Source organism: Haliotis rubra, unplaced genomic scaffold, assembly GCF_003918875.1.
Source record: "Haliotis rubra isolate DU_JTF1 unplaced genomic scaffold, ASM391887v1 Scf1600, whole genome shotgun sequence".
In the NCBI taxonomy this organism is placed as follows: domain Eukaryota; kingdom Metazoa; phylum Mollusca; class Gastropoda; order Lepetellida; family Haliotidae; genus Haliotis; species Haliotis rubra.
Genome location: NW_025765560.1, coordinates 15,034 through 77,697, shown reverse-complemented (window position 1 = coordinate 77,697; position 62,664 = coordinate 15,034). Strand labels below are relative to the sequence as shown.

Below are 62,664 nucleotides of genomic sequence, written 5' to 3'. Positions count from 1 at the left end.
CTCAGTAAAGTTTTAAAGCTACGAAATTAATTCTGCATTATTACTATTCTTTAATGCAATCGCTAGTTTGCATGCATAAATCTGTACCCAAATTCCTGTGTATGTTGTATGGGCCAGGGGCCTTAAACATTAAAAAATACTGTCTCTCTGTTTGTCTGTGTGTCATGAATCACATATAATTACCAGCTGTAAATTGGTTGTCGGCCCAGCTTTGTGGAACAAATTACCCCTCTCTTCGATCAGTAGAGACATTCAGTACTTTCAAATCCAGATTAAAAACTCATTTGTTCAGCATTGCATACGGAGTTCAGCAGCGCTCCTGAGTAATGTAAATGTTAAGCTCAAATCATATCGATCATTCCGATTGCCAGTGGGGACTATTATACAGAACAGGTCCCCGGTTCCAGTGAGTGTTCCTGGGAACGGAACTAATAAAACCGATCACCTGGAAACATATGACTGTTTTTAGATTCAGTTGCATGTTAATTGCATGTCAGTGTACCCCGACGACACGAAACGATGGTCATTCCTTGTGCAGATAACTGGTTCTGGATTGTAGTATTATATCCTTTATGATTCAATGATATACAGACTGTGATATCGTTGATTGTGGCAGGTTCTGGAGTAAGTCAATATTCATTGACATGTTTCAATAAAAAGCATTTCATTGCATTGCATTGCATTGCATTGCATTGATATAAGACAGCGGCGAACATGGGAAATGCATTTGGTCCGACGTGCAAGCGCTTTAACTATAAGGCTAATTTCATGGCTAGACAGCCATCCCTTCTGTCACATAATAATTAGCACATCGTCCTTGGACGTAGCCCAATAACATGACTTATTCAGGCTATCGTCGAATGCCTGGTGCCTGAAGTCTTGTGAGGTAAGTTATTTACTTTATTTAGCGTTGCACGCACAGCTAAGGTAATTCGACGACGGAGTAGTACACTTATTAAGAAATGAGGGGGAACAAAAAATAGAAAATTTGAAAGAATGGTGTTACTACCCACACAAAAATAGAAACGGAGTATTAAGGAAATTTAAATTGTGAGGGGTATACAGTCAGGTAGGTAAAATGCCATTATCTATCCGTATCCTCTGTGATTAACCGACAGTTCATGAAGTTGATCTTCCACTCTCAAGCGATTTTGAATACGTTATCTAAGTTATAACTAAACACTGGTGGAATGAAAGCCGTGTCACAGCAATTTAAGAGGTTAATTACACACACGCTATGCCATTTCATATACTCTAAAAGGATTACCTATGTCACGGTATGCATAGACAAAGACAAGCACAAACATCCTAATTCTCCCGGGTGCTTTTCCTGTCTCACGAAACTCCTTATGTTTCGGTTTCTGTCCTTCGAAAGGGGTACGTGTTTTTGTAGTCACGTTTGGAGTAATGGTTGCATTAAATGATAAGTAACATATTTACATACTTCAAGCAAGACGCTAATATTTTAGTGAATCAAGCACGTCGACTGGCTTTCAAAATGTAAACATTCGAAATATCGCTGTAATCCCTTATCACGGTGTAGTGGAAGACATATCGATTATGTGTTATACCAAGCTTTCTAAGATTAACGGGCAGGGTGGCACCTTGCTTGGTGTTGCCTGATGTGTTTTTTGTACAACTGTTACATGCAGGTATATATCTGAGTGATAACAGCTGCGACTGACAACAGTTAGTTAGAGGAGTTTGTAAAATTATTGTTCTATTGATTTGATTTATGTGACCTACATAAAGTTCCCTGTGTAGTTGCTAAAGGTAGAAAAGGGGCGCCACGTTCTATTAAAGTTAGATAAGCTATCCCCGAATAGTGAAAATTCATGTCAGGTGTAAGATTTGTCTTTGAATATCATGACACTATGATGGCGGAAAGGCTTTTGTATAAATTATCAGGTAAAAATACAATGCTCGTCATAGCTGCTATTTCGGCAGGCACGCTCCTGCCTGGTCTTACGTGTATTGGAATGTACCTTAACCTAACAATTTAACTGGGTTTTTTATCATTACGATCCGATGGGTTTTGAATATTGAAATATTCAAGAAAGGGATCGGGAAATATAAATGTTAATACCAAGTATCAAAAGACGACAAATGTCGTATGCAAATAGACCTGACAAGACTCGTTCTATATCAAAGAGAAACATCTCAAAGAACAGTCGATTGCACGTTTTCGACTCTATCGTGAGCATGGCTACATAGGGATGTTGGTAATGATACTAAGTGTTCGCCAAAAAGTGAGTGTATCGTGCTCCAACGATCACACTCGTCATAAATACATGCAAAGGCTAGTCAAAGGTTCACCTGAATAAAATCGGGAACGTATCATTTGTATCAATCAAGCTGCAATATCGTCCACATATCTACCATTAAGGCTATACTCAAGCGTTGTAAACTTGATTGCACAACTTCTGGTTGGCGTTCTGGGTAAAAGGAGCATGCTGCCTCAGGAGTTGTGAAATGGAAACAGCAAAGACTGGACTGGAACGATGAAAAGGGAAAGAAGTCCAGAATTTCAAACATTGTTTCCTGAGTACGTTTTCTCAGAACACTGATTTTCTCTTTCAACATTTGAACGTTTGACTATATAGAGTACAATTATGATCAGATCATTTTGGAGACATGCACTTATATGCAATGTAAAGCTGTCGACATACAGTCTATATCCTTGCCATATTGTACATGTACATCTGGAGATAACAATATCGATTTAGACCATGAGGTCTCTTGTAGTTTTTTAGCGGTTATATAACGTGAAAAGAATAAGAATGCGATTATTGAATAAAATTATGTTTAATCAAACGCAACAACACAGAACATACGAATCAATTGACTACAAAAAGCAATGACTTTTCTGTACAGCAATATTGACTAATAATATGGTGTAATACTGTCTATATGTAATCTATACACACACTAAGGCATAGTATTCATTACGTGGTATTAGGGTTTCCTCCATTTTCAACGATTCATACATTGTGTTTTATGAAAGAATATATCACGTTGTATTGTCTCACAGGCTTCGCCAACATCAGCTCTGTTATGCGTTATCCCAGTATCGTTCTTCACCACGCATTATGGAATCGTTTAGTTTTGATTTCTGATTACATTGCTATATATCTACTGAAAAAATTAACTACGCCATGTAGAAAAATACACTCGAATAGTTTCAATCTACACTGGTCTGATATATCAAAATAAACTACAAAAAACACACTTGTTACAGGAAAACAAAGACCACGAGATATGCTTGGTTATTTCATTATGGTGATGCCAATATGTTTGCGACCGTTAGTTTCAGCTTCTAGTGAAAGAACCATAGTAAGTTTCATAAGTGCCAACAGGTGCTTGAGCTGTTATTGTCACATGAACCTCTGATGTGATGCCAGGGACGTTGACTGTGACGTCATTGTGACGTGTAGTATACATATGCATGTAGTCGCTGTAGCCCTTGTTGGAGCCGACGCTGATGGTGTAGGTCAGGTGGTCTCTTCTGGGATAAAACACATCGCCATAGAAAACCCTCACACTGTCAGACCTCCATTGAACTAACGCTTTTCTTCCTGCGTATGTAAACATAATATAGCATTAATCAGTAGGTAAATAGGCATCAACTCACTGATTATTTATCGTTACTTTAGATCCCAGAGTTAATGTTTGCTATCATATTCTACCAAGCTTATATACACCGGGAAAACATCATGTACAGAAAACGACGATCAGCACACGACATCTATCTATATTCGATCATGTCAGTAACGTTACTATGTGCCTAATCGACTCTCGGTTGAGTTTGTTAATGCTAGTTTTGGTCGATATCCCTAAGGTAAACAGATCATACAAATGATCCTACTACTCCTTCGGCAGATCATACAGTAAAAGAACTCAACGTCTTCACAAGATGGTTCTTAGGACAAGGACGGACTAAGGCAAACCACAATGTATATTGTGTACCATGGGAATTATATTCTGATTATCAATGTTGTATGGCATTTCTTCAGACAAGAGGGGATAACATTTTACATTGTATGTACAAGTAAATTCAATCATATGAATCTATCACATGACAAGAGTTGGCAACAGTCCCACTGTACCTGAAAGTGCTGGCGCTGTGCTGTCTACTGTGACAGATGCTGATACTGCTTCACTGACTTGCTGCCTCATGTTTACTGCACGAACCACGGCTGTGTAGCTTTCCCCGTCCTTCAGGCGCACACCTGACATTTCACAGTATCTCAGGGTAGTGTTCATCCATACTTCGATGTCTGTTACTCGACACTGGTAGTGACTGACAGTGTCCTGGTCTGGCCAGGTCCACTGAAATGCGAGAGACGACATGATAGACTGGGGGACGTGTTTCCAATGCTGGCTGTACCTGTTCTGCACCACCAAGTCTACCACACTACCAGCAGCGGATGGTGGCCTGAAGAGAATTTGTAGCTCGTTTGATGAGACGACAGTGTCCAGTTCCACGTTGTTAGTGCACTGTATAGTCATGTACAGCCTGACCCCATGGGATGGGTGTGGGACCGTTATCTGACATGATGTACCGCTCTCAGAGGTAACCCAGCTGTGGAGATCAGATGACAGCCGCATGTGACCTATAAACATAAATAAGATATTTTAACAATACGTTCCCGGGGTACATATAAGTAAGAGAAAACCAGAAACATCATGGATAATGATAACACAGTGTCATTTAGAAAGTGGTCAAATGTAACATAGGTTATATTTGGGATTACACTTTCTTAGTAAAGTACAGATTCTAGTACTTTTGTTGGGTTGGGTCCCATCCAGGATTCGAACCCACAGCCTCAGAGTCAAGCACCTAATGGCCAGCACACAAACAAACTCAGCCGCCTAACCCGCTAAGCCACCCCGACTTCCACAAAAATGGATGGGACTCAACCCAACAAAAGTACTAGAATCTGTACTTTATTAAGAAAGTGTAATCGCAAATATAACATATGTTACATCATGGATAATGGTAACATGGGTATGTAGATCGTCGGTATATATTACCATTACAACAAACACTTACCAAGAGCACACCAGCATGTAGATATTCCCGACTCATCGTCGTCAGCTGACCAGGATCCAGATGCGTGTACTATTGGAGAAGGTTTGCTACCAGAATAAACCAGGTAGGCTTTTACATCTGATATTGTGGGTGGAGTGTGGTCGAGTACAATCGGTTTAGAAAGATAATGCGTCCTCAGTCCAGCACCATTCTCAGCGATGACTGTTGTGTAAACTGGCGTCCCATGGGGGACAGTCACCTCCACCAACTGGTGGAAGCCAGCGTCTGCATGGCGAAGGGGCTGAAGCTGAAACCCTCCTGGTGTTGTACCAGCTCCAATCTGTATGTTCATTAAGCCACTTTCTGGGTCCATCATCCTGGTGCAGATACCTAGTAGTGAGGGCGTCAGTTGTCGTACTGTTATAGCATCTGGTCCATGTGTTCTCTGTCTGTCTGTGCATTCCTCTATTTCTATATCTGCATCCTGGAACGATCCTTTACTCTGAATTGTGACTTCTAAAAGAGCTGAGACTGACACAATTTCTGTATCAAGTGTAAACTGGTATTCCGCGCAGTGCAATGTATGGTTGTATATTAGGACAAATGGTATCTGGATGTGGATGCCACCCACTGCAAACTCAGCCTCTTCATGATCCAGATGATCCCGCTGAATGCAAACCTTCACACGATAATGTGACCCGGTTTCTCGAGGTAAATCAACCTTGAATACATTCAAGGAACCGGATCCATCATTAGTTTTCTCATATGTCATGTTGGTGATGGAGATATTTGTGAAGTTCTTACACACAAATCCATATGGAGGGGTTACATCAACTAACACGGGGAGGGATGTCACTTCATCACTGAGATGTCTTGCAAAGTCCTCTGCTACTACAGACACTGTGTAATATTGTCCATGTTCTAGGTTCAAGTCATCAAAGAGAACTGTGTTCCTGAGTGTCACCGTGGTGTTAGTAACAGTATGTGATGAGTTGTCTTCCCTCAGGTAAACACGATATTGCTTCACACTGGAGTGGTGATCCTGGAATCCATGCCATGAGACACCATAGGATGAGTTATCAGACTGTGTCAATCTACTTTGATGATGTTCAGTGTTGAACACATTTCCACCAACTGGAATGTCTGCATCTATCACAAAGCCATCTGAGATGACAGTAGCAGACATGTTCAAGGTGTTGATGGCACGAATGCCAACATAATACTTGGTACCATGAGTCATATTTACCACTGGTAGGGATATGTTTGTAGTCAGTCCTGCACTTTGATATGGCAAGAGGTCTGAACCTGGAAAACATATCATATTATTTTATCATGCTGTGACATGGACACGAATATGAGCATGTGAATTTACTCCCAATATTATATATCCAACACGAACATATCTATATCAATCAAATATGGATATAAATGTATGAATCATATGTAGAGATGATTCACTTACCATATTTTGTAACACCAGCCCAGACTATGTATTCCTCAATGCTTGTCTGTGTTTCCTGGAACAATCCTTGCCAGCAGGCAGTTATGACAGTCTCATTGCTGTCGAAGACGTCAAAGTCTCGACTGCATGTTGAATCTGAATCTTTCAGTGCTCTACCTCTTCTCACAGAAGGTGGTGTATGGTCGACTCTAATACTCGGGGATGTGAAGACTCTGTATTCAGAATCTGAGTACCAAGCTCTGACGTAGATGACATAGTCGTCTCCGTGTTCTAGGGCTCGGCCATATGGCAGACAGTGGACTATGTCAGTCCTCCTTCCTACATCATACCAGATACTTTCCTCATTAGTTTTAAATATTCCAGCCCCAAAAGGCTCGTTAAGCAGCCCCATGCTCCACTCATATCGCTGAATGCCGTATGCTGGATCCATCTCCCAATACCCGGCAATACAAGACAGAGAAGATGTAATGTACAGGCCAGATTGGTTACGGGCCCTTGGATGTATTTGGACATCCATAAGCCTGTGTGAGGTGACATTTGACATATCACGACATGTTACGGGCATGGAAGGTGGATTACACTTCCGCCCAACCACTGCACATGTGCAGTCATCAGTACAGTAGTGAGTGTCACAGGAGTGACGCTGTAGTTCCAGTGTTCCCTCACGCCTCCTCTTGTGATCTGTTGCTACAACTGAGACGGTAACTTTACCAACAGGACTCAGAAGATGTGCATCATTCGCAGCCCAAATAGATAAAATGATTTCCCCTCCACCAAGTAACTGTGTTAGCTGGATTGTGCTTGACTGATCCTTCACAGATGGGTCATGACTGACTATAATCGCACCATTTGTTAGTTCGCCGCCTTCATACGACGTTCCAACATTTAGATGATAGCAAGAAATGTTTGATTCTGCATCTGAAAACCCATACCAGGTAAGATTGAAAAGTGTTAGTTCAGATCCATTGACACTGCTAGTTTGCCACGTTAGTGGTGGCTTAAAGCCTCCCAATATCGGAGAAGTAGAATCAATCAGAATGTTGTTGCTGTGTGACGTTGTACACAAGCCTGCACGGTTGCAGGAAGTCACCGACTGTTGGTATTTGTCTCCATTCCTAAGTCGCTTTTCCTTCGGCAGAATCAGTAAGTACGAGTTCTGTGGTCCTAAGGTAATCTGTTCTACTGCTACGGCTGACTCGTGGTGAGTTTTAAAGCTAAGTATGTGCTCATGTATTGGACTCCCATTATCAACAAACTTCCACCGTGAATACAGGACACTGTTATCCCACTGTATGGTGATGTTTTCTGGACCATCTGGTGATGTTGATATGAACACTGGTCTATCGATGACTTCAGGTGCAGTGTCATCAACTTCAAAACTGGGGGAGACAGCTTCGACAAAGAGACCTACAGGGTTGTATGCTCGTACTGTCACAAACAGAGGAACAGAGAGTGGTAGGTGCAGCCCACTTGCCAAGTAAGAATCGGAGAGAGCAGTGTTGGTGAAATTCATTATGTCACAAGAACCCGATCTCTGTCCAATACAGCACTCAAAATGGTGGATTCCTGTCTCAGCATCCTCGAAACCAACCCATTTACTGTGGACATATGATCTGCAATGGACGAATGGCATTGAACGATAAATGTATATAAAGTTCATAAACATCGTAAGTAGTTGCATAGGCGATAGGTATGCCACTCATAATTGGCCCTGTGCATAAACTGCATATTAATGTTAACGTATATGGTAAAGCAATTAACTGTCATTCCATTATTTGCAAATGTAAATGAAAATGTGAAAGAAATAGAGGCTTGTACAATAACCTATGGAAAAATCCTAATGTGGATGTACAGCTGAGAAAAATATGCATTGCTTGATAGACTAAAAAAATGTTTCAGAAATCATTCACCTATGACCGTGATATTTGTTATGAGTGTCAGTGTGACCAACAGTAACAACACCAGCTGCAGGAGCGGATCCATCCATAACGACGCCATCAGAAGATGCAGTGACACAGAGCCCTGCATTATTACACGCCTCGACTGTACTGTAGTACTTCGCTCCAGGGATGAAGGCATGTGTCCAATTATGATCTGAAACGTATTCACACACATTAAACATATGATGTGTAGGGCAAGGTAGCCTAGTTATGAAAGAGTTCGATCGTCAAACGGTAGGCCTCGATTCCCCCAAACTGTACAATGTATGAAGCCAATTTTGGGTGCCCAATCATTTTGCTGTAATTCAGTGTATGGCATTAGTGGTTACATGCAACTTAACGTTATGTGAATGTCCTTAGTTATCACTTAAATTGCTCCATAGTTACTTTTCCGAAGTCCAACAGACAGGAGAGGCTTGACGTCCAAAACGCCTGGTGAAGTCCCAAGTCCTATTCTGTAGCCCCGTATTCCAGAGTGAGGGTCGGGAAACCCAGTCCAGTGGCAACCTAGCCCAGTTGTGCTGGTTTGATAGTCCACCTCATCCTTAGGTAAAAGACAAATGATCAGTTTGTTAGAATTATAGAGTTTGCATAAACCAATGTGGATTCAAAGACTTACCATCCAAGAAGAACCAGCAAGCACCTCACCCAAAGATATGAATACAAATGCAATAAAAAGCAAAATAAAATTATGTTGAACAACCACTTGGAGGTCATGATATATCTCTATCAATGAAGACAAAGTACCCAAGCAGCAAGTCGTGAAATTCGTGCCATAAGCACCTCGTCGATTGTCATTGAAGATGGGTTATATTTTAATTTAATGAAATTTTACAGACTAAAACTACCCTCACCTTACTTCCAACATACCCATCTCGAACAATACCAGCATGTGGTTGGGAGTTATCAATGATGAATGACTTGGATATGCACAGAGACCGAAGGTGGGCGTTGTTGGTGGCCTAGAATTCAAAGAATTATGAATTATACAGTAATTGTGTAACAACAATGTGTACGTTGAAGTTTCCACGCCAGTTATTGTTAAAATAAATCCTCCTACTGTTTACCTGAATTCTGATGTCATAGGCATGCCCTTCAATAAAAGTATTATCAATGTGAATAATTGTAGATTCCATTCCTGTTCCAAACTGTAGAGGTGGCGCTTCTGTGTTGACGGATGTGAAAATATTCAGATGGTAGGACTCGATGCCACTTTCGGGGTCGTGGATATCCTTCCACTGGATGCGAAGTGTCTTTGTCCTCAAAACCTTCTTATGCGGGTACAGTCCTTCAACCTGAATCTCACCACATACAGGTGGAGTAAGATCGCCTACTATTTCAGGAGAAATACTCTCTGTCGTATGACCAACATGATCTTCAGCTGAAAAATATCAAATGGACGAAAGGAAGTTTCTGTGTAAACAAGAAAAATAATGTTCTTTTGAAAAGTCCCTGAACAAAAAGTGTCATTTATCATGTAAATCTGATGTTTAATAATGTTTTGGACTGCTGGTTTGTTTTCACGAAGCTTTGGTATCATTACAATTTGATAGTAAGTCAATAACACATGTTTCATGACAGAGTGATTCATCTGAAAATGACAATGATTTTGCTGCGTTTGTTTCCTTCAGTTTCATCACCTTTGATTGTGACAAAGTACACTTCTCCAGTCTTGATGGGAAGCCCCTCAGCTTGAAACGATGTGCGTTCACCAATCTTTGTCCATGCCATAACATTTTGACCATGAGGATAGTTCCCTTCAAACATGAATTGTGATGTACAATAGAAACTATGTGTAAACAACAAGAGAACAGAACTTTGTTATATTATGTGCTATATTCTCTCTCAAATCAGATATGAAATTATGTATGTTTAAAATATTTTAACAGCTTCATACCGATAGCAATTGAGTATGATTTGATTGTATTGGCATATACAACTCCATGTGGCAGCTTGTCAGAGAACCCGGACCAAGTAATGACCATCCTTGAGGGATCGGTGATGTAGCCAGATACTGCGTTAGTTACACTGACGGAACCTCCAACGGGGGGAGTCTTGTCCACCACAAATCCATTTCCGCAAATGGTGAAGGACAATAGTTCCTTTTCTGTATTTTCACTGACATTGGCACATATGTAATAGGATTCGGAATCGTCAAAGTCAATCCAACCGAACCTGACAAATCCAGTTTGTGTAAATTTCCATGCCAAGCAAGATATATCAGAGTCACAGTCATACACTGGAACCTGTTGGATTCCCCTCATCACGAACCAAGTGACATTGCGGCCAGCTGTATTGGTGATGACAGCACTTACTCTACTGCTGCTTTTGATAAAGTCAACATCCAGCTCATGTAGCAGCTTTAGTCTTGTGCCAAGTCGTTCACTGTGGAGAATGTCTTCGATATTGGCCAGTCGCTTGTCATCTGCAGGCAGCTCAAAGAGTGCATGCTCACTATACGACGTAGCGTATGGGTTCAATGTCAGCTCAGCACATTTAGAACCAAACTGCCCAGATGGACAGAAGACTCGTACACATGTGAACAGTTTTTGATAGGAGTGGACTGGTAGCTTCAGGCATTTGGAGGTCTGAAATCAGAATGAGTATGCATTCAACCATCGATTCAACATTTTTTGCTTTCCTTAGGAAATATGACTTACGATAAGTTGAACCAACACAAAGACTATCAACTTGTGTCAGGTGCGTCATTGATATACATTGTGCACTGTTTTGTAAGTAGCTTACATCATTAGACTCATTATCAGCATATTTACCTTGACATTGCAAGAGCCAGGATCTTCTTGCATCCACGTTGTAACCGGGCTGATATCTGATTCGGACTTGACGATTGCCCATTGAATGATGCAACTCCCAGATGTCTTTAAGGACTCTCCACAGGCAATACTTTCTACTTCAACAGATATGTTTGTACAATCTCCAGTTTCATCTTGAATGGCAGAAACGATGTTCCCAATCTCTGGAATTTCAGATACCAACACACCATCAGACAACTGTTCTGTGATACAAATGTGTCCAAAGCAAGGCGATATAGAACCCAAATAACGGTGTCCAGTTTTCAGATTTAGATTTTTGAAACAATGTGTTGTGCCTCTTCCTGTTTTAACCTTTGTCTCGCTGATGATTTTGACACATGCTTCTGAAGATTCATTGTTACATGTGCTTTCCAGTAACTGGAGATGATAATAGGTTGCAAAATCCGTGTATTCACCATTGCCCTCCCAGTGTAGTGTGTAGGATGTCGTTGAAACCTGGTAGTCGGCATCTTGAACACATCTGTACACTTCAATGTTGAAACTACTTCCTTTTCCGAACCTCAATCGGAAATTTGGATTTGTTGTAAGAGGAAAAAACTCTACATGATAAGTTGAATTATCTACCATGTTGCTTCCAGTGATGAATACATCATCTGAGAGAAATGAGAAGCCTTCAAAGGTTGTGATGTTTCTGACTACAGCACTGTAGTGCTGCCCAAGATGCAGTGGATTGTCAAATGTAACGTTAACGCTCGTACTGTGGGAAAGGTTGTGTAAGTCAAGAAAGTTAACCAGCTTTTCATCATTCAGTTCACATGTTGGGCCATCATAGACAGAAAAGGAATGAGGAACATCTGCCACAATCATAAATCCATCTGACGACGAAACAGTTTCTCCACCCGAACACTTCGCCCGAATAGATGTAAAGTACTTGACAAACGTCGAGAGAGTGGGTGACTTGATACAAGCTGTTTGTATATCCGACCCAGTGACAACAGTAAACGTTGCTACGTCATCCATACCTGCTGTTGACCCGATGCCTATCTCAAAAGTGACGTTTCTGTGATGTTTGAATCCAGACCAGTGGGCACAAGCTGAATACTGACGGTGGAAGTCCACGTCTGTCAAGGAGTTTACATCTGAAGGATCTACATCCACGACCAGAGCTGGACCAGGAGGGAATAGTGACGGAAGACGGATTGACTCTGTTCTTACAGTGGTGAAGTGGCCTGCTGAATTGTAAACATACAACTCAAAGAGACATCGTTTTCCAAGTTCTGAGTCCTGACGCTGCAGAAGGACCATTGGATACTGGATGCAACCAGCATGTCCCTCAGCTTTACACACCTCACTTGCCCCAGAAGGAGTCTGCAGTATTGGTGTAACATAGTCCTCGTCCATTACTGTAAAACATCATACAACAACTTCACCAAGCAGCTACCAACTATACAACATAACATGGTTGCTTACAGGGGAAAATACGGCAGAAAGTAATGTTTCCAAAACTAACTGGCTGCTAAACCCCCCCCAAAAAAACTTTATACATGTAAAAGAGTTTTAACTTGGTACGTTTATTCGTGACACATTGTCAACAATGTTCAACATTTGAGTGCAAACTAAGATGCCAAAATGCCAAGAGCCCCCTAAATTGCACATTTCGACGGTTTCCTCGGCTGTTTCACAAGTCTGTTCATTGTTTTCAGAATTGAAACAAATGGGCACATATGAATCATATTGTGTTGTTGAAGGTCATACTTAAGTTTGAGATGCATGCCTCCGGAAGGTGTTAGATTACAAACAACGTTAATGGACAGATATCATATTGCTAACAAAAGTAATTTTATGTCAATGCATTTAGCAAAAATAAAATATTATGACGAAGGGAAAACTGACTATTTCAAACATTGCCATTAAAAAAATATGTGTTCATCTTGCAACTCATACTTACCCGCCCGGTATGTAACTGTGAACTGCTGATGTACTTCTTCAGGGTCTGAGAATGTGTGATTGGTCCAGGTGACTCTGATGTGATCCCCAACTATCTCTGGAACTAGTGTCCCGTGAACGTCTGGGGGAGTGTCATCTATCATCACAGGACCAAGGGTTGCCACTGACGAGACACCAGCCTTGTTTTCTGTCTTGATGAATATGTAAAACTCTGTCCTACTATCAAAACCAGTTTCATGACTGTGGAAACTCGTCTTCCTATGAGTAGGTCTATAACTGGCTAGATCTGGCTTGGTGTATGTTGACACATCATACCCAAACCCTACGAAGGAATCTCGAATTTGGCTTTCGTTTTCAATTAGGCTCCAGTTCAGAACAACTTTGTGAAACGGCACATAAATTACAGTCTCATTCAGATACGGTAGATCCCTACACAGACTGTGAGCTGTTTCGTTGTCTATGTAACGTCCATATACTATAGGAAAACGCAGATTGGTGTCTAGGTTGTTAAGACACCGATCGCGACACATGTACCATTGGAAGCCTAGCCATTGTCATATTAGAGTTGATTAGCCATGGTTGATCAAATATGCATTGGAGACTAGATACAGAAGATGCCTGGTGGAGGGTAATGTTTTCTATGATTGGTAGGGAGAGGTCAAATGTAATACCATCTGAGCAGATAACATCAGAAGGCTCTAGAGCATTGTTCACAGCAACAAGTGAAGTAAAGTACCTGCCTTCTTTAGGGAAAACTAGTGATACACTTTCTGTTGTTGCTTTTTGAATGATGATATCGCTTGAATTCGTTTGCTTCAGTTCACCAACACTAAGACACTTGTCTGCTAAGCCTACGATGTAATATCGGATACCACTCTCATGGTCAATAAAACCTCGCCAGCTGATCAGCACATGCCCGTCACTGGTGTAATCTATGTCTGGACCATCAATGCTCCCTTCTTGAACGATGCCAACTAAAGGAGGTGACTCATCAACCAGAACATCCAGGTGAGCAAAACTCTTTAGCATGGCCCCATTAGTAATGAAGAGGGTGAAGTAATACTCTCTGTTGTGTTGACCTGTGTTTGTATTATTGGCTTTAAGAGAAGTCTTGCCAAGGTCCAGTGTATAATTCTGGAATCCACAGGGCCCAACAGATGGACAGTAACAATCTGGCCCTCGTGGACACCTAACCTGAAAACAAACAAATAGTTGCTTAAACGTGAAACCTGTAGGGCATAAAAACTATGTCGGATATGATGGAGCTATCATGCATTGTGATGCCAGTGAATTTCGTTTTCTAACACCCTACACACAATTTCCATTGTAATTAGAATTATATTTAGAAATTGATTTATGTAAAAACACTTGCAATGTATTTGGCAGTAATGGGAATAGAGATATTCGAACATCGGATGGTAGTTGTATAATTCGTAAACAAATCAGTGTGCCCTGGACTAACTTTTCTCATGCTATTTTATATGCATTCAGAGTAATGTTCATAACTAGACAAAAATGTTTGCCCATTTTCATTAACACATCTGATCTTCTTAAGTAAGAACATGCATGAAATATCCAAATACGGCGGTGTTGTTTTCGTAATATAAATCAAACCCAAAATACGATTATCATAAATTCCAATATAAAATAAATATATTTTCCAGTACACTCCAAATCTTTCCGAATTCAACTGTGCATTACCAGAGCATCGAGTTTCCTGACAGGAAGTGCACCGTTTCCGAGATCTGAGCCCGCATCAGTTGTTCCAAGCGCCCACAGGACAGATGTGATCCCACTGTGGACATCCCACGCTCGAAACTGAAGAACCATCGTAGAGAGATCTGTGTTGTTGTGAACATATACCTGACTCGTTCCATCTCTAACAAGCCAGGTATCAGCGATGTCAGCCACACTCCTGTCTATGTGCACAACTACAGACTCCACAATGGTGTTCAGCATAATGTCCTGGGCTTCAATCCAGACTTCATATGATTCACCATCCGTTAGATTCAGACCGAGGCTCAGAGATTGGTTGGTAAAATCTGAAACTGATGCCCACGACGTTTTTGAACCATTGTTGAGACTCCATTGGTACTTGAAACTTGTGATGCCATTGATACTCACGGTACCGGTGACAGGTAGAATGCCCGTTACTTGATCATATACGCCTGATATACCAGTGTCTGTGTCTTCCTTTACATGGCAAAAATAGTTATTGTTTATGTAATGTTCATTATGATAGCGTTCGTTCCATTCTAATAGAATGTCCCCGTGGTGAATTTGCCAAGTATATCTCGTGTCCTTTGATGCAGATATTACCCTCAGTACTTTCGTTGTCCTAACCTCAAGTTCAGATGAATTATCGTACAACAAAAAACGCCGACTATACCCAACATTTCCAGCAACATCGTGGACTTCCACATATGTAACATACATGGCAGGCTCTGATGGGAGTGAGACTGTGATGTTCACACTGCTCCCCGTCAGGTTGGTTGAATGAAATATGTTGTTGTCATAGTCCACATCCAGTGTATTCAGATCTAAGTGTTTCACACCATACACATCGACCTGATAGTACTTCACCCCCGAGGCTTTTTCTGGGGACCCTCGCAGAGGGTACGGATCAATCCAGCCCGACACCTCTACAGTGATGTTGGGGAATTTGGTGGTTCTGGTGGATAAACGCATGGGGGTGGCAGAGGAACACGGGAATCTTGAATCTGTTGTACAGTGAACTGGGGCAGCATTGTCGTATCTAAAGCAGATGGTCTTGTTTTCGGCAAGGGCAGTAAATCTTTCGTTCCCAACGAGGTCTCCATGGAAGTTTTTGTAATCAAATGAACCCCCAGAAAAGACCTTAATTAGGCCACATAACCTGAAAGCAATAATTTCAAAGGTTTTTTTTACATAAATGACACATTTAGTGACGATTATTAATGTGTGATAGTAAATGGACAAATGACGACAAAATGAACTTTGAATCATCATTTTCCATTAATGAATAACAAGTTTAAATCCATGGAGATGAGTATACATATACTTGATTACAGTTACACAAGTTACCATTCTCCATTTTGCAGGGATGATGAACCATTCAGTACTCTGTCACATGACACAAGTGGCGCAGGTGTGGACGACGAGAGGGCCTTGCTGCAGTCGCCACCTCCCCTCAACGTGGTGGAGGACAGAATGTGTTCTGTACCTTTAACATGTCAAAACATTAATTGAAATATTTGACCTTCAGGAATCAAACAAAAAAATCCTTTTATCTATGTGTGACCTCCTAGTATTACCATATAATTGGAAGTGATTTATAAACACATGATGCTGATGTTGTCACATTACTGCAACTAACTCTCGATACACACATAAGTGCTGGGGTATTGTTTACATTTTATGTTATATAAACATCTTGTGTAATCACTGATTGCTGTCATCAGTGATCAATTCAGTAACGTGACAAAACATACGGTTCTGAATTTGCGGCAACATAAATGTTCCAAAAGAGGTACATAAACAATTCCTGAGTGAAAGAACATTAACGTGGCCTAATTGCATAAAATTGCATACATTGAGCATGTGAAACCATCTTTGATCTCGACACTGTGAATCATTGAAAATATTTTCTGTAGGTTAGTCGATCATCTGTCATGAAATAATTAACAATTACATTTTTTTCAACCACTGTTTCTGCCTTTAACGGCTGGTTTAACATGTTTAACAATACATATACAATCCAGATGTAGATTGACAATAGCCATTTAGAACACTTTTGTCCTACAGCTTGTTCAGCTTGACCTGATCAAGTGAATACTAATGCATTACGTGACCGTGTCACAACTGGTTGGGTCTATTATTGTGAAGGGGTGCATCTTTGTCAGTTAATTGTCAACATGTCCGAACAGCCGAGACAAAGTCGCCTTTTGACATCTCAGTGTCGAGAAATCGCCAGCAATGTCCTAACTTTGTTTAAGCTTAAAAAAGAAGCTACAGATGGTTTAATGTTTCCGATCCGGGCTTTTAGGTAGCGAGCAGCAACATTAACATTCTCTGCTCCCCTTTTTTATGAAGTTAACTCGACCTGCCGTTTGTGCCATTTGACCTCCCGGGTCATGCTTATGTAGAGTAGCTCAGGTCAAGCTGAACAAGCTGTGGGTATGATGTTATGTAGATAATGAACACTTTTTACCAGGTTATGTGATATGAACTACACCTTATATTGATAGAGAACGCAACGATAACAGACTGCATGAGGACAGTTGGGGTCGCATGTTTCTTCAGTGTACGGTGCACACCAGAAACACGCCAGAAAAAATTCGACTGATAATGTTTTTGGGGTTTGTAAGCACCAGTCCCGTTCTTAAATTCAATACCAGAATGACAAATGTCTCAGACCACTCGGTTATTCAATAATTCATTGAATGCTTATAGTCCATTCTACCTGAGAGGTCTTGTCTTGTAACTGTGAGGCTACTGTCCACGATGCCGATATAGGTTCTACTGATGAACACAGGCAGAGTTGATAATACTTTCTTGTGAAACTCAGTTGTTATTTTAAAGGACATTGACTCAGGTTGTATGTTGATATATACGTCTGTCTGTGAATAACAGTCTGTGGTGTTGCCAATGCTGGTACTGTTCCGGACATCACTTCTGTGGTCTTCTATTCCAACATTGCAAGTGAGCAAATCCGGCTTTGTGGTAACTAGAAAATAAGATATTTGAGTCTGTGCGTGTATACAGTCAAAACACATGCATAACGCAGTATAAGCGACTATTAATGAGATCACACATGGAGTGGTAAGGCAATGAATGAATGCAACACCCAAATTGCGAGCGAGAGGAATGCTTTTCAAACGCAGGATTTGCTTGGGGTCTGTTCAACTTTGAACACCACTATGACATATGACAAAATATGACAGAACAATATGTGATATGCTGGATTTTCTCATTGATAACTGTTTACGTACAATTCGGGGATAAGGCATTGGGGCAAGATGGAGGCATCCCGATGGGCATATCCCATTCGAAATATGATATTGAATAAACCTGTGAAATCACCCATCTCTGTTATGTTTAGATGTGTGCTTTTCTGTAATTGGATATAATGTGCATGCCTTCAAAGATATAAAGCAACTATCCACAAGAATGTATGACATGAGGGATGACGTTCCATTATGTAGATTAATATTCCAGCAGCTGTGTCTATATTGTGTACTTTTCAGGTACAGTGAAGCATGCCCTTCGTATTAAGATTATACAAAGCGTCAAATGACTCAACAGTTGACTGATCAGGGATACAATGTTTCCATGTCTAAGTAGTACTCTTAAAAGGCATCACAGTAAGCACGTCGAGGATATTTCAAAATCTGATGCATACAAATATACATCTGATATTGCCGTGTTATTTCAGGTGAACAGATGACCTCCCTTTGACAAGTCATATGGGCGGATACGCTCACTCTTTTCTCATCACTATTTCAAACTGATTCCTTCGGTCATAATTCTGGAACACTGTTCATGACTACGTGATTTGAGATGTCTTTAAGAAATATTTCTAGAAAGCTGGATGTACTTATCTCAGAGCGATAGCGATTGTACTAAGCCTTGTTTTGAGACTTTTGTTTTGTGACTTTAACTACTGCGCACTATTACAGTCAGCTGTGGTGACTTACCTTCGGTTGTTGGCAATTTATAGCCTGTTTTATATTGTCTTGTCATTCATAGTTTAAATGTTCTAGTGTTAATTACTTGTTTTCAATGTATATAGCTGTGATAAACTAGCTGTTTTACTGTCCTTCGTTGACAGCTATTTATGATTTAGCTTTAAGTAGTATGAATCTATAACTTGATATAGTCACGATATGGCTGAAATACTGCCGATGTGACTTAAACCTTTAACTCCTTCACTCACTGCATTCAACTGTGATGAGTTCTCAAATTGTGAAATACTCACTGTCACAGGTGGAGTTCCCTGACTTCCTGAAGCCACTTTCACACGAGCAGGATGTCATCAGACCATTAGAACAGCTGCCAGGCCAGCACCACCTGTTGTCCATGTATGAGCAGGTAACTGGAACATACATAGGGCGTTTGCTGCGTATTGGATAAACACAGCGAATTATGGTAAATATAGATCTTTACATAATGTGAGAATTCACATACAGTTCACATTCGTTATCACTTATGATGATTGATTTAAATGTAAAGATTTTAGCAGCAGCATTAAGGAGTATAATTGGATGGTCATTAAAGGCCGAAAACAAACCTTAAGCCTTCCCTCAGCTCTAGAATATTAAATACAAAGTTAAGAATATATATAAAATGATAATCGAATTATATTTGCAAACAGCATAATGACCGATGGAACGTCTGATTTAGAAACTGATGCATCTGTAAAGTTTGTGAAATTCAGTACAAAAAGCGTCATGTGAGTCAAGTCAATCCTTATGAAACAACTTACTTGTGATCGTAATTTGTAGGGTTAAAACTCTCAGGTAGCTCTAATAATTAAACTCACGATCACACCTCTGCTTGTCTCGACTGAGCCACTGCAGGGACATTTCAACTGTACTTCCCATACCCCGACAAGAAGCTGGAATGCGGAATGATTCTGTCAGATAATCACTTCATTTACAAAGATACATTAACAAATGTGTATAAAAACTGTACGTGAATGATGTGGTCTCATGTACCCTCCCCGGAGGACAATCATTATGCACTACTTGAACCCCTTCCGAGGAGCCAGTCACTAATAATGTCATTCAGTTATCAAAATGTATTCTCCCAAATGAAAGGAGAGTTAACTCTTGCTTCTTATCTCACACGAAGGTCAGCAATTGTGTAGAGATCATTCTTACCCTGGATACTCTGCACACGCACGCACACACCCATGCCCACACGCACGTATGTACATATTCGCCGACCAATTGCTTTCAAGGTCGTACCGGACTTATGCATACCAATAATGTACCACCTCTGGGCAACTGATAATCTTCGAAAACAGAAACATGATTGAACATTGCAATCCAGTTAGAGGTCAACATATTATTTAAGGGTGGTCAGCTTTTTCCAGGTGTATTATATATATGGTAATTCCATTTCTTTTGAGGCCTCTTAGGCTTATCAAGTGTACCAGGATGGACAAATTGCCATCCCGGAAATGCTCCATGTGGACCTTTCCTCAAACATGACTGTATAATAAAGTTACAAACAGCTTTTTGACAAACTAAAATTGTATCAATATGAAAATGTATCACCATGTGTTGGGTTCACTAAACGTCATCAAAGATAACCATTCTGATACTAGAAGCATGAACTAGCTGAGTGACTTTCTTCCAATAGTCTGAAAGGACTACACACAGGGTAAGAATTGATTAAAACGAAGATTAACTGTAACATTTAATTTCCCCAAGCTCAATGAGCAAATTAAAAAAAACGCTGAAAAGATCATCTATACAGTTTCTGAAGCCTTAAATTCTTTATATATTTATATATTTGAGTAAACATTTGACGAGTGTTTAACTCATTAAGCCCGAGAGCCACTTCACTACTCAACACCTGGAACCCCTCACTGATTGCCCGACTCACTGTACCGAGACTAATTACTGCTAATCATACCTTATTTCCCTGGCAGGTTTCGGGGATGACAGGAAACTGTCTAGTCGTACAAACAAGTCATGATTGTTTCATTGTGTCGTAAAGATATATGTTGAAAGAAAGCAGGTGTGAATACATATCATGCATTGCAACGTTTTATGTAATTTTATTGCAAGTTTCTCTTGTAGACCTTTGGCGGCTTTTTTATATTTATAGTTTATCAACATATGCATGTATTCTTTGTATGTAAGAGATGAGACATACATAAACAAATTCTCTCTCTCATATCATTGTGTGAGGTTTAACTTCACAAAACATCGTATGACAATGACATACTGTAAAGAAGAATTTACTTACATAATTTATGATCTTCTACGAAATTAGCGTTTTTGCCGATGCATAACTAGTGTATACCGATTATTTTACAGAAAGTACTATTACGCTCGTCTATGACTATAATGGAGCACATTCATAGCTTGGCACTTTGTTTTATCTAGATTTAATGCAGAAAACATACGTGACCATACAAACATACATATAAAAAATGTATACTACATATTCCTTGCATAGACATAAAACAAAGAGTCACGTGATAGGGCGTCATCAAATTTCCCGAATAGAACGTTCGGTATCTCAACTGTTCAATGTAGTGGCTGGTCATATGTTATCTGCGACCAATCGTATCATGAGATACCTGTCACAGAGGAAAGGACAGGTGATGGGGCGTGGGCGAACTTTCTGAAGAGCACGTTTGGTCACTCAACAGCTTGGATAGAGATTGATTATTGGCTATATCGATATGCTGGGTTTCGGTTTTATCAACTCAAACTATCATGTAATAGTTTGTGTATTGTAAACATACATACTGGGAACGATGTATGAAATATACACATAAGACAAATAGGAGTAGATAGACACTTCCGCGAGTTTATTTGTCCTCAGATATCGAAAACACATTTGAGTAAGTAAAGCAAAGCGATTGAAATCCAACCATTGAGTAGAGATAGTATTTATTTTCATATACATTCTACGCACACAACTAGTACATAAAACATAATGGTTTGCTGTACATGTAAATATAATCTTCACCTTGATACGAATGAATATCCAAACTAAAGTACACGTATTACAGCCTTCACGAAGTGACATTATACTGAATTATTATATTGTATAAACTTGCAGTTGAATCCCCCAAATATTTATGAAGATGGGCGTGCCTATATTTATACTGAATGCAAACGAGGTTCATAAGATTACAGATGTGCATGTATGCAGAAACATTACAGAGAGGGGCGTGACTCCATAAAGCAAGTTGTCCAATGATATAAGAGCGCACCTGTTTATTTTACACTTGTCACGGGACAAACCTTTCAACAAGGACGTAACTACACATGCATTATAGAACACGTTTTTATGGATAACAACATTCTACCATATGCATTCTACCGGAGGCTGTTATTTCAAGGTCGAAAGAGGTGTTCAATCATCTCAATACTGTAATCTGATTGAATGGTTATACGCATGTGAATCGATACCGTGAATCGAACTGATATACTTTCCAGCTTTTATTGACGATGGATCAATAGAGACTGATTTCATTGATACACGTGATAATTACACCGGATTTGATAATTACAGAGATCAAATACAAATGTTTTACACAATGCTCATATAAATTGCATAGAAAACTGACAATTCAAATCAACATGAAACTTTCAACAGCTTGAACAAAATGCTTGAAATACCTTTGTATGGTTTACATGTAATAACTTATGATATTACTTCTGTCTAAGACTTTTTATGAATTACCAACTTAATATCTTTTCTGACAAACGTAGTAAAAGAGTTCATTGTTGTTATAACACTGACCTGTATATATATATTCGATGCAACATTCGAGGCGCGACTTATCACTTAATATTCGATTAGGTAACATTATCAACTTTAGATTATGGAACATAGCTAGTTACAATTCAGTAAGCTTTAAATTAGTAAGTTAATTTATGTCTAATCTATTCGGGCTTGGATGTATAATTATTTGTGTTTATACATTATATTTCATTATATGAAACATGACAACGTAATAATACCTAAAACGTAAATTCAAACTATTCTATTGAGTTTGAATTCTTTGTATGTCCTTGAAATGTCATATATTGTTCCTATTTATTAGGAAGTTGAAGAAAATATAATCTTCAGTAACCTCTAAACCATTACATCTAATTCCGTCAATGAGCATAAGAAGTATTTTAGTATCCATTCCCAATGAAAAGTACCAGACACATACCTCTGTAAAAACATCATAATCCCCTTTCTCGCCGACATGTGTTCACTTGCCAAACGCTGTGATAATGATTATCCACTTTAAATAATTCTTCTGATTGACACTAAAGATAGCATTTCTCGTAAGAAAAGCTAATATTTGCTCAGTACTACTAAATTGGTTTAAATCATAGGTATATTGCGATTAAATAAAGTATTGACACACATATGCGTCACTCGCTGAATAAGAGGTGCTTTCTATTGACGAATATATGTGGCTCTCGGCCTTAATTAGCATATTTTTTCTGACGGTGTTTGTTCACTGTACGTTAATTTGATAATTATATGATGAATAAAGGATGTACCGAGAGAATGTTTCCTCTTGGGAATTGCGACAACTATGCGCGGTTATTTTGAAAACTGAACATTAAAGCCATGTACTTCATATGATGGAAATGTCATAGGTCACAATGTGACCCACAGGTGTCTTCCCATTCTGCCCACACGTTAAAACAACATGATACGGTCATTACGGAAGTAAGGTTAATGTGCTGACCAATTCTACCTTTACTAAAATGAACTTGACCCAAGTCAGTTGTAGCAATATGGGGAAAATGACAAAAAAATAGGGATTCTATGTATCAGGTATCTCTATTTTTTCTGAGTGCATTTCAATCATTGGAATTGACAAAATGTCATGGAATATAATTCTTCAACTTATGATGCCACCCCTCTAGATGGTTATTCGTCCTGGGCCCAATATTGCCGAACTTTGTCCAGACTCCTACAGGAAAGCGTGAAGTCATTGAAGTCATTCTAATGGGGTGTGGTTGTGTTGCATGGTAGAGTTAGTCTCCAGTTGTGGAACAGCGGCACATACATGCAGAATGCACAAAGTTCCAACACAGTGTGTTTATTTCCATTCTACCATAACCGCGTTATTAATTTATTTTAAATATACATACTGTGTTGGAAAATCAGAGGTATATAACGTAATTAGATATATTTGAATGACTTAAATTAACCAATCACAATCCAGTATTTACAGTAATGGTAGAATACTTGCTGTCCTCCTGCTTGCGAAGTGATGAATTCAACATGCTAAACATTTGCCATTGTGTGGGTGCTGTTGGTTCCCATTCTAAGTTATCAGGAGTTTAATTAACTGACTCATTTAATATGTCGTTATGTATCTTTATTGGATTATAAAGACGAACTACAACTTTGAAACTTTAACTTGCCATTCATTATCACCAATATCATGATGTTTAATTTAAGTGAAATTGCATTAATTACCCTTTATCCAAACCCAACAACATACCCTTCAGTGACTGGTAAATGGGTTGTTCCATTATTTTATAGGTAAAAAATCATTTCCCATTTTGTCTGCAGTAATTTTTGTAGGCAAACTGAGATGTAGGTAGTCTGGGACTGTAGGCAGAATAGGATGTAAACGACCCACACCACATTATCACACAATGCAAAAACAACACCCCTGTTGATGGTTACTGTGGAATCTGTACCACTTTTGAATTCTATCATGAAAAAAATAAAAATATTCTGAAGTGAGTGTTTTGATACCAGGATAACTTCACTCTATCTTGGACAGATTAATATTAGAGAAAGTGATTTAATCCTACTACAGTCGTCACAGGTGTTATAGTGATAGTAGCCTGGTAGTGATAGAACACGCCCAATAATTGATAAACTGGTGCTCTCTGACATTTGTTGTAAATATTCCAGGTAAATACTAGCTACATGGGTATGATACTTTCTATTGTCCTGCAGTTAAGTTATCCAACTATTTGTATGTGTGTACGTCAAACACTGAACAGTTTCTATAATGTTATACAATCAGATAGAGACAACATAATTGGTCTCTCTTTATTTAAAGACTTATTTAGAATTGACAAAAATGTGTATTTGTTATGTACCTATGTCCCTCCATCGGGGTCACCATACTATAAGCATGTAATCACCAAGTGTATTATTGTACAAGTAGAAGAATTCTTGTTAGATAATAATAAAATGTTTTCAAACTCATGTAATTTAATCTGTGGAGATATGGACGCGAGAACAGGTGAGAGAAATAACCCTGATATTAGCAATCACGACGACACCCTCAGGCATACTACCCCTTTCCCTGATGAGGAGGATGACCCTGTTGAAGATCGTACTTCACAGGATACAGTTGTAAATAGATTTGGCAAAATGTTGTTGGATTTGCTTTTTATCTTTACATCTTAAATGGACGAATCTATGGTGATAGTAATGTGTAAATTACTTATTGTAGCCAACATGACTCCAGTGCAAGCGGCTATATTCTAAGTTCACCTGATTTTTTCAGTTCATCAATATGTTCAGTATCGGTGATCGATCTGATTCTGATCACTTCCCACTAGAATTGATGTGCAGATTTCCAAATATAGGTAATAGGTGTAACAATGATTCATGCATGGGTCCAACAGCATCAGAGAAAATTGTATGGAATGATTTTTATTCTAATATGTTTTTTGATAACCTGAGGTATAAGATTGCTGAAAACAAAGAAATGCTTCTAAGAGAAATTGATAATGCTATTGAAAAGGCAATTAGTCACTTTGTCAACATTTTATCAAACTCTGCTAGCTGCCAGAAAAAGCCAGTCGGACATAGTTCACAAAAAGCTAATCAAACACCTTTAATCTAGAATGTAGACAAGCGAAAAGGGCAGTCAGGCGATTTAGAACACAAAGTAACAGAACAGAATAGCGTATTGTAGACAAAGAAATCATTATAAATTTTGTTGCAGAAAATTTTAATCTATTTCATGTAAGAAATCAGTAGAAAGATTGCATAGAAGCATAAATAGTCAATCTAGCTTTTGGAAACAGATAAGATCATTACAAAACAAACCCAAACAGAAGATTCTTATAACGAAAACAGAATGGCATCACCATTTTAATTTTTTTTGTGAAAATAACAAAGTTTTTTCTCGCCACTTGGATGATTAAAATAAAGTCTTTTCAGATCAGCTCACAGATATTGATGCGCTCATTCTAAATCTACTATAACTGAACATGAAATTACATCATTAATAAATAAGTTAAAATACGGGAAATCTGCCTGGCCGATCAAGTGCTGATAGATCAGAGATGCTTAACTGTTCCCAATTTGATATAATGCCATTTCTCCATAAATGTTCAACAAACTCTTTGACCATCAAATAGTTCCTAGCAGTTGGTCTTGTTCAGAAATAGTCCCTTTACATAAGAATGTATCCTGACATCCTAGAAATCCTTATGCTCCTTTCTGCCGATGATGTTATTTTAGTATCTGACACAGTTATTGTTCTACAGAATCAGTTGAATGTATTAGATAATTATACTAAGGAATGGAATTTATCTGTAAATTTAGATAAGACAGAAATTATAGGATTCAGAAAGGGGGGCCCTTTAATTTTTTAGGAAAGATGGTACTTAAATGGACAACGAATTAATGTAGTTAATGGTTATAAGTATCTTGGTATAATGTTTAATTCAACACTAAATTTGGACAAAAGTGTTTCTGATTTATCACTGCGAGGATAAACTTGGAGTTATTACACCTTATGTGTTTTCCAATTTTTGTTATACCCAAATACAGCCCATTCTATTGCATGGATCCGAAGTGTGGGGTTACCAAAGATTTGAATGTTTAGAAAGAATTCACCCACTGGCATGTAAAACGTTTCTTTGTGTTGGATTAGCAACTCCAAATAATATGATATATGGAGAATGTGGAAGATACCCACTTTAAATTAATTCGTAAATAAAGTGTTTTAAATATTGGTTTAATATCATCCATATGCAAGATCATCGGCTTCCGAAAATAGCCTATAACATGCTCTTTCTTCTAGATAGCATCGGTAAGGTTACATGGGTATCGCATATAAGGACACTATTATTCTCACATGGATATGGGTTTGTATGGTTTAATCAATCTGTTGGCGATCTATATTTATTTCTAAATGAGTTTCGGAAAGTAGCAATAAATATGTTCTATCAAGGATGGCAATCCAACTTAGAAAACAGTTCACGTTATGATTTGTACAAAACGTTTAGAGCCAGAAAAATATTTATCAGTTTTAACAAATAGTAGCCTAAGAAATGTATCTATTAAATACAGACTTGGCTTGTCAAAGCTAATGATTAAGTATGGACGGAATATATCACTTGAAAGAATATAAATAATTTGTCCATTATGCAACTCTGCTATAGAAGACGAAATACATTTTACCTTTGAATGTCCTTATTACGCAGAAATACGAACTAAATATATACCAGAACGTTTCTCATCTAAGATGAGTAGAATAGGGGTTTGTTTCTATTTTGTCATCGAATGATCCTGATATAATATCTAAATTTAGACCACTGGCTGACGGGGGTCCATATGCCCCCCCCCCCCCAGGTCTACAGGACTTCACATATTGTGCCGATGTGGTGAATCGAACCCGGATCTTCGGCGAGACGAGCGAACGCCTCAACCACTAGGCTACCCCACCGCCCCTGTGACACTATTTAACATTATGAAATCGCAAGGAAACATACGTTCACATTTTGTTTTCCCTCCAGACAATTTGAAGATGACGTTGTTTTTAGTTCGTGGATTGCAAGCATGACATGTGCGACAATGCTGTTCTTGACAGTTTGGTATGACAGGACAACCTGTGACGAATAGAAATTATGAAACTGAAAATATCATTCACATATCATTGTGACATCAGATATATTTTCATCTACTTATCTACTGTAAGGGTTCTAACAGAAATGATTACGGTTAACATTTGCATCGCATAGAATGTGATTGATTTTTATACCATAATATTAATCTCTGTAAACTTAATGACGTTAATATAAGTCAAGTGTGTGCCTACTTGTGCCATGTGTGAGGTCTTTGCCGTTGTTACTGCCCTCTAACCAGCAGTTACATCCAAATTCATATTTCACACCCGGTTCAGAAAGTTCCTCAATGTGCACCTGTGAAAAAGAAGTGTTAGAAATATTGCTACATGCGAACTGCAGTGAAGGTATGCATAGTTCATCATTCCTGGAAGACGCAATAACGGAACCTCGGAGATTTGGTGTTATTTTTTCAACCCTTAGAAATATCAAAATACGATTCCACATACCAAATATTTTCGTTTGCACAAAATTAGTAATTCATATGTATGCTGGTTAAGATCCATTTACTTTAAGTCTGGCGTATAGGAGAAACATAGGACAGTTCTGGTGGGTGTGCCTGAGCGGGAAAGAGGTGAAAAGTGGAAGTTCTGCTCCTTGAAGCCACTACCAGAAAACCTTGAGGTATACTAGTAACCCCCTTGAGTTGTCTCTTGTCACATGCGACTGATTTGAGTTATTCGCTTCCTATTCACTTGTCAGTGATTCGGCAATGGTGCAATAGGAGTGTTGATACAAACCTGCAAGCATGTGTATGTGAAAACAGCCTTGGAATACAAATATTACCCAGTCTAACTTCCAGCCAGCATAACTTCCAGCGTCATTATGCCAAATCCTGAAACAAATGATAACATTATATGATACGTGACAACAATTATACCAAGAACACTAATTCAAACTATATGAAATCTCTTCTCCGTCATGTTGAATAGGTCGATATTGTCCTTGAGGATTTCAAGGTTTTGAAATGGCTTTTAGACGATAATTAATCGTCTGCACAGATGGTATTCGAGCGCACGACGTCCACATGGCATCCCACATCGTGCAACCTCTTGGGCAACGCAAAAGTTCTTCCGTGCGGACCCGTGTCAGATTAGTTTCTCAGAGCCAGCCTCACGCGTATTCTTTTGGATATATATGCGGAAGTATAGCATCGCTGTCTCTTTGATGTTAAATACTGGATACCACTGTTGCATCGCCCTTGTTGACACTCTGTGGCGGTTTGGGAGCAGGGATGGTGAATCACATTACCACATCATGTCTCAAACAAATCTGTGACGTTAAATAATAACTCACTCACTCACTCATTCAAACAAATCCTTCTGGTTCTAGTAACACATGTACAAATAGACATCGAAATGTAAAATCAAATTCGTCGGATAAAGATGTTACTTGTGACGTTGCAGATGCTTGGCCCTGATTCATATTGATATCATCTTCGGATGGAAGTGATAAAATGGAACATGCCTCCGGCGTGGTTGCATTCTAATGGAATGTGCACGAAGGCAACAATCTGTCCAACTGCTAGGTTTATACCAATTTGCTAATATTCAGGTTGCTGTCTCAGTGCAAGAGACACTGAATTCGAGCAAAGGCATCGTAGGAGATCTGGCTCGTTGTCTGTCTGACGTGATCGAGGAAGAGGTTGCTGCAGAACAAGGAAAGCTCAAGCAATATCGTTAAAACCAATACATACCTGTTTGCCCTTTCTCTACCAACAGAACCCGAATGTATCAAACCAGGATACTTCAATATTGGAGTGGAAGTTTATGTACAACATCCATTTAAATGCTTCAAGCGTCAAAAACTTTGTTCATTGAGCTAAGCTCTGTAGTGGCAAGGAGGCGGTGTGCTGCCGTTTTTTTCAGTTGAGCTCATGACAGCTCTGATCGCACGAATGGTAACGGAGTGCATATGGCTTCTTCCATGTCATGTCCAACCTTTGCTTTGTCAAACATTTTGCAAATATAGCAAACCAACACTTCACATCAAAAACATTAGTCTCATCTACTGGAGCCCAGTCTTCCTCATTAAACGAACTTGTGCAAGGCGTACATAAAGGATAAACACCAATCTTGGCAACAAGGAATATCGAAACAATGCATAAACATGATACAGTGAATTAAAGGCAAGGTTGGTATATCTAGTATGCATCGTATAAAACTGGAAATATCAACTGATACCTCAGATATTGATAATAACCCCAGTGAAAGCTTGGCGAAAGATTCCTTCTCATTTTCTTCTCATCTAACTATGTGCCAAAAGTAAAAAAACAATGGTTATAATCTCTGCACACACACACTTACACACACTTACAGCTATATGTTTACCTTATACTTCGTATTCTTCCTATCTCATCGATACTGAGATTAGTGGTATCAACATCCCGCTTCTCAAAGCTTCCAGACATGCGCCTGCTACCAGAGTTGCCTTTTTCGCCGTATATTATCATACTGACGGTCGCATCAGTACCTGCGTAGCCGTCTCCACTTGTCCGTATAACAATCTGCAGATCTAATAAACACATGTCGAGGTTCAAGTTCGTTGAAAACCAGCCAATATGTTTTTGTTTAGTGGACTTAGCCATCAATGTTACAACATTATATTATATTGCATAATACAGGTGCATAAGTAATGCATATATGAGTCCGGACATTTCTTCTTGTCAATACTCCTTCATCTGCACAGGATCATTTGCATTTCAACAGTTCTTCAGGTGTATAACGAAAACTAAGTGCGGTCTCCACTGACTAGATGACTACACTCAGTAATGCGCAGGTTACCAGTGAGAATATTGTCCTATCTCATTTGTAATTTTCTCTTTTAAATGTCAGGTCTGGGTTTAATTACTTTCATCCTCAACAGCAAAGCGTGTGTCTCTATTACAAAATTATTTCAAACAACTTCTCTCAGATTTTACGGAGAAAGGTAGATCTCACAATCACGTTTTTGTTGTATTCAACAAAAGCAGTTATGTGAAAAAGAGATATGCTCCAATATTACAGATGAAAATAGTGAACTTTTAAGACCAAGTGAATGCTCAGGTATAAACATATCTCACTTCGACTGGCCCAGCGTCGGTGTCGCCCAGGGACATATTGCTGACTATGGAAAACCTCCCTTGAACAGTGAAAGTGTGAATACTGGCCATTTACATCGAGGAATTCAGGGATCCAGTTATATTCAACTACTCTGTCACCCGGGGGAACCTGTAAATTTAAAGATATCTATTACATTAAAGCAATAAACTTTGGGCATATCATCGTATTACCAAGTTTTCCATAAACGGAATGATGTCGTATGATCTTCACCTATAAATATATTGCAAAGTACGTCTTACCTCGAGGAAGACATGGCTCACATCTCTAAGATACCCACTCCTCTCATTGGCGATTACCGTGCCGTTATGAAGTAAGTTCAGATATGTTGATATTTGGTCGACCGTGCACCATTCTACACTGTAGACGTGATGCGAGCATAATCTGATGACTATCTGCAAAGACAACAGGAAATAATGAGTTTTAGTCAGGTCAAATGATCATCTGTGGCCAGGCAGGGTTATGTGACACACAATAAAATATTATTTTGTTGAATGTTGCTGTATCACTACTTACATTTATGTCAAGGGGCACATAGTTTTCTTTGGTGAATTGTTCATGTGGCATATGTGCTTTGACAACATAGACTCTGCTGAGAGAACGAGACTGTGGTCCATCTGCTACCTGTAACAATAGTTATCTATTGGTAAGAAGAGATATGGTGTATGTATGAATCACCGTATAATATACTGTCAGCGCAGTAGTCATGAAGGCAAAAAGTAATTAATTTCGACGTCTGTTTCTGAATATCCAAGGAAACTTTATCTATGGAATATTTGGCTTCTTAGTTGTTGATTACTTGCTCATGTTTTTGTCAACACTTCAGAGAAGATATACATGATAAAGCCAACGGCAATCATGTACATTACAGAAGAGCCTGGCATAAATCTTTGGAAACAACTATTGCATTTGCAATACCTGAGAAGGAAGTTTCAGGTACCTGAGAAGGAAGTTCCTTGTTTGTTCTTCTTGTGGAGATGCAAGTGAATTTATAGGACGTAGAAACTGAAACAACGATAGATAACGTTCTTGTGAGGCATATAGAAGTTGGTATTCAAGTATAAGACAAAATGTTATGGATGTCAACTTCTTCTACATCCATATTATTTTGTCCAGTGGAACCTTTTAAAGAACGATAACCTTCACAACAAGAGTCATCAGAAGATGACATATCCCCCCGGCCCCAACATATTTGATAGGACAAATCATCTCACAGTTACTTAACTGACTGACTGAGTTTAGTTTGACGTCGCTTTTAGCAATATTCGAGCAATATCATGTCGGGGGACACCAGAAATGGGCTTAACACATTGTGCCCATGTGAGGAATCGAACCCGGGTCTTCGGCGTGACGAGCCAACGCTTTGACCACTAGGCTACCCCACCGCCCCGACAATTACTTAAAGTCCAGCTTGATGTTTAGACTAAGTCCGAATCGTTTCCATGGAAATCACCACAAAAAACTGCAAATAGCAAAAGGCGCCACATCGGGATCTGCCTCACATATCTGCCTAGTTCTGTTAAAAGATATTAAGAACTTTTGTGCCCCGGAAACGCAGTCCATCCCTCCCTTTTGAGACTAAGTCCTAATCTCCTAATCGTTTCCACGGAAACCGGGAAAAATAGAAATGACAAAAATCCGTAAGTAGCCAAAGGCACCACCCTAGGTTCTGTTTGTAATATCTAACAATTCTTGTTGAAAAATAAACGGTTTTTGACTTATGCTCTGGAAACAAAATGATTACTGACGGACGGACGGACGGACGAGGCGTCGACTATATCCCCCCGCATTACATGCCGGGGGTATACAAATGTACCCAATAGATATAGTCGGAAATGAACTGCCAGAAAGCAAAGGGCGATGTTAAAGGTTTATTCAACCATGATAAAAATCAACAATATCGTAATAACCTGCCATCAAGTTTTACTACAAGCACCTATGCATCGAGGTGCACGATTCTTTCATACTGGCTGACAAAAAACACTCATTTTGGCATTCTGCATCTATGATTAGATCTGCATCCGCAGCAATTCGTTCTCTTATTTTTAGACCTGGTAGGTAAATCTGTGGAAAGGGATTAGCTGTTTGAACGATTTCTGAACGACATATGCTCGCTGTTCCTTAATCTTGACCAAATGTCAAACGTTTGCAAGTTCCAGTTAACTTTCCGATCCACGTGCGTAAAGAGACTTGATAAACAAGAAGCAAAGAACAATTTCTCTGTGCAGAGAGTTTCGTGCCTTGGGCATGCAAGAAAACGTTGATATGTCTATACTTGTAATCATTAATTAGTAGCAACTGTCTGAGACCTTCAACACATCCAGCTGCCTCATTTAGTTGACACGCCGTTTTAGGACATGCATCCGGGCTCATCACTGATACTATATGATCCATGCATATACTTTTCACAACTATTGTCCTTTTACATCAAACGAAATTTGTTTTTGAGGATAGTCAAGATTGGGTCTTTTGCACTGACATTCTAAAAACGACGAAAATCATATTCTCTGACCAATGTTTTATTTCCTGTCAGATCTTTAGATTTCCTTGATTTTTTTGGCTTTGAATGAGTGAGTGAATTAAGTTTTACGCCCAATCAGCAATATTCCAGCTATATGGCGGCGGTCTGTAAATGTTTGAGTCTGGACCAGACAATCCAGCGATCAACAGCATGAGCATCGATCTACGCAAAGCCAGCGAGCCTGACCACCCGATCCCGTTAGTCGCCTCTTACGACAAGCATGGGTTACTGAAGGCCAATTCTAACCCGGACCTTCACGGGTTTTTTGGCTTTGAAGATGGATTCCATACCAAACATTTCCAATAACTCTCAGCCCCAGTATTTGTTCTGACACACTCTGAAAAAGCATACTCTGATCACCAAACGATAGAGTGAGTAACGGCTGCTTTTGGCTGCTCGGGACATTGTTTACTGCCTTCATTCTTCAGGCCGCAATGAAGTTTTTAGATAATTTTAACAGCCCTTGACAGTTATAGTATTGGCAAAATTGAGGTGAAATATGACATATAATAAATATAAGGACCTCGGTTTGTCACACTTCGATCCAAAGTGAATGAATGAATTAAAATTCAAAGTCAAGTCGGCATTATTTCAGTCATATCGAACAATATGAATACCTGTCGTCAAAAGACAGTAAAACATCTAGACCATCGCAGATTTAGATTTAAAACTAGCATGATACCATAAAACGATACTTCTATACGCACAATACAATATAAAAATGGACGATTTTGACAGATTTAGCCATGTTTTGAATTAACTCATATACTACGATTAAAAACATGTAACGAACAGGTATAATTTCAATGACGTTGTCTGACGTACCCTCTCTTTGAGACAATTACCATCCAAAATGTACAGTCGTCCGACTCCCCGTTGTCCTCATACTTCTTATATCTTTAATTTGCTCAATCTTCTCAATAGTACACTCTTATATAAAGAAACGCAAAAGCAAAATATCATTGAAAAATATGGTCAGACTCTTATTCAATCAACGAAAATTAACGGTATAGCACTGACTGACATTTTGTAGAGCAATACATTAGTATCCCGTGCACATTTCACTTTAGTACCTCGTATGACCACCTCTTACTGCTAGGACTGCCCGACACATCCTTGGCACACACCGAATCAGTTGTTTCGTTGAGGATTTTTTCTCCATTCCTCTTGCAGCATGTTAAACAATTGTTGAAGGGTCAATGGGGGATTACGGCGTCGACGTACACATTTACTGATCTGATCCCCCATATGTTCATTTGGGTTCAGATCCGGGGATCTGGAGGGTCAGGTGAGGACATTGATGTTGTTATTGGCCAGGTAGTTCACTGTAGCACGTGCTGTGTGAGGTCTGGCGTTGTCCTGTTGGAACAGCTCTCTATGGCGGTCGACAAGGCAATGCACGTGAGCACGGAGAATCGAGCGGCCGTTCCATTGCTTTGGACGAGCACCAATTTCGTCTGCGGTGTATGCGATGGCTACCCACAACATGACACATTCACCCAATCTGTCCACTTCCTATATGCAATTTGCTGCGAAGCGTTCACCTCTTCGGTGGGAGACACAGATCCTTCCATCCTGTCTGCTGAGCATGAATCGGGATTCATCGCTGAACCATACGTGTCTCCATCGTCCCCGAGGCCATACCCTGTGACGCCATTGCAGTTGTAGCTGGCGATGCTGCCTGGACAAAATCACGCCACTAGCAGGACGTCTTGGTCGCAACCCTCCCTCTCATAGACTGTTCCGGACAGTCTGGTCCGAGATCCTGCGCAATCCCGGTACTGAGGATGCAGTGGAGGCAGCAAGAAAAATCGTCCTTTGGCGTAGGTGGCGCGACCGGATGTAGCGGTCTTGGGCAGGAGTTCTTACACGTGGTCTACCGGATCTGGGAATGTCACGTGTTGATCGCTGCTGCATGTTCATGCATGTGCATACCATGCCACTGCGTAAATGGCTCAAAACAACAGCATTTCTTTCACTGATACCCATCTGTGTACAAAGTCATCGATTTCCAAACGATTATTTTGTAAGCTCAATAACACAACATATTCAACGTTCGAAACACTAAGTTCCACATAGCTAAATTTATGAGGCAATTTTCACTTTGGTTTTACTTTTTTTTAAGAGTATATATTACTGCTAAGAGCCGTTGTAATTATCTGAATAACTTCATTGCCTTCATGAAAACAAATGATCCTCTGAGGTCTTTGTATGGGCCCTGTCATTCATCAAAAGCACACTTTTTCTTGATTCCTGGATATGAAGGCCACCGGAGTCAAAGCTCCAAGCAGCGGAAGGACGATGAAAAAAAGAATAAGCCATGCCTTTTAAACTGGATTTTGACTAAACTCAGTACATTCACAACACAATCTACATTTAAAATATTATGCAAAGTCCCATTGAATATTTCCATTAATAATCTTGTCAATGAATTTGTGAATTTGAACCAGAGAAAGTTTATAGTGGTTAACATTTTTTATTAAAATTGCGAGTGTGAAGGTACACAGGACCAAAAAGCCGGATAGAAATATATTGCCATTGAAAGATAAACGTAAATACAGTTGAGAACGGAAATACATGCCATGACCGGATTTTGACGTATGTTTTCCAGATATTTCCTATTTCCGAACTTCGGGCATATATTTCGTATGAATCTATACCTTTGAAACATATGCTCATCGTACATTTTCGTATGCACAAGTACCTCGTTCATGTATGCCATGACCGGATTGTAAAGTATTTCCAAACGTGAATTGCAAAACAGATACCCCTGTAAATACATGATCATACAGTATTTCCGATGCATTCCTTTGAATTTCAATGGGTGCTGAAATTTCCGATTTCGTTCTAAGTTTACTCAGGTTGGAAACATGTAAACTTACGTAGGTGGGGAAACACATGTAAATTTTCATATTTGCAAATGTTCACACACCTTAGATATTTATGTATCATATCGGATTTCAGGGGTATGTATATGAACGGTTCATACACCTTCATGTTACCTGTGCTCAAGCAAGATGATCATTTGTTTCCATCATGTGAATTACTTAGTTCATGTAATTTCATTTTCACACATTGTAGTACGTTTGAAATCAACGTTCACGTGACCTCATTATTCTTATCATCAAAAGAGCCTGACTAAGATAGCATTACGCAAGCTAACATGGCTTATAAGGCTGCACTCGCTCTTGCTACCAGTATCAGTGACGCTTTGTCTGTGGTGTTGGCAAATCTTGTGAGTGGTGAACAAAAGGGCGATGAGCTGCCCCTTTGTCCTTGCAAGTGTCCCTAGCTGTCCAAACAGAATAGCACTTTATCTCTCTTGGAGCGCGGCTAAATATGCTACACGCACTATTCTGTAAAATAGTTTTTGGCAGTACATAATTGGAATATTATTGCACTGCATGTGACCTTTCTTAATAGTCTCACAGTGCCTGCACCATGCTATTTCTACTTCCGCTCAGCCTTTGCTGTAATAACGCCATACATGAACTTAAAGTTGTCCACATTTGTTTCATTAACACCAACGTATACGATAACGAACATTGTCATATCAAATTATATATTCTGTGAGACATGAACTGAAAAATAGTTTTTATCGTGTAACGATTATGACCGGATAGCACAGGCGGGTGCGTTCTCTGAGTATATCATAGGCATGTTGGACCTCCGTGTCTTTTGTGAATATCGTCTTGAGTTTCCTGTTTAAATTGACGATCCATAAATCCAGATTCCGAAAGCAAATGCCACACAAGCAAATGTGATGTTGCACTGCTGTATTTTTCCCTGTCGGAGAAGTCCTTCTCACAAGATATATTCCGTTGTTTGGAGCAGGCCTATGACTATTGCGCCCCAGTGTTGCTAAACATCTTGCAGACCTTTAGCCTGACATGGACGCAGACATCGCATGTTCAAGTTCAGATCTGACAGGTGCCGAAAATATTGATTCCAACAATAATGCAATATTTCAGTAGGTTATTGTTTTCCTAAGTGAGTGGAGTTCTTTCTACAGCATCGGAGATAAAGGTATCGCTGTCCTTCTGATATTCCACCCGAACGGAAGTTCTAACCATTTAGGGTACAATGTGTATGTTTCAGATTTGTAGGGCATAGTCTTGAGACTTTTCTACTTTGACCAGGAATCTTCGAACTTGCAACAGTCGTTTGAGAACATCAAGAGAGAAAGGGGTAGTGTGCGATGTATCTGGCAGACGTATATGGAGAAGGTTCGAAGAATGTTGCTGTATAAATACAATAATAGAAATACCGGTTATGTTTGAAAAATAAACTTAATCTGATAGTCAGTGAGATTATTGTGAAAGATCGCAATATGTATCATCATAAACGGGCCCAGATAAAAGTACATGTCATTCAATCCCACATTATATCCCCTTCATAGACACGGTACATGGTTGTTACAGGTAGGGCAAACACTTTCTGCTATAGGTATCTGCCGGTTTCACGCTACATACATATATTCAGATTATTGAGAAAAGTAGCGACGCATGTTCTCCTCCATCACACATATAATGGTATAGATACCCAGTGATTAGGGATAGCACTGCAGCAACCTAATGGAATTTATGACATACACTATCATCTGCAGTAGTACTGCCATACCTGGCATAGTATTTATTACTCTCTTACAAAAGGTGAAATATCACAGGGTTGTTATGGTAACGATAATTTGGCATACAATTTCTTGTCTTTCTCTTTTATCTGCGATCAAATTGTAAATCAGTTTCGACGTGAGCATGTTAATATTACGAATATTAATGTGATCGAACCTGTAGGCCTTTGTAAAAAGCGAGTTTCAAGCCACCTACATAAAAAACCTTCATGCTAAATATCTGCTAATCCGTGGCACGATTCCAACCTTATAATGAGCATGTGTTTGTGAATCATAATCAAATAGTGATGTTACAAGGTGTTCATGCCGCGTCAACAACACATGGAAACTCACGAGAATTGTAATACGGGCCCCTAAACCGCTGATGCTCCATGACCTGGAGACACATGTGATTGAGCGTATGTAGGGACGGGTAGAAGACAAAAGACAAAATGGATACTCGTGCTGTTATACTTTTGAATTATAAGTAAACATTCGTTCTTATAAATGTATGCTTTCCAGTTTAAACCAAATGTACATTCGAAGGATATCTAATTCTAGGTTAGGCTATTTAAATCATATTTACAATTCAAAGACCCAAACAATGGTCTGTTGTCAAAATATTTGTTTTCCATATCTTTTCCCAATCTGTATCCGTAGACCATATAATAGTCTATTATATGGCCTCTGCTGTATCATAGTCACAGAACGATATTATTTCTCCTTACGCCCTACATGAAGCATTTCTAGATATTCCCAGTTTCAGCGTTTGTTATAATCTGCAGGAAAACTCACTGCAGGGTTCGGGTTACTGAGTAAACGTACCAAACACCCATGGCTGGCGGGCACCAACATCTTCAGTATATTTACATCTGCCAACGCTTAATTCGCAAGTGGTGAGACAATACGCTAATGAAGCTAAGGGTCCTGCACCATATTTGTGAAATATCTATGATGCCTTAAATGAAGTCTATAATCTAAGCAAGTCTAGCTATGTATATCTGTAAGTCACTGCTTGAAGAAAGGCTCCTTTAGAATTTTGTTTGGTAAATATTAGCATTTCACTGACTTAATCATATTGGAAAACACATGGCAACCTATACATCATTGTGACTATGATTAAGATCATTGTAAAACACAAGGGTTAATTCCTTTGAGTTAACTAACAGGCTTTCGGTATCAAATATTTGGAACTCCGGCCAAAGGTGATGTTCTACTGTCAGGGAATATAGCGTTTTTATAATGCTTTGGTTGCACTTAATGATAAGTGTTTGTTAAATGTACATATGATGTTTTTGAAGCATAATCTCAGTTGACTCAGAGACTTTGCACGTGTTTTCCCCCCACTCCTTCCACACCCATCCTTCGTTTTTATGTTTGTGACATGATCTGTACACTGAAAATTTAAACAGGTATATAAATAATAACTGTTTGCAATCTTTACCCAGTTTAGTTTTCCATTTATTTAGCAATTTTCAGTGTCTATTATTTTCTGGAAATTTTGTACGGGGGTGCATTTAACAGTTTCACCCAATGACAGTAAAGCATACAGATCATCCGTTTCGGTACTTAAATAGGTTAATAAGTTTACATTATATTCCATGATATTGGGATGCTAAAATGATTAACATTATTATACAATGTATAACAAATCAGACAGCAAAAAGTAAAAACGCATGAGAAACATAAATGGTGTCAGGTAGTATACTTTCAATAATTACAGAAACTGCTTAGTTATCTAACTTTATGAACTAATTGCAGTCACTGGAGCTTCTGTATTCTACCCCAGAGATGGAATCAAAATAGGTGTACAGTATATTCCGTCGGGTAACTGAAATTTGGGAAAACGTCCGTATGGGACAATATCTAATTCCGAATCAAAAAGAGGCCATCCCATGTAGTGGTGTAACCATTCATCAATAGTATCGATGTTTGCATATTCAGCTATGCGATACGAATGCATCAATACACAACACATTTAGGCAATACATCAGGATATTTATATCGCGAGGGTCGATGATACATCGATGTATGGCCACAAGAGACGATATATCCCGATACTAAAGTACTACTTAAAGTTGCAAGGAGTATTGCATGAGGAATAGGAAGAGAGTCTCTTTGAAATCCTTCTGAAATTTACACACAAATTGAGCCTTATAGGAATTTGTATGTATCTGTTACATGAACAAAGGAGTTGGTGTGGAAGTGAAAGAGTGTGAACATGTTTCAAACTCTGTGAACTGTACAATACTTGTCTTCAAGTAATTGAAATATGTTTTAGTTGTTTGACAAATGACACCATTTATTCACAACTATGAATGATGTATTAGCTTTGTCAAGAAAGAGAACAAAGATAAGATACAATTTAGACAGCAGGTTAAGAGGGTTTTTTCAGTGAATTCTGAAATCTGATATAAATTACATTGAATTGTTTATGTAAGAATTGGTGTAGAAACACAACTTCCCAAAGGAAGTGCTGAACATGTTTGACTGAACCTTCTTCAACATGAAATGCTGAATTTTTTTTAGATCTACAGCTTTTTAAGTGCGTGTGTGTGTGTGTGTGTGTGTGTGTGTGTGTGTGTGTGTGTGTGTGTGTGTGTGTGTGTGTGAATGTAACAGGTTTTAATGAATTTATTACTATTATAAGTCACGATATGGCTGAAATATTGCCACTATGACTATAAACTTTAACTCACTCACTCATATCATGATATATCGTCTCGCCTCATTAAACTGGTATCAGGATATATCGTCTCCCCACTTAGGCTACGAAACACAGCTATAATACCAAGTATGTGCATATTAACACATTTACAGCTGTTACAGTAATTTACATCGGGAATCATTAATACAGTCTAATCATCTTTTTTGAAAGAGTATGAAAATTCATACAAGTGTGCACTAAAATTAGAGACCTACCGGTTCATTTCTGTGTGAACACACCTGTCTGTGTTTTATTGCAACAAGCAGTCTCTCCTTCTATGTCATATATAAGAAGTGTACCTAAGGTCAGTTATTTAAACTGTAATGTAATTTCCATTACAAAAAGTATAAACGGTATTACCTACTGATCAGAAAGATTTATCAGTACCCCACCGCCACCACCCCACCCTAGGCCTACCCTATCCAACACCCTCTCCTTCTCACACACATGTACACACCTGCACACCCTCCCTAACATATATATCGCCCTGGCCCATAGACCCAATATTTGAACCTTTTAAACAGACATGTGTGTGTCAACAAAGGCAGGCACGTTTTTAGTGGTGCTCAGTCGTGAGTATCACTTCGCCATGTGTTTCTAATGATCTCCGTGCATTATGGCGTGGTCCGACGCGCTAACGAACCCTATGTTACAGTTACATTACAGAACCACTTAAATACATGTTAAAGAAGTGTCAATCTTGTAACACTATATTTACCCATTACCAACCATTTACGCGTGTACTATATATATGACAAACCTAACCCTGGTCATACGAGATTTCAAAGGTGTTAAAATGCATGTCCTACAATCACAGCATTTACATATGTTACACATGCTAGCAAACACATGAAAACAATGGCCAGATTTACAAACCTGTGAAATACATGTAAATACAGAGTTGAATGTTCGTTATTTTAACACCCCTTTAGACGTGTGTAAGTCTGACAGCCAGATGATACGTAGATTTCAAACGTTTGTCCATATGGCCGCCGGATGAAACGTATATTTCCTAACGTTAGTAGATTTGGGTAATACAGTCATTTTGGCTGGTGAGACTGAAGTTGGTTTTATAGTGCTAGCCCACTGAGATACCAGTCCGCAGTGAAGCATGAATACCCCACTCAGACAGATTATACTGACTCCGAGCCTACCAGTCCTTGTTGTACCCATTAATAATAATAATAGTAGTAGTTTATTATAGTGTCATGTGTTATAAATGATGGGACAGCATAGTACAGTATATAAAATTCAAACACCAGGCCTCGAAAGGCCGAAATGACACTTTAAAAAGAATTTTAGCAAAATTAAAAAAGCGTTTAAAAAATAAGAAAAGATTGTTGACATATATACACACTTAGATATATACATAGGTATATATATAAATACTAGCATCGATGCATACAAACATAGATATCTACAAAGATATTCCTTCATACATAAATGCATCCATACATAGACGTATACATACTTAAATGCATACATAGACACATGCATACATATACACTTACATACATACATAGATACAAACAATACACATACATACATACATACATACATACATACATACATACATACATACATACATACATACATACATACATACATACATACACACAACATATACACGCACATGCATACACACACACACACACACACGTACACGCGTACATACATACGTACGTACGTACGTAGGTACGCACACAGGCACAGGCAGGCAGACACGCACGCAAGCACGCACGCACGCACGCACACACACACATACATACTCATACATACTCACACATACATCACATCACATCACATCACATCACATCACATCACATCACATCACATCCATGTAGAGATAGTAAATAGAAAAATAAAACTAGTAAGTTAAAATTAATGCATTACAATTATTTACAGTTTTCTTGAAAGGATTTTTTGTGGAACATACGTTGGAAACTGTTGGCTAGTTCGTATTGGATTTCGTCATTTGATAGCAGCCAGCAAAACTTATCATATAATTGGAGGTCCATAAAGCTTGAGTTTAGTTGGTTACATTTATGAACAAGAATTTTTTTTGTCCAGGGACACGGATGCCCCCGCTGACATTCATAAGACATATAAAGATCAATAATTGAACAAAATTCACGAACAAGTTCAATAAACATCTATGCAACTATGACATGCACACCTTTCGAGTCTCAATGAAACACATGTATAAGCTTAATCAATTCTGTTGAGCAGTTTTTGTGGAGAAGTGGATAGACTTAATCCCCTATTTCACTATCATCAGAGAGAAATTCAGGAAAATTTATCTAAGTTCAAAATTCTCTAAACATACAAAAAATTATAAAATACGAAAACAAAATATGAGATGGACACCTTTAGAGTCTCTATAAAAGACATATGTAAGCTAAATGAGTTTTGTGCAGTGGTTTTTGAGGAGAAGTGGATAAAGTACACCCCCTGTTGTATGGGACGAACTGGATGAATAGAGCCAATTCAAGTTCAAACATATGTAGAAGTGACAAAATTAAGAAATTGGATGAACAAGGTATGAGATGCACACCTTTAGAGTCCCAATGAAACACACATAGAAGGCCAATTCTGTTGAGCAGCTTTTGTGGAGAAGTGGATAGACTTCACCCCCTACAACACTATATTCAGAGAGAAATTCAACAAAATTTATCTAAGTGCAAACGGCATTAAAATTGGAAAAATAAATAAAATACAAAATCAAAATATGAGATGCACGCCTTTAGACTCCCTATAAAGCACACGTGTAATCTAAATGAATTCCATAAAGTAGTTTTTTGAGGAGAAGTGGATAACGTACACCGCCTGTTGGATGGAACGAACACTGGCTGAATAAAACGAGATTCAACTAAGTTCAAACATCTGTAAAAGTGACAAAATTAAGAAATTGCATAAAAAATTATGAAATGCACACCTTTAGAGTCCCTACAAAAGACATGTAGAAGTTCATTCAATTCTGTTGAGCAGTTTTTGTGGAGAAGTGGATAGACTTCATCCCCTATTACACTATCATCATAGAGAATTCAGCAAAATGTAGCTAAGTTCAAATGTCTCTAAACTTACAAAAAAAACAATAAAAAAAAAAAGAAAAATATGAGATGCACACCATTAGAGTCCTAAGAAAGCCCATGTATAAGTTCATTGAATTCCACAGAGCGGTTATGGTGGAGAAGTGGATAGAATACATTCCCTGTTTCGTACGGACGGACAGACAGACAGACGGACGGACGGACACCGAGGGTAACCCTATATGCCCCTGCCATATATGGCGGGGGCATAAAAAGTCTCGTTCTAGATCTGATGTCGGTGTAGAAGCTACACTCCATCATGAAGTGCACCTCATCTTCTACTGCGTGGCCGTCACACAGTGTACACAGTCTATTTTGAAGGGGGGTCACAGGCTTGGTATACCGTCCTTTCTCAATATTGAGGGGTAGGCTTCCACTACGAAAAGAAGCAAGCAGGCTTCTTTGCTGTCTAGTTATATTTATTCTTGTGTAGTGACAGACACATATTTCTTGTTTATAGAGTCTATATGTTCTTAGTTTGTTCCCATTAGGTTTGTGATGATCATTGAACAAATCGTGGAGCCACTGATCACTGTCTCTTTGGTCTAAAGTGTCAAGGGCTTTTTGTAGTAGTTCCATGCCACAGTTAAGCATGAATACCCAACTCAGACACATTATACTGACTCAGAGCCGACCAGTCCTTGTTGTACCCATTAATGCCGAGCGCCAGGCAGGGACCAACAAGTACCATAGGTTAACGTCTTTTAGTATGACGCGGTAGGGGATCGAACCCGCGACCTTCCGCTCTCCGGGCGGACGCTCTAACCACTACACCACGGAGATGAGAGAGCTACAAAGGCGGCAAATAATATTATCAAACAAAAATATATACTCAGCGCAAGTATTGAAGGGTCACCCATATTATATCGATCTGCAAAGAAATTAAAACAAATATTAGAGACATGGTGACTAATAATGATTGTATTGAGTTTCATTTCAACAGTGATAACAAAAGAAGCACAAGGGCGCTTGCAACTAGCACAGTTTAAGGGGTATCCTTCATGAGCAAGTTCACACACAGTATCTCGATTTTCAATACTCAGAAGACGTCGCATTTTTACTGTCAACGAGGCCTAAAAACACGTCCTTGTCCCCCGATTTTCATGTGCCCGTGCTCCGATTTGCACGCGCAGATCGTGTGATAGGTTTGCGTTCGATTGCAACGGTCTGTGTTCATGCATGGAAATCTACATATGTTGGAATAATTATCACTGTTTGCTTACTATTTTCATTATTTTCTGTGGTTTAAATGTTGTTCCCAGTGCTAATGCCATAATCGTTAATCATGATTGTGGCCTCTAACAACTAAAGTTTGTCTTACTGTCAAACCTAAATATGATTAAAGCAGCTTTATTTTCTACCAGTCATTTATATGAGCGACCCTTCAATAATTATATTATGTGTAGCTTGCCTTGTCAAATGAACTCAGTAAAGGTGTTTGTGGTTTCGACCTCATTTCAAACCTAAGCTCTTTCAACAACACTAGAATAGTGCGGAAAGCGGCGTGAACCTTTTTCTAAGCAAACGGTGAACCTAGATCGATTGTTCAATATACCATGAGTATCACGATTTGATTTGATGCACATTCGTACTTTTAGCACTTGAATTTTCGTTTATCCGTTAACACTAACCACATTTAATGAATCGATAATTTTGAGCTAACAGTAAATACATTCTCGTGCTACTATACACATACACTGCAAAAGCAAGAGTGAAATGGATACAACACAGTTTAATCTTAATCCAGCCATATTCAAGTAGCTTTTAACAGCTCAGTAAATCAACGAGATTGAATACTTGTTTGCTTAAAAGACAGTTGCCATTGGTAATGTGGTAAACAGCCGCACAAACACTCGATAAATTGTCACTGTTTGCGACACATGTATGTTCATACCTGTTAGCTTTGGAAGTGTTATTTATGGAAATAAGTACATACGCTATGTAAGTGTGTCATGAATTATCAATTACGTTTTATCTGACAATCTACTGGCATTAAGTATCAGTTTAAGTGTTGAATTCAGTTCTGTCAAAACGGAATTTTTTCAAGGTTGCACACCACTGAAACACATGACAAACTAAGGAAGAACGTCATTGGTTGATTCATGAGGCATTTGCGAATAAACGTGGTGAAGATACACATCGTTACATATCTATCAGGTTTGGGACAGTTTGTAAAGAAATATGCATATGCCATCTAAAGTTTACTGGGAAAACTGTGTGAAATGCTCGGCCTTATTCATCATTCAAGGGAAATTTGGGTTAAAAACATTTAGACGAGAAGTAGGCACCCATACGTTCCCGATTTTGTTCAGGTGAACATTTGATTAGCCTCTGCATGTGTTTATGACGGGTGCGACTGGTGGGGCAATGTAGGCTTAGCTTTTTCGGCAAAAGAAGCATCACGATGTTATAGTGATTCATTAATACATGTACTTGATTGTACTCTCGACTATGCTTTTAGGAGATATTTTTATTTATGTGGAAAGGTTTCTTGCCTCTGCTAATATGTATTGATGTAATATTATTTTTAGGTGCGAATAGAGGAATAGTATGTATGTGTCAATATATAGATATATCGGAAACTCCTTTCCATATCCATGAGAAATCTCTACCCACAGCAGTGTCGACTGTGTGATTCCTACAATGTCATGTGCATGTGTTTGTAAGACACTATCGAATAGTATCAAATGAGTGAGTGAGTTAATATGTATCGTCACATCGGCAATATTTCAGCCATATCGTGACGAGAACAGTTTATAATTATATTAAAGATCAATAAAGTTAGAAATTAAAATTAAAAATATAGTTGCGGGCAACGATGAGGTCTCCTTGGCTTTACTTTCCATCAATTGTATCTGAGGGCCAGATATCATCGTCCAAAACGGAGCCAGAACACATGTTTTGACAGGCGAGCGGATCTTCCAAATACAACCGGGGTCACGGGGGTGATGTACCTTTTAAGTAGTTCCGGAGAAGAAATAGTTCCCTCTTTAAAAGGCTGTATCTCAGTTGTTCTTGGGTCTACGTTCAAAATAATTAGTGTTCTGGAATCGCCAGGACATCATCTACCACACAGAATTGGGAGCAAACTACTCAGAAAAGCTGAAAACAAAAAATAAATGCCAAACGGTACGCTTTAGCGACTTGACCCCGTACAAGCAAAATTGTTGGGTATTCGATTGTGCATCTGTACAAGAAATTTGGAAGTGTCGGAACATGTAGTTCTTGAGATATTTGCTTTCAAACGTTGAAATTTTGGAATTAATTTTGAATTATCGCCCCTTTGCTATTGGGCCAAGAGCCTAGAGATTTTTAAGGGGAATATCTACACCTCAGTGCGCATCTGTGTGATTTTTTGTAAGTGATTCGGAGCGTTGGTTTAGGAGTTATGTTTGGTACAAAAATCGGCGGAATAATAAATAATAATAATAATCCGAACGATTACAATAGGTCTCCTGCCTAGAGGCAAGGAGCCCTAAAAAAACCTGTTGACGAAGAACAGTAAAACTACTAGTGTATCACAGATATCCATATAAAACTAGCTATTAAATCTAAAATATTGAAACTATAAATGACAATACAATAGAAAAACGGGCTATAGATCGCCAACGACTGAAGGTAGATCAACGTACTAGGCACTATGGGGACTTACAGTACATTTGCTTCCTGCATGGACCCTAGCTGGATTCACACCATCCCCTCAGCCGTTATAGCAACGTAGACAAATCTAGCCATACATTTAAAAACACACATATTCTACGATTAAAAATAGCGGAGAGTTTCAATTTACTTTAAATGTTTGTGGACTTACGTATCCTCTCAGGAGGACACTAATATAACAGTACTTTAAACCCTCTTGAGGATACAGAAACTAACAATCTGAGTTATTAATTCTATCAAATGACAAGTGATCTCGAAAAGGTGACCTACCTGCCCTACAAGTTACACCACCAACAAACAAATGCAAAGGTATGAAAAACATGTGAACAAATGACCACTGGACATAATTATTGTCACTCATGCGTCACATTAGGCATGTTCTCCTCATGTATGTCAACGTATGATAGGTTCACTGCATCCTTGAAAGTGATGATGTTCACTAATGAACCTGTTCTTTGTGGCCAAAATGCCCCACCCAAATGTGATGAAGGTATCCCCTATAATGTATAAATAAGTGTGTCTTTTTTCTAAGCTGCTAATATGATGAACATTTTTATCAGGCCATATAAAGCTAGTTCTATGAGGCGTTTACAAATATTCCAGCAATATCAGAGCAAGTTACAACAAAAACATACCTATGAGGGCACTTTATCTCAGGTCTTCGGGGTGACGAACGAACACTTTAACCAATAGGCTGACAATGTTATCACTATATTGAATTAACACAAGCATACACCGGGAACGTAAATGAGCACAACCCTGTTTCAGAACTGTGACATGAGTGAGTGAGTGAGTGGAAGTTTATAGTCACAGCGGCAGTATTTCAGCCATATCTTAACTTAAAATAGTTATAAATTCATTATGAATGCGCAAATTTTAAAAGCTGTCGACGAAGGACAGTAAAACCAACTAGTATATCACAGTAATAAGAAATAAAACTAGCATATATCTTTAAAACAGGATTTCAAAATAGGACAAGACAATATATAAAAGCGCTGAGGACCGCCAACAACTGAAGGTAGATCACCACTCTAGGGACCATGGGGACTTACAGTACTTTGGCTACCTGCATTGACCCTAACTGGCCATTGGCGATTGTACTGATATTTAAACATAATAAAACAACAAATATTCAACTCTATTTCTTTTCAAAACTCAATGAGCAAATGGTAATTAACTTTACTAAAACATTATCTTTGAATATCTGACTAAAGGAAACAAGCACAGCGTAGACAAATTGTATGCTCCACCCCTCAGCCCAATCCGCCCTAGGAAAGACCCTGTAAAAGTCCGTCTTCCAGTCTGCAGCGGGGATACCATCCACTACAATACAGCCAACGTTCTTGTCCGCCTCCTCTCATCCTAAAGATCCTCGACATTACCCAATCAGGCAGATTAATCAGTTATTGTGTGGTCGACCTGTTCACAAATGTACTCCGTGAGGGAACCATTGAAATCATCATAGACCGCATAGATGAAATCAAGCTATCCCAAGAAACCCGCCTAACAACTGTAAGCATCATCAACAGATACATTCCTGCATCAGCTTCAATGGTCTTGAATGACATGGCAGCTGCAGGCATACCCGCTATCTGCCCTCTGAAAGTATTCTCGACATGTCAGCGTTTATGGATGAAACAGATTACATATTTACAAGGTTTATAGCCGAGAGCGGTACGCAGAGACGAAGTCATAACGAAAGTCTTCTCGTCATGTCAGCGTTTATGGATGAAACGGGTAACATATTTACAAGGTTATACCCGAGAGCGGTAAGCAGAGATACGGCGTTCTGTTGTATGAGTGGGTAGCGTGCGTCACATGCATGCGGGCTGCGTTTTGGTAAACCCTTTCAAACTAAAACCGTGTTTTTAATTACCTGAAAGGTGCTTCTCAACATTAGTAATAATAATAATAATAATGGATAGCATTTATATAGCGCAAATCTCCGAAAGGACTCTTTGCGCTTCTCTCTGACAACGGAAAGGACACATTAAAGGAAATCTTGTTTAAATAAGAATATTTTTAGACCGGTCTTGAATGAACTTAGAGAAGGGGAATTGCAGAGTTCATTTGGGAGAGCATTCCAAACTGAGGGCGCAATGTATTTAAAAGAGCGCTGTCCTGCTGACTTTAAGTTGCACTTTGGTATTTTTAACAGTTTCTCACTGGAAGAGCGGAGAGTTCGTGGAGCCTTGTAAGTAGAGAGCTCTCTGGACAGGTATGGTGGAAGTGAACCATCAAAATGGCGAAACACAAGTGTTGCAATCTTGTATTTGCACCGAAGCGTGATAGGTAGCCAATGTAGATGCTGCAGCATGGGAGTCACGTGATTGTACTTCCGTCTCTTCATCACAAGACGCGCTGCACCATGCTGTACTCGCTTGAGACGAGTGATCTCTTTAAGAGGGAGACCACAAAAAACTGAATTGCAGTAGTCCAGCCTTGAAGTGGTAAAGCAACTTACAAGACTGGCTGCTGCGTCTTCAGTGAGATATGGTCTTATAGAAGCGAGTCGGCGCAACTCAAGAAAGCAAGCACGGGACACACTGCTGATATGGTTATGGAGAGTTAGTGATTGATCAAAGTGCACTCCAAGATACTTCACACAAGGTTGAAAGGGAATATCATTCTCTCCTATAACAGCTGACTCTTCCTTGATAAGTTTTAGCCGGCTAGGTGCACCAACTGCCATAAGCTCTGTTTTGTCGGTGTTCAATTTCAGTTTATTACTGAGCATCCATTCCAAAACATCGTCAATGCATGATTGGATGCCATGTTTGACAGCATTGAAATCCTGAGGAAGACCACTTTTGGATACCCTCCTCAAAATTCTTCTGCAGAGAACGCTATTAGTCTATGTACAATACTGGACTTATTCGTCAAGATGAGGTTGTGATTAGGCAACATAGTTTCTATACACTTTCCTTTTCATTGAAAGGAGAAGATGAAGATGCTTCCTTGCCACAAGCACATCAGTATCAAGCACATTTAGTTTGAATGTGTTGTTTTTTGTCATATCAGACAATGTTTTCCTTCAAAGATGTTCCGACTTTATGTGAACATTTCAGAAATGTTGGAAATATAAATTTACCACATTTTAAACGTAATTTTGTTGTTATTTTAACGGTTGGCTAAATTTTCCTACAATCGCCAGCTGCTTAAGGGATGGTGTAAATCCAGCTAGGGTCCATGCAGGAAGCAAAAGTAATGTAAGTCCCCATGGTTCCTAGTATGGTGATCTACCTTCAATGGTTGGCGATCTATAGGCCGTGTTTTATACTGTTTTGTCTTCTTTAATTGGAATATTTTAGCTTTGCTCGCTAGTTTTATATTCATATCTGTGATTCTCTAGTAGTTTTACTGTCCATCGTCGACAGGTTTTAATCTTCCAAATGTTTTCACTTTTTACTGTATAAATTGTTTTCGTCACGATATGGCTGAGATATTGCCGATGTGACGTTAAATATTAACTCACTCAATCAGAAATGTTGCAAATTACTTGATTTCAGCGTATTAAAATGAAATCAAACTTTATGAAAAAATATAGATTTGTATATCAGAATTCAGTTTGGACTGATGTTTTTAGTGATTTCAACATCGCACTTAGAAAGACATGCTCTCGCCGCAAATAGCTACAACATTGCTGCTGCTTCTTAGATATGAAGTCAATAGAGTTCTTCTCTGAGTTCTTGTCTTAGCTCTTCCTTAGAGCTGATAACGGCCTCATACACCTCTTTCAAGTCCGGATTTTTTTCGGGTCTTGACGTATCATCATTGCCGCCATTTGCTTCACCGTCCGTCTCCGAGCGATCTTCGTGCAGGGGAGAGCAGTCCCTTTTTGCGTATTTCTCCAGGTTGGTCCCCCGGGTCTCGGGCTGCTTATGTTTCTTTTTGTCTTCTTTAGGCGTTGAACCGGGGGTTAGAGACTTCATTTTATGTGAATTTGTGTAAAACAGTTCTAAAGTGTTGTATACAACCCAGCATTCGTACTGACCATAAAGCTGTGATTTTACAATATTATGAGGAAAGGAAAAGTAGGCCTAATTTTTGGAAATTTAATAATTCACTACTTAAAGATCAGGAGTATGTAGATAAAATTAAGACTTTTTTTAAGAATGTAAAGGAAGATTTAAACCCAGCAATGCACTGGGATTGGATAAAATTCAAAATAATGACAATGAGTATTGAATATGTCAAAACTAAATATAAATTGAAGTCCAAAGGGAGAAAGAAGTTATCCATATTGGATAATCAGTTACAGGATAGTATGATGAAAACCTTACAAAAGGAATATGAGGATAATCAGACTGATTTAGAATTTATTTATGAACGAAGAGCTGAAGGCTCATTCATAAGATCACGAAACTAACTGGTCGGAAAAGTGTGAGAAGAGTATTTTTTTATAATTTAGAAAGACAGAGACAAATAAAGTAGAAAAGTTATCCGAGAATTAGAGAATTGGTAACGGTGTCAAAATAGAAAATGAACAAGATATACTGTCAGATATTGAAGATTTTTATTCTACTTTATATTCAAGTCGAAACACAAAGACTGATGAAGACATTTTAGAATATTTTGATCAAGATGTACCTCAGATTCAGAAGGAAGATACATGTAAGCCCATGTTTATGAAAGATATTGATTTCCATGAGCTATATAGTGCTTTAAAACAAATGAAGCCGAACAAGACGCCAGGTTGTGATGGTTTAACCAGTGAATTTTTTAAATATTTTTGGCAAGTTTTCTTTGATAAATCACTGGAATATTCTTCTGAAATACATACATTAAGTGTTTCGCAAAGACGTGGTGTTATAACATTAATTGACAAACCCAATAAAGATTGCTCAATGTTTGCTCAAGTTTTAGCAAATGGGATAAAGTCTGTTTTAGATTATACAATTCATGAAACTCAAACTGGTTTTATGAAAGGTAGAAGTATACATCAAAATGTGAGATTTTTATTAGATATCATTGAAACATGCGAATATTTTTAGACTTTGAGAAAGCATTTGATTCTGTTGAATTTAATTTTATTATCAACGATCTGAAAAAATGTGGATTCCCTACAAAGTTTCTTAATCTAGTAACCCTTTGTTATAATGATATTTCATTATATGTTATTAGTGGTGGCCGATCTACGAGTAGGTTTGAAAACTTTAGCGGAACAAGACAGGGGTGTCCGGTTAGTCCATATATATTTTTTATATGTTCTGAGTTAATAAAAAGCAAGTTTCGTAGCATAGATTGCATCAATGGTTTGCAGTTTGCAGGAAAAGAGCCGAAAGGTATATATTACGCTGATGACCCTGCACCATTATTAAAAGATGAAACGTCAATCCAGAAAACCATTTTATGTTAAACAAAATAATTTCAGTGGCCTAACACTTAATTTAGACAAATCAGTCCTAATGTCTCTAAGAAAAGAAGACTTGTGCCCACCTTATGGAATTCAGAAAGTATCGAGATACAAATACTTAGGCATAATGTTAGACCTTAATGACTTTGTTTGTTTTCATGATAATGTTGAAATTTCACTAGAATATCTAAAGAAGAGATTTGAAATCTGGAAGTCAAGAAATATGACAATTCATGGTAGACTCCTATTAAGTAAATCAGAAGGCATTTAAAGGCTTGTTCACCAGGCAAGCTGTATACCATTCCCCAAAAGTTGTCAAGTCTATTGACAGAGAGCTATTTATATTTATTTGGAATAGCAAATCTGAGAAGGTTTCAAGAAATCGTCTCACACAAGGTTAGGAAAATCGGGGCATTAAAGCTTAAGGTTTTGATTTATTTAAGAAAGCCCTTAAAGTATACTGAACCGCAAAAGAAACGCGAACCGATAGTGGTTTCTTAAACTATACACTTTAATTCGCTCTAATAAACAATCAAAACGGAGGATTGCGTTTAAACTTGACAATTATGGTTAACACATATTCGGGAATCACATCCAGGGTTCACACAAACAAATTTACCAAAAATGGTACCACTAAGATACCTAAAAGTCAGTATCATGTTGGCCTCCATGGGCATCGATGACGGCGTTGCGTGGTCTGTACATGGAATGAATTAGCCGTTTGCAGAAGGCCATATGTACTTGGGTCCGTACTCTGCTTAATGCCTAATCGAGTCCAGCCGGAGTTGTCGGCCTTGGTTGAAGGTCATTCAGTCTGGCAGTGTGGGCACGACCGTTCTCTTGCTGAAGATGTGATTTCTGCGACGTTCAGAATGTAGTACAACGTGGGGTCTTATGACTTGGTCAGTATAGCGAGCAGCTGTCATGCCATTTTTTCGTCCTGGACCGTGACTCTGGAACACCACAGGGCCAACTCTCTGGTTCAGATCGATTCCACCCGATACCATGATGCTTGGACCAACCCACGGGTCTCTTTCAACAATACACGCATTTGAAAACCGTTCCGCATGCCTTCGCCGTACTCTCACTCTGCCACTGGCTGTCGAAACACAATACCGCCATTCATCAGAAAAGCACAGATCTCCATTCTCGATAACGTCGATATCGATGCTGAGTTGCCCATTGCAGTCGGTTTGGGCGGTAACGAGCAGTAAGGACAGGACCACGACACGGTCTGTGACAGCAGAGATTACTTTCGCGCAAACACCGACGCACTGTATCGGCACTAGTGGGTCTCTTGTGAGTCCCAGTGGTCTGGCGAGCGGTTTCCGTGGCTCTGGTGAAGCGATTCTGCATATGATTCCGCACAATCTGTCGATCTTGACGTTGTGATGTTACTGCAGGTCGTCTACTGCGTGTACGGTCAGGAATGCTGTTAGTGGCCTGATACCGTTCTTGCAGTCGGTAGATTGTCCTAACATGAACATTAAAATGATTGGCTACCCTTCATGCAGCCTGGCAAACTTGCAATCGTCCCAAGCCTTGGTTCCTCTCATCTCTCGTAAGTCGTGGTATGGGGATGGTGTCAACACAAGAATGCTTTCAGGCGAGTTTAGGACTCGCTTTCATTGGTAGGGTTGTCACGATCTGCACGTGCATTTTCATTTTCACGAATGTCATTCGGAACCTTTTACCACGTCTTTTTAGGTACGTTTGGTCGATATATCTCTTTCATCAGAAAACACACTGATTTTGGTAATCACTGTCAATTTGGATTGAAAAAACATGTTAACAAAACTTTACAATCACAATAAAAGCACCACCTTGTAAGAACAAAAATTTGGTTTTGAAAATCGCGTTTCTTTTGCGGTTCAGTATACTATTAGTATGGCTTTCTAAATATTGCAAGAATAAGAATTTTTGGAGCTATCAAGTTCAACCTATATTTGAAACTGTAGGCCCCCTTGAGTTTTTATTAAACTGCAACTTTGACTTATAAGATATGAATTTAACCATTCCACTATTTTATAAGGATATCTTGAATATCTGGAAATTCCATTATTACAAAGTTGTTGACATTTTGCATCAAATTATTTGGAACAATTAATAGGTGCTTATAAACAGAGAAAAAGCTTATATGACTTAGATTGGAAAGAAGCAGGTATTATTTATGTTTAGCAATTACTAAGAAAAAAAAGAAATTTCCTGCAAAGACAAACATTAGCTAGGATATATGGATTAGAAATTTTCCAAAGAAAATACAGATTGTATACCAATGCCATAAAAACAGCTATTGGTCAAAATTATTATTATAAGTATATGACTTGTTCTTTCCCAAGGGATGTTTGCCCACACGTCAAGGGTGTAACAGTTGCTGATATTCCTGATAATGCCAAGTTCTGGTACAGCTTAGTGCATGATATTTGTTCTGTGGCAGAAGAGAATACTTATAAATGGGAAATTGTACAAGAATCAGAATTAGAAAAGAAATACAAACAATTACAGCTTAAAATTCTTCACTGAATTTTGCCTTGCAATTTATATCTGAACAAGTTAAATGTTAAAGATAGTAGATGTGTGAACACTGTGGCAATATTGACACTATCAGAAATTATATGTTTTATTGCTCTCAGGGTTTGCCATTCTGGCTTTCATATTTTAAATGGGCAAAAGCAAATATTCAAGATAAGGTATCTCCAAATTACACATATGTTGTATTATATGGCCTTAATGGAGTCTCTGATCATAAAGACTGTAAATTATTTAATTATGTATTGATGTTTGCTAAATTTATAGTGTATCGCTGCAAAGTCACTGGAAGTGATTGTAATTTTGACACTGTCATAAAAGATATAAAATTACATTATAAAATACTGAAACATACCGGAAAACTGTAAGTGAAAAAGTAAAATCTAAGTCTTTAACACTTATGACAACTTTATTACTAATTATGACCTATCATTTTTAATCCCAACACCCTGGTATGTCCATCCACGTGACACTGTACAGGGAATTAATCGTGGAACTTTATTGCTAATATTTGATGCTTTAAAAATAAAAACAATCAACAAAAAATAGAAAAAGAACATAGCTGATGCGGCGTTAAGCAATATTGACGCAATCACTGATTATCAAATTCAGATCCGGGTAAGAATTGGTCTGCAGCACCCTATGCTTGACATGAAAGGCGACTAATGGGATCGGATGTTCGGACACTAATTAGGTAGATTCAGAAGATGGTATTCCATTGACACGATCGATGGTCATGACGTCCATCACAGCATTGTCTGGTCCGGACTCAATTATTTACAGACCACTGGCATATAGTTGGAATATTGTAGCAGTAAAGGGCAAACCAACAATCTTGACCACACGATATTTGTGGTTTTAACATTCCTTAAACAGTCTAAAGCATGTCCTTACCCTCTTGGCAGCAGGTGCTTGTCCATCCCTGGCTGCACCTACACTGACCAGTGTCTTCATCAAACTTCCCTCCATTGAAGCAGAACTTGTTGCACGATCTGTAGATTTCGGGGACATCGCCAATCGACCGGCGCTGACATCGTTTCAGGCATGATGCCGTAGACTCGTTGTCATGACAACAACGTGTTCTGTTCCTGGCTTGGTGCCCTCCACCACATGATCTACTGCATTCTCCCCACTCTCCCACACTCCAGTCACAGTCGGCCTCACATGTTCCACGTGTATAGTCGATAACAAGTGTTGATATGAGCAATGTCAAGAACAATGTCGACATTTCGAAACTGTCTGAATTGTCACCCAAACAGTGTTTACCTGTCACAGTTTACACGTTTAATTTGACGTCCATGTGTCTATGTACATGTTCACTGTCTGCTGTCCTACACATGTCTGTTTTGCGCAAGCAACGCAGTGCATGTTATTATCGTGTAAGGGGCTTATCGCAGTGCTCAAGCAGCGAATAGCAGAATGTGCTGTCATCATTCAGACAAGGTCTAATCATATTTCAATAACACATTGGACTTTCTTTCGGCAGGATCTTTTAGCCTGCGTACATTCCTGTCGTCATAGTCCCTTTAACAGTTCTCATGAACTAGATGAAACGATGTTACTGAAGTTTGAAGACTGCCCGGTAAATTGTTTCCTAATGCTGGTGCCACATATCTAAACAATAGCGTTCACTGATTCAACAGAGTTCGTTAGGCCCATATTATAATGATGATAAAATGTATTATATTTTCTTTAGGTATGGACTTGCAGATTGCACATTGATGTTGCGATAATACACACTGGACCAGCTGTAAGGTTGAGTACAACCAAAAACAACATCAAATTCCTCTTCAGTATCGACCCGTCAAGATCCGGGGTAGAATAGGTCTTCAGCAACCCATGCTTGCCACAAAAGGCGGCTATGCTTGTCGTAAAAGGCGACTAACGGGATCGGGTGGTCAGGCTTGCTGACTTGGTTGACACATGTCATCGGTTCCCAATTGCGCAGATCGATGCTCACGTTGTTGATCACTGGATTGTCTGGTCCAGACTCGATTATTTACAGACCGCCGCCATATAGCTGGGATATTGCTGAGTGCGGCGTAAAACTAAACTCACTCACTCACTCACTCACTCTTCAGTATCAGATTGTACAGTAATATACTCTACAAAGTAAAAATACATTCCTGCCTTGTAAAGAACATTGTATGTATGCAATGAAACAGCATAAACATCCATATACTACCTACATTAAATTTTGCATGATCATACCTCGCGGTCAAAGTTGTAATTAGTACAAGAAATAGTATATATGTTTCTTTCACGACAGTCTAGATTTTGGTCTACAGGCTCCAGCCATACGTCAGCTTATACGAGCTATGTACACTGTGTTTTTGAAGAAGACAAGATTATGTGAAATATATTTTAGTAAACTTAGTCCGTCATATGTGTGTGTGTCAACAGTATATATGTCATGGTGGTAAGGGGAACTGTGAAAAACCGTTCGTTATGGACATACTCGCTGATGGGTTGGAACGAAGTCAATATTTGCCGGACACAGTGTAATTTCATCATTATCTTGTTTCCTTTGACAAAGTAATGGTTTTGCAAAAAGGTGTTATTGCAATGACTAGTGATCTCCATGTATTACGAGTCAAGACACACAACTTTGAAAAACATTCCAAGCTATTTTTTCGAAATTAGAATATTTTGCATGTTAACGACTCGATTGATTTAGTCGTTCTCTTTTGTTTCAACAGGTCCTTATGATAATCAAGTATAATCATGGTGTTTCTATGTACATTTCAAAGCTTGTGTATGTTTAGCACCAACACTGTACATGACTGGACATGAGAGCCACTGTCCACGGCACAATATATGACACAGTATGACAGTAGATCACACAGACTGAGAACCACATTGCTAATTGGACATATGCATGAGCATTAATATATATGTCTATGTCAAGATAACTTTCCAAGTCAATTTAGCTCTACACACCCTATTTAATGTTAGAATTTGTTGTTTTACCATCGCTAAAAATCAGTACAATCGCCAGTGGCTGAAGGGATGGTATAAATCCAACTAGGTTCCATGCAGGTAGCCAAAGTACTGTAAGTCCCCATAGTCCCTAGCATGGTGATCTACCTTCAGTTGTTGGCGGTTCTCAGCCCTTTTTATATTGTCTTGTCCTCAATTGAAATCCTATTTTGGAGATATATGCTAGATGCATTTTGAATTCTGTTATACTTGTTGGATTTACTGCCCTTCCTTTATTGGATTTATAACAATTTTAAGTCACGATATGGTTGAAATACTGCCGCTGTGGCTATAAACTTTCACTCACTCACCCACTCACTCACTCACTTACTGTCAAGATAGTTACAACATATAGCAAGCTGTTAGCCTGCAACTGTGTATACGTTTTATTGCACAACAGTCCTCCCTTCCCTCGTCCCAGTCATCGCGATTCGCTCTTAAACAGTCTGCAAAACCTGTTCTTAGACGACACTCTCGAGATATTTTAAACAATCTTAAGCAGGCAACAATAAACATGTCAATCGATATTTAAGTACGAGGTGTGTTGTCCCAGTTGCCCAGCGTTTCAAGATATACAAAAACAATTCAGTTACTTTGTGAGTGGGAACTGAGTCACAGATCCATTTTTAGCCGCCATTTCCTTTAGACTCATATACCCGACATATCTTGAAATACAGTGACACTGCCTTTCTGTTTCCTATTAAGATATATGCTTAAAGATTCACAATTCACTTCTCCCTACACAAATATATTGCAAGAGGAATGACTGCAGCTTCCCACAGTCTACTTCCCCTTCAAGTCGCACAGTATCTCCTTCCGTATCTAATTGAAGGGAACTGCTTTAATACTTCGAGTTATCCGAGTTCGACACAACCGTAAACTCATGTCTCAATTAAGCATATGCATGGACTATCTGTTTACTTCTAGACAACCATAAAATTCACAAATCAAAATTCGGCAGGACACAGGTGTGATTATAACAGACATATCACCAGTCGCAACATCCTCGATAATCTCCAGGGTATGTGTTCCGATAAATCTCCACAAGACCTTGGATGCATCTACGGCTCGGCCCGATAATTTTATTTCCTCCCTTTGCTGGCTCCGCATTCTCACAGTAGCCAATCAGCTAAGCCGCCGTTACAACCGAGCCTGCCACTGTCAACAAAGATAGCGGTCGCAGCCGCGCAGGTTTGTTCGCAGTGCGACTCAGAATTTTGGGGAAATCAAACAGACAAATTGACAGGTCTGAAACTTTAAAAACATATATGTAAGAACTCCTTCTATCTCTTTCAGGGTACCTCTGCGAAAAACTGTGTTGCCAAGTTTAATAGGTTAGATAATTTAAGAAGCGAAAGTGACTTGTTGTTGGTACGCTCAACTTCCCAGCGTAGACACCTGATTGGATAAAATGCCAGCCAAGGGAGGTTATAAAATCATCGGGCCGAGCCGTAGATGCATCCAGGGTATGGTGGAGATTTAACGGAAAGTATACCCTGGAGATTATCGAGGAAGCAGTCGCAAATGACTTTGTGAAGCATTCGACGTATATATATTTACACAAAGCGAGTTTTTCAGTGTAAAATCACATTAAACTGAAATTCATTTTCACATATTGTCTACAACGAAATCTGAAGTGGTTAGTGTAACCCTGAACACTGCGTGTTTGACAAGTTACTCTGTCAAAGTAAAACAGGCGACAAGACCCTTTCCAAAACCAAAAAACATCAAAGAGTCGATTAATTCAATTCCTACTTATCACATGCATGTGTTTATGAATCAATGTGCAGTAGTGAAGATACAAGGACGTTCTCACGTATCCATGCATTAGCCTGCGGGGACAACACCTTAAGGATTGCCTGTTATTTAAATGTTGTTTTCTCAGTGTTACAATCGATTAGTGGTACACCTGTATTGTTGAAACAAACAACTCGAGCGATAAATGTACATCTTGCGGCGAGACACTAAAGTAGCCTGACCTGCACAAATGTGTGGACTCTGTTTTACAGGCAGATATTTTTAAGGCAGTGTCTTCCTGTTATTATACGGAATTCTCCATTGACGATTTTAACCTGTTGCGTAGTGTGATTAATGTAATGAGACTATCTTTTTGTTGAGTCTGTGTATGGATGTTTAGGCCTGCCACTGCCTCTTATTGTAACACCACCCGTTGACGTTACCTGTCCTTAAGTTCATAAATTACACTTTTTGATTTGGCAAAACTACGATCAACTTGGCATACGGACGTCCAAAACATCAGTTTCCCTATTTCTCTTTGGTGTTACATATGCATGAATTTGTAAAAAAGGAAACTCAACCAGTCCAACGATTGCTCTCGCTAGTATTGTTGTGTTCGGGAGATAATCCATATGATTTTATCATTGCAGTGCATTACCACGTGGCTTTCTGTTTTCTTCTGATCGAGATATACCTGGTAACACATCTATGGCATTTCTGTTTTGGATTACCTTGACGTTTAACCATTTAACCCGTAGACTATGATATTATGATAGGTATTTTTTATCATATTGTTGAAACTTAAAGACTCAGTGTTGTTCAACGAGCAGAGCAAACATCTACTTTTTATTATACCATGGGTGTTATCAGTTTGTTTGAAAACCTAACCATTAAGAATTTACAATGTGAAGAGTAAACAATGCGTGGAGTTCGGCGTAGAACCCCAGGGGATTTATCAAAATAGGTCAATCGATACATTATTTTATACCAACCCGAAGCTATCCTGTTCAAATAATTTAACACAGATAAATTACAATGTACTCAAGTAACGACTCGGTGAAAGAAACGTCGGATCTGCAGCTAATCATATAATTCCCTGGGAATTTCAGAAACAAATAGGGATCTATTTCAACTACATTCAGAAAACCACGTTATGACAAGTGTATATGAGGGTCATCGATGTCTATCACTCAGGCAAACCAAATTCAAACGTACCAAGAAATCGATAACATGGGCTCCTCAGTTAAGCGACACAAGAGTTAAGGGAGTTGCAATTCAAATATTTAGAATTGAAGCATATATAAATTGTTTTAAGGGGGAACATTTCGTCATATGTTAAATACAATTTGATACAATTAGATTCCACTTTTTCAGACCTGGTATTATCAATATAATAAAGACATGTTTTTGATGTGGTTGGAATAGCACAACCAGCCATGCTTTTAGTAGAGAATACGATAACTATCAAAAGTATTTTGTCACTTATAGAACCCAATGCATGTTGTCTTACTTCGCTACATGCAAACGTAGTGTCGTGATCTGCAGCTATTTTGTTTGGCTTTTGGGTTTGTTTGATTTTGTTTGTTTGATTTTTGTTTTTGTTGTTTTGTTTGTTTTTGTGGGTTTTGGGGGTATTTGTGTTCATTTGTTTGTTTGTTGTTGGTTTTGTTTTCTTCTGTTTGTTGGAGTGTTGTTGTTTGTTCGTAATTTGTAGCTGTTGTTTTGTTGTTTTGTTGTTATTTGTTTTTGTATTTATTTATTTTTGTTTCTCGTGGGTGTGTGTTCTGATTCGAATGTTTCTTCGTGTCAAATGCCTCTAAGTTAATTGCATTTAAAAAATACAATATTACAATATGATAATGCTGAGTTTTAATACAAAGTAGTCATGTATTCGGTTTGGCTTTATGTCACATTATATATGAAATACGCAATGCCATTTAGGAAGTAGTTAAATGTAACTTATGTATATTTGGGATTACAATTTCTTAGTAAAGTACAGACTCTCGTACTTTTGTTGGGTTGATCTCCATCCGGGATTCGAACCCACACCCCCAGAGTCAGGCACCTAATCGCCAGCACACAAAGTCAGACGCCTGGACCGCTCAACCACCGCAGCTTCCACAAAGATGGAAGTCGGACAACTGGTAGTTTAGACTGCGGACTTTGTGTACCCCTCTGATATGTGTTAATTGACACGGCTCCCACGGCCGAAAGCTATGAAATACACAATGCCATTTCGAAAGTGGTCAAATGTTCCCCACAACGTTGTAGAGGGATCTGGATGTTGGCACAACGCCGACGGTTTGGTTATTATTTAACGCCGCACTTAGCAGTATTCCAGCTATATGGCGGCGGTCTATACATAATTGAGTCTGGACCAGACAATCCATTGATTAACAGTTTGAGCATCGATCTGCGCAATTGGGATACGATGACACGTGTCAACCAAGTCAGCGAGCCTGACCACCCGATCCCGTTAGTCCCTTCTTGCGACACGCATGGGTTACTGGAGACCAATTTTAACCCGGATCTTCACGGGTCCACAACGCTGACGGTATCTCAAGTGGTTGTTCTGCTGATTACGTTATACATTCTTAAATTCCAGGTGTTATTGTGGACGTTGACGTGCGAGGTACCGGAATCTAGCATTCCCATGACTTGCC

At 38.9% G+C, this 62,664-nt stretch overlaps 2 protein-coding genes across 2 annotated transcripts; both read right to left on the bottom strand.

Moving 5' to 3' along the window:
* Positions 1 to 2,789: 2,789 nt before the first annotated feature.
* LOC124271470 lies at positions 2,790 to 13,662 on the bottom strand. Its single transcript, XM_046706627.1, has 12 exons — positions 13,157 to 13,662; positions 11,209 to 12,611; positions 10,332 to 11,022; positions 10,075 to 10,191; positions 9,502 to 9,815; positions 9,289 to 9,396; positions 8,822 to 8,978; positions 8,405 to 8,588; positions 6,495 to 8,107; positions 5,054 to 6,337; positions 4,107 to 4,613; positions 2,790 to 3,575 (listed from the first exon to the last, which is right to left on the bottom strand). Exons 1-12 carry the CDS (start codon positions 13,296 to 13,298, stop codon positions 3,310 to 3,312), a joined length of 6,786 nt encoding a protein of 2,261 aa, XP_046562583.1. The 5' UTR covers positions 13,299 to 13,662; the 3' UTR covers positions 2,790 to 3,309.
* LOC124271469 lies at positions 13,663 to 56,611 on the bottom strand. Its single transcript, XM_046706624.1, has 14 exons — positions 56,180 to 56,611; positions 31,755 to 31,819; positions 31,331 to 31,438; positions 31,057 to 31,209; positions 30,778 to 30,925; positions 30,047 to 30,230; positions 28,503 to 28,551; positions 27,911 to 28,013; positions 19,676 to 19,750; positions 19,112 to 19,228; positions 17,597 to 17,860; positions 16,219 to 16,357; positions 14,857 to 16,030; positions 13,663 to 14,349 (listed from the first exon to the last, which is right to left on the bottom strand). Exons 1-14 carry the CDS (start codon positions 56,511 to 56,513, stop codon positions 13,663 to 13,665), a joined length of 3,600 nt encoding a protein of 1,199 aa, XP_046562580.1. The 5' UTR covers positions 56,514 to 56,611.
* Between the last annotated feature and the right edge of the window lie 6,053 nt (positions 56,612 to 62,664).

Excerpts from the sequence above, each read along its gene's own strand:
- LOC124271469 (XM_046706624.1), bottom strand. The coding sequence starts at position 56,513 with ATGTCGACATTGTTCTTGACATTGCTCATATCAACACTTGTTATCGAC. Across the intron at positions 19,229-19,675 it reads AGACAAGCAGAGGTGTGATC|TTACCTGCTCATACATGGAC; the intron begins GTGAGTTTAATT and ends TGTATGTTCCAG. Across the intron at positions 17,861-19,111 it reads AGGGAACTCCACCTGTGACA|TTACCACAAAGCCGGATTTG; the intron begins GTGAGTATTTCA and ends CTTATTTTCTAG.
- LOC124271470 (XM_046706627.1), bottom strand. The coding sequence starts at position 13,298 with ATGATAGATGACACTCCCCCAGACGTTCACGGGACACTAGTTCCAGAG. Across the intron at positions 11,023-11,208 it reads CTGGCTCTTGCAATGTCAAG|ACCTCCAAATGCCTGAAGCT; the intron begins GTAAATATGCTG and ends TTCTGATTTCAG. Across the intron at positions 3,576-4,106 it reads CACAGCGCCAGCACTTTCAG|GAAGAAAAGCGTTAGTTCAA; the intron begins GTACAGTGGGAC and ends TTACATACGCAG.